At 40.2% G+C, this 72,089-nt stretch overlaps 2 protein-coding genes across 2 annotated transcripts; both read right to left on the bottom strand.

Moving 5' to 3' along the window:
- Positions 1-31,073: 31,073 nt before the first annotated feature.
- Positions 31,074-49,463, bottom strand: COPB1 (COPI coat complex subunit beta 1). The gene is made up of 22 exons (XM_083862741.1): positions 49,382-49,463; positions 46,796-46,947; positions 45,936-46,165; positions 45,107-45,276; positions 44,797-44,911; positions 44,111-44,203; positions 43,430-43,567; positions 42,369-42,488; positions 41,762-41,869; positions 41,528-41,674; positions 40,960-41,105; positions 39,868-39,964; positions 39,114-39,274; positions 38,456-38,576; positions 38,018-38,245; positions 37,662-37,841; positions 36,754-36,898; positions 35,217-35,336; positions 34,753-34,898; positions 33,438-33,527; positions 32,559-32,714; positions 31,074-31,410 (listed from the first exon to the last, which is right to left on the bottom strand). The coding sequence occupies exons 2-22, from the start codon at positions 46,884-46,886 to the stop codon at positions 31,351-31,353; spliced, it is 2,862 nt and encodes a 953-aa protein (XP_083718867.1). The 5' UTR covers positions 46,887-46,947; positions 49,382-49,463; the 3' UTR covers positions 31,074-31,350.
- Positions 49,464-51,443: 1,980 nt separating this feature from the next.
- PSMA1 (proteasome 20S subunit alpha 1) lies at positions 51,444-59,964 on the bottom strand. Its single transcript, XM_083864021.1, has 10 exons — positions 59,894-59,964; positions 58,880-58,924; positions 56,659-56,760; positions 56,054-56,157; positions 55,197-55,285; positions 54,882-54,952; positions 53,877-54,006; positions 53,091-53,170; positions 52,290-52,394; positions 51,444-51,796 (listed from the first exon to the last, which is right to left on the bottom strand). The coding sequence occupies exons 1-10, from the start codon at positions 59,894-59,896 to the stop codon at positions 51,740-51,742; spliced, it is 786 nt and encodes a 261-aa protein (XP_083720147.1). The 5' UTR covers positions 59,897-59,964; the 3' UTR covers positions 51,444-51,739.
- Between the last annotated feature and the right edge of the window lie 12,125 nt (positions 59,965-72,089).

Here is a 72,089-nt window from a genome sequence, read left to right as displayed (position 1 = left end):
AGATGGAGTTTACCAGATGTCTGAGTGTAGGAAATTATGAGATTTAAGAGTCAGTATTTCGGAGTGGCTTAAAAAAACTGAGATTACTGGATAGGATAGAGATACTGCAAGTATATTTAAACAAGTATATCTACATGTGGATCCATGACGTTGGTGCCCAGACTAGTTTGCCAACCCTGCCTCTCCAGTGTGCACTTTTCTGTGCAATGCATGTACATCCTGAGCACAGTGAAAGGTTCTCTCTTCATTGATATGAAATGTGGGACTCTTTCTTGAACCATCAGCACTGGTCTGATGGTGATATAACCCCTCTGCTGTTGGTTGTTTAATGTTTGGCTTGTCAGGTGTCTGAAATGACCAAAAATCCATGCAGTGTGGCATCACCATCTAGCCACCACAAGAAGAGCTGCTCTTCAAAACAATTACATCATCTTTTAGATTTCCAGTGCTAAAAATAGCAAGGGAGGATTCTTCACCTAGAGATGTCTTGAAACAGTGCTGTTGTTAGCAATGGGGTTTGTACAGCAAGCTCCTGTCTGGAGAGAGGTTCACAGATGCATAAGCACTACCCTTTCTAGGACTAAAAGCTGCTTGGGGACATGAATTTCTTTTAAATAAGTGCCTTTCCCATCTCCACTCTCTTTTTAATCCATCCTATCATCAAAGTGCCACATTTCTTCGTACCTCCAAGATGCTCCAACAGTTGAGGCTTCCCTTATTATTTGGGTCAACTCAGCTACTGATCATAGCTGCCTATGGAACATATCAGGGCATCTCTGCTGCTACAGGATAAAGGACAGGTTAGTCTGGCTGCATTTTCAAATGTCACAGCTAGCTGAAATCACAGCTATGGCTTAGGAAAACTGTTTTCTCAGCCTACAACAACTTCCCTCAGCACTGTCATTTCATCATGTAAGGGTTACTTGTGGGTGAACAGGAGAAGGTTCAGCAGTTCATTTTCTTTGGGTATGAAAATTGAAATACCAATATAAAAATCTTGTAAAATGTTTTGTTCTTTTTTTTTTTTTTTTTTTTCCTCCTCTCTACCATTCTTGCTGTATTTTCTTCCTATTCCTTGTTGGCAAACTCCCTCACCACTGATTTCCCCTGCCAATTTTTTCTAAGATTCTGCCACTGAGTCCTGCAGGGTAATGAGCTCCTCAACCCCCCTGTACATCTCAACATGTTTCCATGCTTTTCATGTCATCAACAGGCCAGGGAGCCCTTTCTCAGGATACAAAGTATTGTGAGACACTGCTGAAGGGCAGCTCAAGGACCTGGAAAGGTGTTTTCCCAAAACCCAACAGACATACACTGCATAAGTGAGATTGCTGTCTTCTGGCTTGCCCCAGTTTAGGTATGGGGACATAGGAATGCAAGAATAATTGCCAGAGGAGAGGACACAGCCTTGTGCAGAGTTTGAGTAATTCCTCTTCCACTCTTTTTCCTCTTGCTCCAATGTGCATACTTCAAGGAAACCCAACACACATAGCAAAACACCCTATATCCACAATATCTTCTCTCCAGCTTCAGAGGCACTTGAGCTTTTGGTTTAAAGGTGATATTAAGAGATTTTGCCCAGTCCCTCATGTTTTGACCTGTGAGGCTGTTGCCAAGCAGAAAAAAAGTGCTTCTTCACATAAGTGAAATTAGGTTGTACTGAGATGTCTGTTGAGGAATTAACATTTAATTTTCATATTTGTCCAAATTGTTACTTACATTCAATTTAAAGGAGCAGTACTAGTGGATCACACCAGTGGGTTCTGCACCAACATGTTGTAAGATCCAGTTTCTGTCACAAGGAAATTACCATCTAGACAGACAGAAGAAATATTATTATCCCATGGCAGACACATATTATCCCATCCTATTCAAGCACAAACACGCCAAGGAATATGCCTGAGGACACCCAGAAAGACTACATCAGTCAAGTGAGCCATATTGGGGTATGAACAACACAAGCCCTTTGCTTATTGCTGCTCCAGACACTCTGTATCTTCCTCTAAATCAGCCTATTAATTCATCACCAGGAGCACCACAGGTGAAGAAGCTGTTGAAATCTATTTTCTTTTTGTTGTCATTATTAACGTGCATAAGAACAACAGGCTGAAGTCAATAAGAATCAATGAGATCAACATATCTGCTGTAGGAATGAATTACCATTAAATATATATTTTAAAACAAATATTCTGCTTTTTCATACTGTTATGTCACTGAAAATAAGAATCTATCTGAAAAACAGAAAACATGTCTAACAGTGGAAAAATGGGGAAATTCAGGTAAAAGTAAACAAGCCAGCTTGACAACAAGTGCATGGTAAACAGACATTTCACTGAGAAGGAGACTTTTCAGATATTTCCATGACATGTTGTTGCCACTTGAAATGTGGTGCCTTCTGGTGCTGTCTCAGAATATCTGGCAGAACATGTTGTATGTAATCAGACGCTATTTTTTCAATGTACAATTTTTTTTAAATTCTGTCTTCTCTGATAAGCATCGTGCAAGACAAATGCTCTACTTGCCAAATAATTTCTTTCAGAAAAATTAAAAAAAACACATCTCTAGGATTTTCTGTTCCTAGCAGCTCCAACTCCCATCTTTAAAAGTCTTAATGCAATAAAGCAAAATATTTAAGACATTTTGGCTCACTGTCAAATCTCCTATTAAAGGAAAGTATATTTGAAAGATATTTAAAAATAGTAGTAGTCACACAAAATCATAAAGGGAAAAAACCTATAATGATAATAATTAAATTTACCATTAAATATAAATTTATCTTTCTATTACATAGAATAAACAGTCACAGTGAGGAGCTTACACTTTTGAGCTCACTGGAATGTGAGCATTCATCACTCACCAAACTCACTCATGTACTCAAAGCACCACTTGCCTTTACTACTTTGTAGTAAATGAAAGCTAACGAATAATATTCCAGTTAACTCTTACCCAACTAAATGACTTCTTGGTTCCCCAGATAGAACTTTTGTGTGGACATTCTCCAAAATCATTGTCAGTGCTGCAGCCTGGTTTTAACAAGAGACATCTCAAAAAGCACAAAGGACAAAAAAGAAAGTGGTGAAAATGAAAATCAGCAGAGACAATGTTAAATAACACATTCAGTGGTGACAAGAGAGCTGGCAAGATATCCAACCCCAAGGTCAGCACATCTTCCCTGGCTACAGCAGAGCTTGTGCAGGAAACCAGCAGCTTTTTCTCACATTATCACATTGGCAGGGGCCGTGTGGGGAAGTGCAGAAAGTGACCTGCAGCTTTCCTGGGTCTGGCATCAAGTCTAGTGTGTTAGATTTGCACTTCTTCAGAGCAGCTTAGAAGATGCAAGGAAATATTTGCCTACTTGGCTCCCGGCAAATGAAAACATTAAAGTTCTTGCCTGAGCACTGCCTGCTAACAAGGAATGCAGTGAAACAGGAGTGGATCAGGAGACAAGACTTTTTGCACACTTTTTCTTCTGGCCATGTTCCTGTTCACATTCCTTGTCCTATTCTAGGTGACCCCGTGGACCTGCTGTCCAGGCCTCCTCCCAGTGCTGAGCTGGGCTGCAGGCAGAGGCAGAATGAGAGGTGGCCAAGGCAGCTCCTCAGGACACCCAGAGTGAACTGGCTCTTTCTGAGCAGCCTTTGCTTGGGGGAAGAAGGCATTGAGTTTCTCAAGCTCTTTGTGGCCCTTCTCAGCTGCCCTCTAAATCCTGCAGCCCTCATCCAAACCTTAGTTTAGACTTCACAAGTCAGAGTTCTCACTGAAGCATCCAAGACACTTCTCTCCACAGATTCCCCTTCATGACAATCCCATTCTCCCATTCAGACCCCACCCCAGGGCAGCTCCAACAATGCAACCCATGAGGACTGACAGTCAGTGGTCAGTCCACTTATGGACCAACCACCACACATTTGCAGACATCCCAGCAGGCTGCCCCAGGAGGCTTTGTGGTATCTGTGTTTCCCCTCCTCCATCATCAGGTTCAAAGGGGATCTCCAGTCCAAGCAGGATCATTCACAGCATGGAGCAGAAGAGGCTGAGAGCCCTCTGTGCTGTTGGTGGTGAAGCCATACTGGCACAACAGCGGGGAACAGGGCTAGTTTAACCACATGCTATGAAATACTGTGAATAAATGGAATGTGCTTTTTTTGTTGACTACAGTATGGCAGGTCCTGATTGACAGACTAGACACAAATGTGCAAACTGCACAGGCTGCACAAACAGTGCAGCCCTGATGGCTGTTGTGTCCTACACAGCTTCTGCAGGGAACTGGCTGAGCCTTTCCATCTGGACTGAGCAAGGACTCTCTCTTCAGCAGCTTTATGCTCATCTTCTGCAGTCTGTGGGTAGGTGGAGAAGCCAGATGACCCTGTGTCTGACCATGCCTTTATTAGCAGGGTCAACTGAGCAGGGTAGGGTGGAGCTCAATGACTTTTCTATCCCATTCTGTTTTCTAGAGGAAAGGTTTAGGTGCGTCTGCTTTACCCTCACTCCCTGGGGCACCTCAATCTGTGCTTCTGAGGAAGCATGGTTTCTCTGACTGTGTCTGTCCTGGCCCTCTGTGTCCTTTTTGACCTTTTGAGCATTCTGGCATGCAGCTGTGACTGCTGCCTCCCCAACCCTCAGGAAACATCACGGGCTGAGGGCTATGTGTTCTGGTAGGGAAAAGCACGGCTGACAAGTGGCTGTGCCATGCAGCTCAGGAAAGGGGGGAGGGTGAGGAGAGATTTGCTTGCTGTCTGCTTCCTGGGAGGCACTGGAGAGAGTGACAGAAGGAATAAGGCTGTGTAAGCAGCTCACATGGATAAGGGAGGAAGGGTTGAGGGCTAGAAAGGCAAGGAAAGGAACCAGCTGGCTGGATCATGCAGGACTAAAAAAAACATTCTTCACCAAGGAAATCCTTTCTCCCTCCTGTCCACAGTGACATAAGACCTTCTATCCTGTCCTATTTTCTATGTTTTTTATCTCTAGAGAAGCTGGCCATTTCATCTTTTACCAAGGCTTTTGGCCAACCAGTGCATTCATGGAGTGGCTGTGCCTGCTGGACCTCACAAAAGGCCACCTGCACCCCAGGTGGTTTTAAGCCTCTCTACGATGTGGAGAGGAGACTCCCAGAAGGTCACCCTGTGGTACAGAGCCTGCTGCCATTTTGTCCACTTCAGCCCACATCTAAAGAAGACTCTGAAGAGAGGAGGACACAAGAGACATTATTCTTCCTTGTGCTCCCTTAACAGGCCTACCTGACACTACTTGGGAGCACAACCAGTGAAGCAAGGAACTATGCTGGCAGAAAATGCAACTTGTACCCCATGACAATTGCTCCATAGCGCTGCTGTGAGGGAATTACAGACCAAGGACATGGTGGTGGTACAGCCCTGGGATCAGACAGAACAGCAGAGCCCTGATCACATCTTGGCACCAGGTCAGATCACAAACACAGGCAAACCAAGCATTGCCAAGTTAGCTGTCCCCATAGGGACTGGGAGCAGGTGAATGTGTGGCTTCAGCCACAGCCCAGAGCAGTGAGGATCCTTATCTGGCTGTGGCCAAGGACCCTCCTACATAGCAGGATGGAGCCCAAGGCAGGAGGAAGCAAACCCAGCTTGCTCTTCAGTGGGGGCATAAGAATCCCATCACCAGAAGCCACTCGATGACAAAGCCAAAAGGAATGGTCTGTTCATTGTTTGGATTTTCATTTTGTTTGGCTTTACCTGATATTAGTGAAATGATAGACATTCATGTTAGTGCTGGCATTAAGATTTTTGACACTTAGGCCCAAAGTGATTAAAAGGCTTTGGCTTCCAAATACTTTCATTAAGCCATGCCTTCAAATTTGAAGAAAATGTTCTTGCTTTGTTGAAAGCAAAGATTTCACACTACATGTTTGACCAAATTTCTTTGCAATTCCCACTCTCAGAAAAGTAAAGTCATTTCTCATTTCAGTGTAGGAAGTCATAAAAACAAACCTGTCATTCATCCATGCCCCACAGGATTTTTGACTCTTCTTTTGGCACTTGCCTTAGTATTGGAGAACCTTGAAAGATAATCAAGTAATGAAGTGTAAATGCTTTTCAGTGTGGGGAGTAAATGATAGGTCTTTTTTTTTCTGGAAACAATGTCTAATGTTGCCAAAACTTCAGTTTTGTTCTTGACCTTTTACTGTGATATTATATCTGAGCATGGATTCATCCTCACCACTTCTTTCTTTTATGTAAGTCTGTATTTAATAACGAGAGGCATGGTGCAAAGACCACCTTTTCTGGCCATGTGGGAATGGATTGCACACAGTTATAGACATTACATCCAAAGCAGCATGATCGTATTATATTTGTGTCTCAATATATAAAAAAGCTGCCCTAGGGATAACAGGCAGGTCTAAGTAATCTACACATAACATAAGGGCTCCTGCTGGGTATTTTTGACACTCCTTAACAGTGAGAATTAAGATCTATGACTCTCATCTCTCAGCTGATAACATCAGGACAGGCTGCAGTGACTGCACAGAGCCTTTCTGAAATCAAATTGGTCTCTGTGCAAACACAACAGGTCACATGCGGACTGTTAGACAGGAACAGTTGAGAACTGCAGCGTGTATAGAAACAAGCCCCATTTCCCGCACCAGGTGAAGCTGTATCTGATAGTGGTCTCTGACTCCATTCTGTGACACAGAGACATGCTTTTACTGGGGATATGGACAGGAACTGCCACCAGCAGCTCATAGCTATGCAAAGAGGTAATCTCTAGTGGAAGAAAACCCAACCATCACAGAATAATTAATCTAGCATTCCACTTGAGATCTCTCCCACACAAATGGGAGAAGGTGTGTCATGATTCAGATCACTGCCAAAATAGCACAGCGTGGCATTTTGCAGTTTAATTGTTTCAACAGATCATTTATTTTTTCTGTAAGAGCGAGCTAGATTTGAGCTCTCCTCCTTGAAATACTAGGGTGAACTTCATCAAATGCAGTTTACTTTTCCTGAGTGACTAACAAGACCCCTCTGGAAAGTACAGCAGACTGCACACTCCTTAGCAGAAACTGATGCTCGGGAAATTCCACCTGAACATGAGGAAGAACCTCATTACTGTGCAGTGACCCAGCACTGAATAAGCTGGCCAGAGAGGGTGGGGAATGTCCCTCAATGGAGATATCCCAGAACCATCTGGACACAAATCCTGTGCCATGGCATGACACTGCTTGAGCAGAGAGGTTGGATGAGATGATCCCCCTGTGGTCCGTTCACAGACCCATTCCCTGATTCTGTGAACTTAGTAATTTCTTCAGTTAAAGCTTTTTTATGTTGTTGGTTTTTGCCCCCTAGAAATGTCAGAAGTGGCTCCTTGCATTAGTAGTTTTAGTTCAGCACTTACTTATTAGGGACTTAGTAAGTATTTTAAAATAGATTTGTAATAAGTTCCTAAAACCTTTGTAAAAATTTCAATGCATTCAGCATGTTCTTTTATATGTCACTTAGGATTTCTCTGAAATAAAAGTGAAGGCAATGAATCTCTAGTTAGACAATTAAAACACTGGGTACTGAAATGCTTTTCAGAGAAATATGAGGGCACAGGTGTGACTATCAACAAGCTCTTGGGTTCTCTAACCATACAATTACCATATTAAGAGAAAAATACACAGATAGAGGAAGTCAGTTGTAGAAACAAAACAGAGTAAGGGGCTACGCTTTCCCTGTTTTTTCCCTACTGAATAAGAAATATGTATTTGTACCATTTCCTAACCCACTACATTGAGATTGAGAGGATGAATTTGATTTGATCTCACTGCAGGGTTCCTGAGCTTGAATTATCCATGGCAAGGTAAACAAAGCACTCAGCAATTCACCTCGAGAGTGCCATCTTATCTATCCCTTTTTAAGGGATTAATGCAGCACTGGCTGAAATTGGTGAGGTTTTTACTGAGGAGTTACTAAGAACCATAGCTATGAAATATGGCAGAAAAAAAGGGCTCTGCAGCCACTCTGGAGGACACATGAAGAAACAGGAAATAGATCTGCTTTTTAAGTGTCCTAGTGTTTATCTGCAAGCAATCTGTAAGTGCACACCAAACACATTAGTTCTTTATAACTGATAAACAGAGGCAATTCCATTTCACCTTTACACGGAGCTGGCCTTGTTCTTCAGGAGGGTGAGCCACAGGTCACAGGCACAGGCAGATTTCTGCAAGGCAACAGGGTCACTTACCTTATCTTAGTCACGAAAATGGCACGTGAACAGTGTCAGAGTCCCCAGGACCTGCCTTTGATATCGCCATGGAGGCTGCGCTTCGGCTTTTAGAAGTTTTCTTTGCACTTCACTGCTGCAATGGAATGTTTGGATTTTATCCTCACTACTAACAAAATAATATTTATAAATATAGGTCCTTAAGACAGAAGGTATTCTGTGTGATCCAGTAACCAATATTTATTTATTTATTTATTTATTTATTTATTTATTTATTTATTTTTAAAGGCCAAGCTTAGGAGAAATGAAACACGAGGGCTGCAATTCAATCCATACATCCTTACAGAGCAAAGCTTCCTGAATCTTTCACCTTCAGACAGCACCTGCCCAGAAGGCAGTTTGCACTAGTTACTAGTGAACTCTGCCCTTCTTTAAATAACACATATAAGAAATACAGCAATACAAATAATACTTTTCCCCTCATCCCCTTCAGTTGCTGAAACAGAAATTAGTAGAATGAGAAAAGCAGATGAACCCAGCACACATATGACAATGCTGAACAAATGTGAAAGCTGAGCTGCAGCCTGGTTTGCAACAACCCTTCCCCTCCACTTGAAACAGGCAGCCTTGGAACATTCAGCCTTGGAAGAGCCAGCCATGACTTCACTGATGTACACATTAGGGATAAAGAGCAAGATTCACTCACACAGTAGTTGCAGTGACAGTTATTTATCCAATAAAAAGCAGCTCATGTCCACCCCATCACAAACATCTAGTAAATAGAGTCTATTTATCTCTCCACCTACTTCTCATTCCAGTCTTCCTCACCACTCATTATTCTCTCAGCAGTCACAGCATCTGAAGCATTGCTTCCCCAGCACTCATTTCTTCAGTTCAAATCTCACCAGAGACATCCCCCACTAGGAAAGCTGGAGCCCCACTCAATAGGACTGTCTCTAAACTCCCTCCATGGGCTCCCAAACCCCTCATAGCAATTCCTTACTTTGCCCCAAGCTGGTCACAGTAGAGCTCTAACAGTAAGCCATCTTTCTCTTCATGCTGTCTTGGAATCCACTCTTTCAGGGAATTCCTTTGCTGATCTCTTTTCTTTGTGTTCATGTTTTCCAGCTTCAGTGATTGACACAATCTCACTTCCATCGTCACTGCCATTCCCTCCTTTCTTTCCTTAAAGCTTTGCCAAACAACTCTTCTCACTGAAACCCCATGTCTTTGCCATCATCTCCTTTCTTCAGCTGCAATGTGCTAAAACTGAGATTTTGTTCAAACACACTGGAGACAGAATTACAGTTCATGGAAGGCTTTTGGAGATCATAAATGTCTGAGATCAGAGGTCATGAATCAAGCTAATACAGTGCCTATTAAATGTGTCCTCAAGCTGTGTTTGGTGCATTTGTAAAAACAGAAATAGCAGTAACAGCAAGGAAAGGAGCAATTACTGAGAATTTCCAAGAGCTGTAGCACATGCCAGGCATAAAAGAAGGAGATGACAGTAATCAAGGTTAGACCCCTCTGTTAGAATTGTCTAGTTACCCCTCATACCAGGATTTTGGACTGAGTTCTCCTGATGCTCATCACCACCAAGAGGACAAAATGAAAAGCCATTATTGCACAGGTTAAGGTGTATATCTAGCAGGTCTGCTGGGAACATCATCTGAGAATTGAAGTAGCTTGTTCCCCTTAGTAAAGGGAAGAAAAATGTATTGTGCATCAGAAAAGCATGGATGTGTCCTGAGGCTTCTCCTTGGACACTGTTAATCACACATAATCCTTAACTTGAAACATTACCTTAGGTGTTGTCAAACAGAAAAAGAAAGAACAAGATTTAAAAGTTCAGGACATCATTAAAGGCATGGTTAAGGGCCAAATTAAAGGAGAAGAGCAATGAAGGAAGGTATTGGAAGGTGAGAAATGGTGTCAAAGTTTAAACGAATATTAAGTTTAAAAAAACCCAAACAACAGAGGGTGGGAAGGTAGTGAACATGAATAAAAATAGAGCTGAAAACCTCTCAACATCAAAATATTCCAATATATAATATCAGATCATTCCTATCATGCACATAGCGGGAATAAAGCCAAGACACTGGAGCAAAAGAAAGGGAAGAATATGAAAGCAAGAAGGAAATCTAGAAGAAGTATCCATTTCAGTAATGAACCACTTCACAGTTTTCCCAGTTTCACTAAAAGAGATCATTACAAGCAAGCAGCATTTTCCAGAGGGAAGCAAGTTAATAAAAAAATTAAAATATTATCAGCTCTTGCTATAAATGATACTTGTCTCTGTGCCCAGATATTTTGCCTTTGGGAGCAAAGCAGGTTTTTTCCCCCCATCTGCTGTTATTGGAGAGATTTTACAATATTTCCTCATGCTGCCTCCCCATGGTTCCAGGGTATAACTTGGTGTAGACTGGGGCTATGCATAGATCATGACAATTTTATAGAGAGAAACAAAAGATGACAAATCTGGTTCTAAAAAGTCAGCTTTCAAGGTCATCTGCTGACAGGTTCCATATGACTGCCAGATTACTGTCTGAGTTAAGGTACTGCCTAGGAATATCAGACAAAAACTAAGAGTCTATTTCTGAATACAACATAGAGATAATTAACATAAATTACACCACTTCTATTGAATTAAAAAATATAGACAAATTCTGTGCTCAGTCAGACAGTTTCAGTGAAGAAGCTCACAGTCTATGAGCTGGTTCTGATGCAGTGGAGAGACTAAAGAGAAAAGAGTGACAGGGGCAGGGGAGAAAATAGGCAACAAAAAAGCAAATAAAGTCTAACAGGAAACCAGGACTTTGAGGATGCAGCTCCTTATTTGCTCAGTCTCCATCTTCTAAAAGCTGTGACAAGGTTCTCCTCCCCAAAACATTTTGTTATAGCACCTTTTCATCATTTCTGTTTTGTTTTATTCAGCAGTCACTCAAAAGTTAGATAATGGAAAGTAATATTAAAGGTTATGAAAAATGCAGAGTAGAGTTCAAATTTTAAGCAGACATGAGGGTGAGCCTTGTCCTTGCCTCTTCACTGGAGGAGAAAGGTGGGAACTAATATTGTACATCTCTGCTAAATACTCATAAGACCTGCACTAAATGAACTCTCAAGTCAACCACATTTAAGAAGTTAACTGGAATTTTCTGATTTTTTATGGAAGGGTCTTCCAACTAACTTTCGCAGATCATTCAGTATGAGGTCTTACAGAGCTACAGACATGATATAATCTTCCCTAATTACTATCAGTCATTATTTCTTCACTATTCATCATTGTTTTTCACAGTCTGGTAGATTGCTTGTCCTCATTTTAATCAGTCCATTCATCCCACGAGTCAGAATCTGTATAAATGTCAAGTCAATACTTAATTCTGTTCAAGTTGAAATTGAAAACCTTATCTCATAAACCAAACTACATTTTGCAGTCTGGGCTCTGAGTCAAAGTCAGGTGACGTGAGGGAAAGTTCAGAGAATCAGAAGAAATTCCTGGAACATTTTGTAAGCCAGTGACAATAAATTGTGTGTCTCACCAAATTCCACCTCAGGTAGAACCCTGCTACACTAGAGTACACTGTCACAGGCTTACCATTTCCAGTAAAGATTATTGTATTTTAATGGGGACTGATTCTGCATCCATTAGTGGCCTGCTTAGTGCTGAAAGGCTTGATGAGTTGCTCAAGATATCTGGAATAGTGTATTATCACTCAATTATTGGAAAAGCACCAGGCAGAGTATAAAATATTTCTCTCTCATAATTTTTTTTTTAAATAAATAACAGAGGAGACACTTTCCTGCTTTTACCTGCAGAAAAATTCTGTAATCCTTAAACAGATAGAAACTACAAAGCAGAGGGAAATTAAAAGGATATATGTAAAGGCGCCTTTAAACAACAGTAAATACTGAATCTACAAAGCTTTTCTAATTTCAGAGCTTCAAGAGGACACCATTTTTGTGATTTACAGGAAGGGAAGAGTAGAGACTTGTGTTGCTGCTTAGATGTTTGCTGGGAACTCAGTCTCCCACCACGGTGACTTTTTACTCAATGGTTTAGATAGATAGATGTAGGATTGAATTTACAGCTAAATTAGCTTCATAATATTAGTAAATGAGACTGCACTGCTCTGTATTTATAGTCTTCTTGGAAATGTGAGATTCGTCTGCCCTTTCAGAGACAGACATCAATGAACAGACTAAGAACTGCAAGCCAAATATTTTCCAGTAAAAATAATTTTATCTATTTTTAGGTTTGTATTATTTTACTTATTTTAGATAATAGAAAGTAGATGCAGAAAAACCACGGGGGTTTGAGCCGCTGAACATCCTGAATTTTCTGTGAAAGGTAAGCTGAAATAAGCCAGGGAGGAGGCATCTCTGGATAGGACCTGTTCAACCCCAGAGAATGAGGAACATTTTAAGATTTCTCACAACATTCTAGAAAGGCTTTGCAGGCACAAGTAAGGAAAATGAAAATAAACAAAACAAAACAAAAACAACCCAAAAAAAATCTCAGCTGGAAAACTTAATAATTTCTCATCTGAATGGATCCTACAGCAAAGCAAGTGCAGCCTTTAGAAATGTCACCACTAGATCCGGACACTCCCCTCTCTGGGAAATGTCTCATCTTCCAGCAACTGCTGGGCCCCTGAACTACAAACTCAGGTCACTAACATGTGGGGAAAGATTGCTGTGTTTAAAAAATTGCTTGTTTTATTAAAGCAAAACCTAAAACATTAAGAAAGATTCATAGATTTATAAAAAAAACATAAAAAGCAATTCTTAGGCATGGGTCTTTAGCTGTTAGCATGGACTTCATTAACTGAATTCCCAAATAGCCTTGAGGCATGACCAGAACAATATTGGCAAGATCTCCCACCCTGAGCAATTGCACATGAATTTTTTACTCCCTCAAAGATAAGTCAAATGCACAACTCTGCTGCTAACTAAAACCAAAACAACCCCTCCCTCATTTTTCACACATCACTTACTCAAGAGAAATAGGGTGGGGTTAAAGTGTGCTCACAATATGGGAAGGAGGATGCAGAGCTGCAACAGAAAGGGGACAAAAGTCACTCTTTTGTTATCCTCCATGCTGGCAGCCACAACCCCACTGCCCACTGTCCTGCCTGCAACCCCACATCCCACTGGGACACTGCAGAGAGCAACTCCAGCTCAGAGCAGCAGCCTGTGCTAGAGGGAGGTATAACACTCCTCTGCCTGAGAGCATCATTAGGTTAGTTTCAGGTTTGAGGGAGGACAGAGGCTGTTTTAAATCACAGTTGTCCCTCCTGAGCAGTGAGATTTTGAGGAGATTTTTCCCCTAAGTAGCCCAATTTCAAAGGATTTATAAGCCCTGTTTAGGAAAATGAGGAAGGGTCTACACTGTTATCCTTTTTGTCTTGCTATCCAGCAAATGAAACACAAATTAACAAATTAACTTGTAACTTGCAATTATTTTGCACCTGTTTCTTTGGCATGCTTCTCACTGAGGAAGAGTAAGTCCAGGCTGCCACTACACTAGGGGTGGTGAGAAGGTCAGACATGAAGTTCTTGCAAATCTATGCTCCCACCCTGCCTGCCACGATCCAGTTGGAGAACTTGGAATTGCTGAGGGTTAAAGCACACTCCAGGACACAGGTTTGGCTAGCTGCTGTTATCCAAACAAGTTGGCAGCAACTCTCTTTTCCACTGAGAAGAAAGGCTCCTGTGTTAGATTTGATAACGTCACCTTTCATCCAATAAGTCTCCTTGATATGAAATGAAGTGAAACAAGAATCCTGCATGATGCACTTAAAACCATCAGCTTTTTTTTTTTACTGTTTCAATGTTTTTAAAATTATGCAACAGAGGAAGTTCTGGAGGGGTTGGGCCTTAGGCACACCTGGGAAAGATGGGTTTCTGAGTCAGACTTCCAGCTTGATTTGTGCACTGCTTTGAATCTGTGATTTCTACAGTTTCTGGTTTGTTTAGCCTTTGTTGCAGTGCCTCCTCAAACAGTGAATTCTTCCACATATGGGTGGTCTCCGACCATGCATTTATGGAGCCCAGTAAGACAAACTTCCAAGTCTTACTGAAATACAGGAAATGATCTGGTTTGATTCTTGCTGGGGATATATATACCTCACTAAATCAATGGGATTAAAGCACCAACCTTATTTTTTAATGGCTTTAGGAAATCAGTAAACTCCTCTTTGAGAGCTGTTTCTTGAAATAATCTCCAAAATATAATACACAAAGTCAAGCAGAAATGCAAGCCTGGCTAGAAACCTGAGTGTGGCGGGAGGTTTTTGTCTGAGTCCTGCCTTTGTTCTTGGACACTCAGGCACACACATAATGCCAAGGAGGGGCACGGAGCAAGGAGAGAGGGAAGCTCACCCTGAATGAATACAGCATGTAATCATGAAAAACACTTTGGTGAGCAAAGGAGAACATAAGAGCTGTAAGAGCATGGAGTGAATCTCAGATTTAGTGCTGAAGAAAGACTATTGGCCTCTAAAATGAACAAGATCTTCTCCTAGCAGTACATCTTTCACCAGTTTCTCTTAAGTGAGACAATCAACGAGACCCTGGATAGACTCATCAGAGTAATACCAGTTCTAGCAATGCTTTAAAGTGCAGCAAAAAAAGAAATGTCAGGACAAATAAGCCAGGGAAGATACACATGTGCTGTATTTGTCCCTGAGCGATGGAAAAGAATGGGTGGCACAAATCCCCAAACCCCACAATTTAGAAAGTTTTTCCCCTTTGATTACCCAATGCACTGTGCCTTTTATTCTGCCTTTGCTGTATCAACTCACACATGATCAGGCAAAGAAAAGGAACAAACAATACTGATTTTTTTTAAACTATAAGGACCTAAAGCACTCCACGAGCACAAAGGACCAAAGACCTGGGTTCACATAGCAGTCCAGACCTGCAGAGCCACTATGTAATCCTGCTTCCTTTTTTCTCCTAAGCAGAACAGAAACTGCACTTATATCCTGAAAGGAAGAGTCACCAAAGGGTGTGCTAAGTGCAGACCTTTTGCACCTCTAATGTCTGATTCAGTGCAAAGAATACAGACCTGTGAATCATAACACTGAGCTGAACAAGCAGTGACACAGCTGGAGCCAAAAGACCTCCAAACATTGCCACTCACCCAAGGCCTTATTGTAAGCATATAATGAACAGAAGAAGCTGATGTGTTCGAGACAAAAACACAAACCAGAAGGCAGTCTGCCAGCCTGATCCCTCCAGCAGCATGTTTTCCTACCCAGGTAGAATCTTTGGGCTAAAGACTGTGTGGGCAGGGGATGGAAAAGAATCCCAAACGTGGTACCTCGCAGGTAGGTGGAGGATCTGATTCACATTGTAATCATTTGTAACAGCCTGTAGCCAGGAGGCCAAATACTGTCATCTCCTCAGATCTTATAAGCAAAGCAGTGTAAGCTGGATCAATATTTGCAGTGGAAGGTCTCCAAGTGGCAGCAATGCGGGCAGGAAACGGTGCTGATCGGAGCTGGGCTCACCCAGCGCTGAGCCAGAACGAGGTTTGGAAGGAATTACTCTGGCAGCACTGCCACTTCTTACACAGGGCTCTAAAGGGCAGCCCTGGTGATGAGGAGTCAATGAAAGCACCAGGCTACCTTCTCTTGGAGTAGGGTTTCCTGATATCTTGGACAATGTCCAGCCTATACAGTTGTATCCTAACTCCTTGCTGCAGCTGGAGACAACAAGGATTTGCCTTCCTAGCAAACCCCCTCCAGGGTCCTGGGCTCTCTATGTGCAGTCCAGAAACACAGTGATCTGCAGTTCTAGTTAACTTTGGAAATTTAACAGGCTGGGGATACTGGACTCGCCCCAAAATCTTAGACTGATTTCAGTGAAACCTGGGGATATGCTTAAGGAATGCTTCGGTTTTCTTGAGCTGTTGTGTCCAGTTAAAATAAGTGTTCCAATAGATAATTCTAAGTTTGAAATTAGGATCTTTGCACATGCTTCGTCCCACTTTGTCTATTTTGGGAATGGGCAAAGAATCTGAGACTGAAAAAAATAAGTACAAGCAAAATACAGTTGTCTCCTTGTTACTGAAACAAACACTAAGTCATATATTCTCATTGTCATAAAAAAGACTTCATGGGGACAAAGAGACTCAATGCTACAGCCTGCAGCAAAGATACCATTAATAAAATAAATCACATCATTCACAACTACAAGTGGTTCACTTTAAAGGCAAAACATAGGGAGAATAGGACTGTGTGTAGTTGGATGAAAGAGTACAATCTGTATCAGTGTACTGCACACGTCAACACTGCTCATACAATGAATAAAGAGGAAATGCAACACAGTCAAATACCTTTATTAAATAATCTTCTGCACAATGACCTTCTACTAAAGTCATATAGCCAATGGTCTACATACTATATAAGCTACCAGATTGCTCCCCCATGAATAAATAAAATTCCACAGGAAAAAAAAATGACTATGAAAGCTCAATTATTTGTATCTTTTCAAGCTTGTGGGCAACTATTTCAATAAAACATAAGATGACTTGGGGCCAAAAAGGAGCACACTGAAGTTTTTCAGCATAAGCAACAAACTGATACTCCTGTTAATACCAATTTCAGCCAAATTTGACATACCACTTGAGATTATTTCTTCTTCTTCATGCAAATCAGCTGGATAGAGGACAGAAACCTGAGCAAGTAGTCACATAGAGAGGAAAAATAGATTCTATGAAAGAACTGGCAGACTAACAAGGGCATCAATACTGACCTACCAGTCAGCCCCTCCATAACTCTACATTGGCCAAAATGCTACTGCTTGTCCAGAGAAATACAGAAAGGGAACTAGAAAGCCTTATAAAAGCAGAAGGAAAAGTAGTGTGGATATGAGCATGTGAGGAAGATCCAAATATACATAGGAAAGCTACATTAACTCTGCTGTGAACAGAAAACTTGCTTTTCTCATGGATTTTAAGGTTGTACTTTTCAACTGAGAAATCCACAGGCCAAAGCTTTTGTCCTGCAAGGGAAATTTGGTGTCAATATAAAATGTAGGTTTAAATCAGACAGAGGTTCTAGGACAGAGTGCCCAGAATCTGAGGAGACTTTGTGGTGCCAGCCATCCTACAGCCCCCTCAGACAGCCTGTGACAGGAGCAGGGCTGACCTGAAATGCATTGCATCACGTCTTCCTGTAACACAAGCAGCTCTCAGTACATGTAAGGTTGATTTTTGGACAAGAGAGGTTTTGAATTTGAGAGATGCAATAATCTCCCCAAATTAGTTCTGAGGTACAGACTGTGACTTACCCATCCATTTGGTTATTTACATGTTGGGAAATGTGTAAATAAATGCTTTCTAAATACTCACCAAACTCTCAGACAGCTTACAGACACACTCAGGTACAGTCAGAAAACATAAAAAAGCTTAGAAGAGTGGCTGAGAAAGCAGGGTCAAATTGTCAAAAGATAAATTTTCTTGAAAACTCTACACTGAGTGTTGAAGGCAAAAGTAAAAGCTGAGGCAGAGCATGGTCAGGAAAAGATGCCATCAATTAATTCTGTAAATGAGGATGAGCTCCATCAGGAGAGTGCAAACACAACCCATCTTCACTGCCTTGCAGGGATACAGGGAAGGGTATGTACCTTGGGTCTGGGACACCACAGGCACCCAGACATGCTCCATTTCAACTCCCACCACCAGCATGGCTCTGTTCCTCACCTGACTCCTTGGTCCTGGCAGAGATCTTGGGCAGGAGTGCTGGGATTTCCCACCCTAGAGCAAAACCAGCCTGCTTTACGGGGCAGGAACTACTTTCCTAACCTCATACCCTCTACAAAATATGATAAATGTGGTTTAGCTGCACTGGCTCCAGATGAATTAGAAAAGTAAGGACCAATTAAAACTGACTTTAAATCAATAAAGCAAAGAGCTATGATTACATGAATATATATATATATGGACAACAGATCTCCTACAAAAGGGCCTGATTCAAAGTCCATAAGGAAAATTTCTTCAAATAGCATTCTTCACAGCTGCATTCCCTTTTATGGCACAGAAGAGATGCATGGCTCTATTTAGGATCTCCAAGCAGAGAGCCCAGAAGCAGAGTGAGAACTGAAGAGTTTTCATGCCAGCAGAAAGGTATACTTTCTTCTCCTCTCCTTTCTTCTTTACATGAACACATTACGCAGTGCCAAAAAAAAAGAGAAAAAAAAAAAAAAGAAAGAGAAGGAAATGAAAAGAAAATGGATCAGTTGAAGCCTCCAGGGAAGATAACCTTCAAAGGAAATTTAGCGGAAAATTGAAGAAAATAGAAGCTGAGATTTCTCTTGTACCTCATGGCTACAGAAATAGATAAGTAGGAGGAAAGGCTGCAAGCAGCTTTGCTCCTTTTTGTGACAAGAGAGAAAGGCTCAGCCCGAGCTATATTCAATGAGTTCCAAAGGGAGAGAGATAACGAGGAGTTAGAAATACCCATGAATAGGTTTGAAGTCTACTGCTTCTGGACACACATCATTGACAAGAATATGAAATTTCAACACAGAAGAGAGGGAATCAAGTGATCAATATGTGACACACTTAGAAACCCTCAGAAACACCCAAGCAAACTTTTAGAAGTTACCAGTGTTATCAAACCACCATTAGGCTTTCAGAAGCTTTTTCCTATTATTACAGTTATTTATGTGAATGTGTAGAGAACTGCTACTTCATCTCCAACTCAACACTCCTGAGACTGTGGCATGTGAGTACAGCTATACTAACTAATACTTCATCCCATCAACGTGTTGTTGCTTGCATGGGGAAGGAAGAATCTAGAAAAAAAAAAAAATATCAAGGGAAAAGTATGAGACAGAAACATCAACATTAATATCTCTATTTGCAATTAGGAGCAGTTCCAAGAGACAGGGGTTGTTTTGTTTTGGTTGGAGTTTGGCTTTCTCTTTGTTTGGAGGTTTTTAGCAGGATATAGACTGAACACTAGATGAGCAGAGGGATCAGAGCAAGAATTCCAGTGTTCCCTTGGCTATACTGTCTTGAATTGGCAGCAGGGAAAAAGATCAGTGTTTTCTTTAAAGTTTCTTGGCTTAATTAATTTGCCTGTTGTGGCAGTGCATCCCTGAAGTGGGAAAGTCTGCTGGAGGGAGAAGAAAGCATAGAAAGAAATGTGAGATTGCCTTCTTTAAAGTGAGGGAGAAGGAGAAGGGTTTAGCAGAGCCCAGCACAGGAGGTGCTGCTTGCATGTGCAGGGGAAAACCTTGCACCCATTCCCTCCTGAGACCAAACCTTCCCAGTGCTGGAGACCCTCCGGTATTTGCAGAATTAAAGTTGATCCCAACAGCAGGAATCTCAACAAAGGGTAGCCATGGAAACAAAGCACTCCTACCAAAAAAAAAAAAAAAAAAAAAAAAAAAAAAAAAAAAAAAAAAAAAAAAGTTATTCTGCACCATCAAGGGATTGCTGGTTGCACCTCATTTTCTCTCACACATTTCCCCTGCAAACAATTAAGCACCTGCAGTTTTAAGATGATGTTTGCAAATTACTTGAATCCTTCAAAGCAGCCTCATCACAGATAAGCACTGGGGAAAGAGTGGAAATTCTTCCAATTGCCCAGCTCCCTTCCTTCCATGGCTACTGGCCTGTGATCACCACTGGTGGTAGTCTTGCAAAACAAATAAATCTTTAAACAATATGCTACAGATTAAAAGCCTGAGAGGATCCCCTGTGACCCATCCAGAAATAAGAGCATTACAGAGAGGGCTGGAGACCAGTGGTGCAGAAAGTTAGGTCACTGGAGACATGAGTTCATATTTGATGCATGGGTAGAGGTGAAATGGGCTTATGGCCCTCAGACACTTCAGGGATTTGTTCCAACTGCAGCTCTTGCACAGTAGCCTTTTCCTGATGAGCCTAAGGACTGGAATAATGGATGTCCTGTAGGTAGAAACAACTGAGCTTCAACAGCAGCACTGTGTGCAAATCTGTACTCAGTACCTGCTTTGTTTGTTGTCAGAAGCACCACGGGGTCACCTGTCATCCCTGGGTTTAAACACCAACTACACAAGTGAGATCAGTGTAATACTAAACCTGGCTGGGATCATTTCTGCCACTGACCAGTGAAAGATGTGCCTTTCCCCTTGTCCTCATCTCTCTCAGAATCAGATAAAGTGTGTGCATCTGCTGGCAACCCTCCCTCTCAAGCACAACTGTACATTCCTTGGGTTATCCACAGGAATGCAAGCAGCATGAGGACATGCTGCAAATGGAGAGTGTGTGTGCAAAGCAAGGTGTGCTACCCCTCACCCTGAAAAGGAAAGGGAAAACAGGGACAGTCCTCTCTTAGCTATCCTTGATGGGGAATCAATTCCATGCCAGCATGATCAGAAAGGAAGTAGTTGTTCTAAAAATCAGAGAAGAATCTTTTTGAAGCTGCTGTTTTTCCCAGCAGCGCACGCAGCACAAGGGAGAAACACAATTCCTTCAGGCAGCAGCCACCCCTATGCCAGGGCCTGGCTGCCCTCAAAGGGGGAAAGGAAAAACTCAGAGCAAGAGGCCTTGAGCAGCAGAGCTCCCCATTCCTTCACGGCACAGGCAGTGCCTTCGGGCACAGCAGAGCCCTTGAGGGAACTGACTATTGCCTTCACTGCTCAGGACCCCACCTGCATTTGCCTGGTGAAAGAATTATTTAATTCAAAATGCAGTAATATCTCAAAACCCACTGACTGTGAAAAAAGGACACTGCCACAAGATTCCTACCTTTTATGAGGCATTGGAGCAGTAAATCCAGGTTCTTTTCTGCTAAAAACAAAGCAAAAAACAAACTCGACAAAGTAGGTGCATAAAAGGACTTTCCCCTACAGCTGACACAGAATCTAAATTAAACCAAATTGTTTTCATAATTTGAAACCTCTGGTTTCTCCATAATTACAATGTTGTGAAATGAGCAGGAACAGCTAATATACATCCACAGGGAAAATTACATTTAGTGACCCTATAATGATCCAGGATGAAGAAGATGCAATAAAGGAACCCACAGTATTCACTAATGAATAAGAAAGGAGGAAACTAAACTTAATGAATGTATATAGGATTTTGATGCAGAACCTGCAGGCAAAAGTAGCCGACAGTTTTATTCCAGCAATGGTCTTGGCCATAAAACACTTCATTAGTGACAGTCAACTCTCCCCATCTGCAGAATGCTCAACAAAAAAACTACTTTAAAAATATTTTGCCTTTACAACATGACATAAAGAGATCTTAATATCTATTAAAAATTAAACATTCTGCTAAAAACTAATGTAAAATTTTACAGTCGCTGCTTCCATCTGCTTTTCCCTTGCATTGCTGAACAGTCGTTGCATAGTCTTTCTGTTCACCATCAAAATTAAAACAATCTTACAGTGATACTGTGCTTTTTTTTTGTCTGGGCCTTTATTATTATTTGTTAAGTGCTTAGGAAAAAAAGAGTAAAAAGTAAACCACTTACACAGGTGATTATGGAAAATAATTACAGAATCACTGCATGTTAGAAGGAATTTCCCTTCCTACACACAATCTTGTTTCTCTTTCACAATCCTTTGCTCCCTGTAGTATGAGAATATCCATGAGAGTAAGTAAAGAGAAGGAAAAAATCAGTTGGAGCCCTTATTATGGTATGGCTCAGCTAATGCAGTATTAGCTGATGGCACAGCATATCATGGTCCATCCATGTCTAGCACATGTTACAAACATACCATCCCTGTCTCCATAAAACCTATCTGACAATCTGCATAAGAGTCAAATCACAATTTTACAGTGGGAATTGTTGGCCTATAGTTAACACAGTGTCCTGGCTGAAGCCCAGTGAGGAGTTCCTTTTGAGAGGCGAGTTCCCTCTCACTGACAGAGTTTGCACAAATTAAACTGCATTTGCACATCACATTTGCACTTTACCAGCTCTGATTCATGTTCATGCTGTGACAGGTAGACACAAAATCAGAGAATAAGCTTTAGTCTGCTCCAGCACAATTAAAGACTGCAGTAGTCCATACAGGACTACTCTACCCTGCCTATTTAACACTCCTATCCTTCAAGATTAAATATGCACTTGCCTCTAGAGTATAATTACATCTGGTATCAAAACTTGACACTCTATTTGGACAGGTTTATAAAATTTCTGAGAAGAGTGAGCATCATGGCTGCAATTTTCTTCCAAGTCCATGAGAAACCCTTCTCCTACCTCTCAGGAGCTATGCATCCACCAGTGTTCTGAGCTAGTAGAAAAGACTGATTGTTCAGAAAATAGGATTCCAAAGAATTTTCTAAAAACTCTGAGTTTTAGAAATTTACTCTTAGAAAATTTGAATTCTCTATTGAAATAGTCTTATGTTACAAACAGTGTTATAGACAGCAGACAAATAGATGATTGGCATTTTGATTGTGCCTTAGAAACTCCTCACTGATAAACAAAGAGTGTAAGACTTCCTGTACACAAGTTTCAAGCACGTGCCTTTCTTATATTCAGAGCTGCCCACAGAAGTTAATAAATACCTCAGAGACTCATTTCATCTCTCAGCAATCTGCTAGATGAAGGATTGTGAAGCCATTTATTCTGCAAAATCCCATTAGTTTTTGATAAACTCTTTCAGACAAACGGTAATTTTGAGTGATTCACCTGAATGAAATAACGCACCCACACTTTCAAAATGCCATTGGGGTGAGGTCAGGCATAGAATGAGTCTGCCAGGGCAAATGACTGCATTTGTCTCCTGTCACAGTCCTTCTCTTTGGGCACAAAAAGTACTTCCATAAGATTACAATTTGACAGAGATCGAGAAAACGGATTGATTTTTAATTTTCAGGAAGTTTTCAAGAAATTTAGAGTAATGGACCCTTTTAGAAAGCTTCAGATGCTCTGAGAGTACGTGGACCTGTGTGAGAATGGGGAAGTGCTCATCCCCGTGGGCTTTGATGTAGGGGAACCAAGGAGCACCCTTGTTTCAGTTACATACTGCCACATTATGTACAGTTGTGAACATCTGTGGAAGGAAACACACAGTACCTGGGTTTCAAAACACAACACAGTCCTTGGCAGAGATCCCTAATCCCCTTTGGAAGAGGGCTGCTAAGCTTTTATGTAGAAACAAGCTTCAGCAAATTTGTGAGAGATACAAGAGGTTTGTTTTAAGGATATCAGCTGAGGTCCCTACCCCAGGACAGACAGGAATAACTGCTACTCCAAGCATGGTTAGCACCTGCCTGTAGATTTTGTAGTGAATGCACTAGAGGAAAAAGCATCCCAGTGCCCTCAGGTCCAGTCCTCCTTCTCCTGTGGGGAGCAACAGCCCAGCCTCAGCCAGCCCCAAGCCTCTCATGCTCCAGGTTTCAAGATTCCATCTTGCTCATGTTTCCAAAAAGCTCTAACTTTGCTCTGACTGGGACACCAGCAAACCCCCTCATCACTTCAAAACAACTTCTAGGGAATGACAACCTTCCTTGCCTGCCTTATCAATGATCTGATTGATGTACTAGTGCCCAGAGAAAACTTGAATTCACACACGGTTACTGCAGTGCTGACACCACAGCGTGGCTGTGCATGAGGTGATACTTGCTTGGATCCAATCAGGTCAGAGATGATCATCAATCCGTCATTCCCAAGCTTAAATCCTGTTTTCATCACAAAAATTCTCCATGAAAACAACTAAGACATTTCGCTCAGTAGCTGCTTAAGTTATGAAAGCTGAGGCTTAGTGGAGCTTCAGAGAGACAGGTATCTTTTGCTCAGTCACAGGCACCAGAATTAACTTCAGACATAGGAACATCACACAAATACAAGCAGTTAAAGAAAATTGCATGGGATCTCCATTGGGCAATCTACACAACCCAGCCAGACTTTGAAATGATTCCATGGAACTCCTCTATGTGAATGGCACCAATTCAACATACTTTTGAGATGACTGAACTTTCTGTGATAATCTGTAATTTTAGGTCACATTTAAGGCTGCCATCAAAAAAACATGAATAGACAAGTGGTTGTAATACCTGCATCACTGACATCAGCCAGGAAAACTCTGGTTTTGTGATGCAGACCCACAACACAGCATACCTCTGTTCTGCTCTCATTCACACCCTCCATGGAGCAGAGTTCTAGGGCAGAAACATTTGTGAATGAGCACTGCCAGCAATTCAGTGGACAGCAGCATTTCTTTAAATGTCATTGCACTTCCAGCTCCTAATTATTTAAGTGCATTTTTAGGTTACTTTAAAAATACATCACATACTGCAAAACATAAAGTTAAAAAGCCCTGCCTGTAATTCCAATAACTACAGTGATCATACATAACACATTATAGGACAGCAAAGTACATTTTCCACTTCACAAAGGTGGCAGCCTATCTCCACAGCTATGAGACTGAAGTCCTAAGGCAATTTCCTGGATACATGAGAAAAATTGACCTGCTCCCAGGTACCATTCATTAAATACTGCTACAAAAATCAGTTCCGAGCTTTTGAAAACATGGTTGCCCCAATTACAAACTCCAACAATTTCCAAGAAAAATGGCAATGCAAAAATACATTGTTTGAAAAAAAAATAAAAAAAAGAGCAAAGGTTAAACAAGATTTGCAGCTTTGTTACTTATGTGTTTTAATATATATAGCTTTGGAAGTTAGGGACTGCTTTGCTTCCAGAAATAAAATATGTATTTGTTAGGGCTTGTATCTTCATGATTTACAGCAACACACGAGGAATTGGCCGGAACACATGCAATTCCTGATTTTTCACTTAATTAAGAAATGCATTCCATAGTCTCACATGATCCATATTTTCCATAAATATTAAGCTTGACTGATTAACTGATAAATGTCTTTATGTGCTTTTAGCACCTGCCTGCTGCTAGAGCAGGTTTCTGTGGCGTTCAGTGCCTCTCCCAGAGTGACAGCGTTTCTAAGGTAACATTCCCATTTATTAAGGCTGGATACAGTAGCACTGCTGAACTTGTGCCTCTGAAAGTGCAAGTGAGAACAGGCATAGGAAAAAAAACACCTGTTCTTACTTATAGATCAGGCATCCAAATCCTGGAATAATTGTATCTCTTAGTAAAGATGCATTAACATAATGTTACATGCTTGAAAACACAAAACTATCAGGTCAAACACATTAAACTTTTAATAGCTTCTTTTCTTAATCATTAAAAGAAAGTTTGATATGGCATTCAAAAAATCCCATTTAAGAACCCAAGGGAATTCCTGATAATCTGAGTAAAAGAGGAATCTGTTTTCCATGATGGAAATATTTATATAAGTGAACTATAACAAAGAAAATTAGATTAACCAGAAAAGAAGAATGCTCCTACACTGGGGTTTTTACTGGCAGGTAGGTGCCACCTGAGCAGGTAAACTGCTGCCTGAATATAATCTGGTAAACTGGGGAAGACTGGAATTATAGAAACTTTATAGAGTTTTATTTATAGGGATTTATGGAAAGTTTATAGGAGTTTTAGGAGTGAGTGCAGTCAGCAGGACTCTTCCTGGACACAGGTGTGAGACCTTGCAGCCAGTCTGAAGCCACTAGTGATATGAGCTTTGCTGCATGTACTATCAGTTACAGATTCAAGCTGCCTTCTCCCTCAAGCTCACAGATGAGGGGATACAGAATCCTTGAAGATGACAAGACTTCAGAATCTCACTCCTTCTCCACAGAACAATAATTCATGTCAATGTGGATGTAATTGTAAGGAGTGTGAACACCCTCACTTTCTAAATGGTGACAACATCAGCTGCATAACCAAATAAACTGGGTCACTTGCCTTCCAGGTTGGCATCAAATCTGTGCACAACACACAAGAACTCCAGTGGATCATTTTAAATTGCAGTTCTCAGATATTAGAGTACTGTAAAGAAGCAGAGATGGCACTTAAGATCAAATAGATTGAAGCCCAGAGCATAACTCCCACCTGGTACAGAGAAGGGTGCATTTGTGCATCTATTGACAAGATGCCTGATGATGTAGAACAGCCTCTTACCAACAGGAACAGCCTGAAAGGTCTCAGAGCATGGGGTAATGCCTCAAGCAGGCAGCTACTTCTCTGCAGGAGCTAGGAAAGACAGAGTGAGTGAATTGAAGCTCAGACAGCAGCCTGGAGATCAGCTTTGATCTGGTCTGACCTGTTGCCATTCTGGTACTGCAAGTCTAGGCTTGGTTTTGGCCAGGAATGAAGCTGTAGCCAGGTCCTGGTCCCAGGTGCACATCCCACAGACAGCCCTAACTGCTGGAGGTCCTGGCAGCTACAGGGCAGGTGAGGCACAGGTTAGTGGCCTGGGTGACAACTTGAGGTCCCACCAGAAGGAAAACTGACTAAGTTCAAGCCCATCCCAAAGTCTACTGTACAGGCAAAGTGGATCACACCTAAAACCATGCGCTACATTATTAAAGGAGATGAACCCAGTGGGTTTTCAGTGCCCACACGTCCCACAGAGCTCTGCCACAAGTTAGGACACCTCTGAGGTGACAATCCTACCCTCCCAAATTTGAAGGGGCTTACATAGGCCTGTCATCCACCATTCCTGGCCTCCAAAAAGAATCTCCTACTAAATGGTGCATGCTTCTGAACATGAACAACACTTTCATCTCCTTTAGTCATAGCTCAGAGAAAACTGGTCTACTAGCACCACTGAATTCAATGGGAAAAAAAGGACAGAATTTCATTTGAAAAACAATCAAAAGTTGGGATGCCTATGCAACACATCATGGTAGCTTTGGACAGATCATGTAAAGATCCCTGTCAGTGAAAAATATTTAAAATCAAGGCAGGAAAAAACAAAAGGACATGGGGAATCCCATCTAAGTGAAATTTCTACGAAGTAATAAAATAATTACATATAGCTTAAGAACAACACAGCAGAAATAATTGTTTATTTTTGTGTCTAAATCTGAGTGACAGAAGTTATTCACAAAGATGAGATTAAGAACTCATTACTGCATTTTGCAATTCATCTCCAACCTTTGGACATAACTAAAATTAGAAGCATGATAAAATTCTTACAACTCTTTCTGGTACTATAAAACCTTAGAAAAAAGAAGAGACTACATTTTAAGTGAAAAAATGTCGTGTGACCATCTGCTGTAGAAGACTCTGATCAGCTATAATAGGAAAAACCTGAAACATCAAACCTGAAAACCACTGAATAAGATGCAGGAACAGTGAGACCCACAAGACAGCTTCTGCATCAGGGCCAGGGTAACAATAAGCTTAGTATGTTCTGCTTCCCCTAAATGAAATTCCAGTGAGAGGAAGAGCAAAATAGGCACTTACAAGCCACAGAAATTGCAGATCTCATACTTGTCTAAAGTAACTGATTCAGACAAATATAAAATGTCTACATTTTATATACATAAAATATTTGTACTTTATAACCAAATTACAAAATACCTACAATATATGGCTGGAAGAATTATGCCCATCTTTCAAAACAAAAGAAATCACATTTTGGTAGCCATTTCATTACATTCTTAACAATTGTGGATCACAGATATACACAGAGATTAGAAAAGGTTAAAAGCAGAAGTTACCAAAAAAAAAAAAAAATCCAAAGACATATCTACTGGAGTACAGTGGATATTTTATGGCTTTGCTCAAACAGAAAATGGCCTAAGTTAGTATTACAAATGTGCAGGCAAAGTTACAGCTAAAATTTCTTATATTACACCTACATCCCCTTCTTAGTGAATTCATTTTCATGTCTCTCAAATGGGAGATCCTCCCTAGGCCAGCTGTGTACAGCCAAATGTGTCTCACTGTGCTTCAGAAAAGTAAAATCTCTAGAGAAAAGGCAGTATTTAAACAGATGTACTGTATTAGTAATCTGAGCTGTGAATTGGTGTGCATTGCTTACACTTAGCTAGGCAACCTAAAAATATACAAAAACCAACGGAAAGTGACCCCAAGAGTGGGCCAAAATTACTCTCTACTGCTTATATGACAAAACTTGCAGCACATCCCTGTACCAGATCCTTTACTTTCTTCCTTAACACAAAAAAAGACAACAAAAAACAACTTCCAAAAATTTATCAGTTGCAAGACAGCACCCCCTGGTGTAACAACACAAGAAAACTTTAAAGAATTTATAAAATGCTTTAAATTGGTGCGGAGGTGCCGCTAACACGATTAAATGACCGAGACTTTCAGCTGCAGCTTTGTGCCAAAAAGCACAGGATAGAGAGCAAACACATCACACAAGGCTTCACATTTCTCAGAGGTGCAGAAAGCTGCCTCTACAGAACCACTTATAAATCTTTCTGAAGGTCAGTGTACAAATTAAGTTCCTCTGTGGCCTGATTTTTAATTTATTTTTTTGCATTACCTATAAAGTTTCTATGCATCCAGTCTCCCTATTCATGCTTTCTTAGGGTGGGGCCTTCCACTCCCAAATGAGAGTTGCCTGTCCTCAGATAAATATTCCTGCTTCTCATGTTAGCATCTAAATAAGATAAAAATACAAACCCTCATGAGGCCCCGAATAAAGAAACCTGGCCCTGATTCCTGGCAGCAGGGACATCAGGAGCAGGGGAATAGTAGAAACTGGCTTCCTGCTATTCTAACAATGCATCCTGCAATGACTTTCTCAAACTTTTAATGGAAAAGCAGCAAGCTTTCTTGCTCCATTTACTCCTCCTGGTAATTTATTCTTGTTCTTATAGAAGTTTCTGAAATCAAAGCAGTGGAATAACACTCCCTTAACTCTAGTACAGTGTATGAAATACACACTGCTGTGCAGAAAATAGGGTACAAGAACTTCCTGGTACCAAGTTTGGAACAATTCAGAGCCACAGCTGTACAGCAGCTTTTACTGCAGTGAAAAATCTGGAAGTGGATCCTGAAGAATGATGGTCTGTGCAAGATATTCCTTTGTATGCACAGGACCAGAATCAATTTGTTTTCTGAGCTGCTGAGCAAAAGCATAACTAGAACACAATAGGAGGGATGTATAAAAGAAGGGAATTTCATCTCTGAAGCATAGACATGAAACACAAATCTAACATTTTTTCGTGTTCAGGCTACTGAAAAAATGCATGCCATCAATGAAAATGTCTGTACAAAACCAGTTCTGCAGGAGAGCTACTGAAAAGCAGGGGAGGTGGAAAATGAATCCCAAAGTCATGGCAGCTTCTGCTGCACAGGTGTTTCCATGTCCTTCTGTAAAGTCCTGATAGCAAAAAAAAAAAATCCCAAACAAATTATGTCCCCCTCCCAGCTGATTAAGAGCCACTTGAAATATGGATGTCTGCACGTGCCAGGATGTTTTTCCATTCTCCAGTGAGGAGAGCAGATTGGGACTGAAACATGGCTTGGATAACACATACTGGAAGTCATCCTCCTTCTCCAAAAACATCCTTTCCTTGGCTGTGGTCAGCAAATCCATCCCATCCAAACCAGTCAGTGCCCACAGAGCTATGATTCAGTTTCTGGTAGTGTGTTACAACTCACAGCATCTTCCTGAAGACATGAAACCATCCATTGGACTCTTAAGATTTTATCTTGGTTTGGCCTTAAGTGATGGCAGAACGAGATCCCACCAGAGCAGCATACTGATATCCATGAAATTTCACAGGAGCTTCCATACACATATTCCTACTGCTTTTCTCCCATCAGCACCACCCACCCACAGATTATGAAGTATTGAGCAGTGAAGATCACAATTTGATTATCTCTACTACATCCCTGTGAATCTGGCATAACTTCCCAGAAAGGAATACAGCTGCTGTGGGATCATGTAGAGACAAAAGGGCATTATCAAAGCAGTCCTGCACACCCAGAGCTTCAGCTCTTGCTGCTATCATGTTATGCATGAGCCAGAGCTTTCATTAAAAACCAAAATAATGGCAGAATCAAACAGAGATTTCAAAACATGAAAATTAAATAGGTCATGCTCAGGTTTTGCATTGCACTTCTAGGGTCATCCTTTAGGCAGATAAAATACAGCAGGCCAGACTACTTCATTTCAGAATTTACACATGTGCTCCTTGTGCTTATTCAGAATGAAAAATAGGTATTTTCATCACTGAGGCCTTAAATGTTTTGGCAATCAGCTACTTGGAATATTCTCTTCTGTCCTTCTGGAGCAGGTCACAGCTGTGGAAATCCAGCAGCAGGACTTTCAGCCAACTGGAAGACCACTGCTGGCTCTGGACATTCTTCTGTAGAAGTAATTGCTTGCAACAATTTAACAAATTCAGAATTGATGCTGAATAGATACAGCTGACTGTATTTCCAACCTATGCTTATATGCTGCTAATCCACTGCTAATTTGCACAAGATTTAGTAGCCAAATGGTGTTAACTCACTTCAACATCCTGACCTGACCTTCATTCACAACTCTTCCTTTTCAACATAGTTCAATTCATTGCAAGTTCATAATGAGTCTGAATCTTTCCTTCCTGAGCTCACACACGTGGCCAATGGCTGCATTCACTGAAAAACTGCTTATGCTGCTACAGCTTTAACACTGCACTTGGCTGTCTTTTCCACATTAACTGAAAAATAAGAACACCACCAGCAATGTTATGTTACTCAGGATAACGCTGTTAGGAAAGCACTTCAGAAACAAAGTTTAAGCTTCTACAACTTGCTGGAAAGAGCTGAATTTTGATAGTCTCTTCTTTGATACTACAAGGTTGTCTGTGCCAGGTTATTACATTACCATCTAGAATATACAGCCTTTAATTTAGTTGGCAAATTTATATTCTCCTAGATATACCAGAGTATTTTAGGAATCATGATTACACATTCACATATTCAGGCCCAGTCATTATTGTAAACACTTAAGTTATTAAAGACCCCCACTTTCTCAGAGTATCAAAGTACCCCTGGACAGATAGTCAATACTGATCAGATGATACAGAGAGTATAATTTAAAGACCAAACACTACTGGTATAACTTGTTTATTTGTGCTGTGAGCATCAGTATATATTAGAGACAAAGAAAACATGACTTCCAGGACAAAGAAAAAAAAAACCCTGGAGATTTAAAATTTGCTCAGTATCAATCATGGAGAACCTATACATTATCTGCTGGAATGCTTTCAGCTCAAAAGCTTGGCTTCTACAATTACAGAACACTGAAGAATATAAGATGTTCTGGATCCCAAAAGCCACATACCTAAGGTTAAACTGTCAAAGACCTGAAAAGACATTAGGTGAAATTTATAAACTTGTCTTCTTCTGAGACAGATTGATCTTATCCCCAAGGCTCAGGGCCATTCCCTGTAAGAAAAAGGAAGACAACAATCATGACACAAATACTGCACTTGAAAATAACTTTATCTCATCTATATTAAATGGAAGTTCCATATACAGAAATGCATTAAGTCAATGGCATAGAAATTTCTAGCTGCTCACTTCTTTGTACATTTCACAGTGCTCACTTCCTTATCACTAGGTAAAGGTTAGGTCTACATATATTATTGATACAATGAAACTTAATTGAGCTGGCAACATTTGCATGTGTTATCAACACGAAAAGCTGAAGAATTTAACCAATTTTAACCTTTTGACCTCCCACCAACTGAAAGAGGACTGCCAGCAGAGAAATTACAACTGCCTGTCCAGTTATTGAAATTCAACTGTTGACAGTCCCAGTGCTTGATACCAGCACACTCAGTGCACCACAGCTATGGAAAATAATTTAATCACAGAGCTAGACTAATATTGCACAGAAACTGAAGAACCATCAAAAGAAACTGCATGAATAAATCTACATATTCTATAGCACAATGATTTCAAGATGAACCTATGCTGGCATATGTAATTGAACGCAGTCTTATGTAAAAATGGCACTGCAACATATCAGAAACTTTATTTTAAACTAGTCCAAAATCTTTATAGTGACATCACATAAACTAAATGTTTTCTTTGAATATAACTCTCAGGTACTCTTTTATTGTACACTGTTTAAAATATTTCTATTGTACACTGGTGCTTTTGCTTTATTTATTCCAAATCCTGGTCTTTTTTTTTTTTTTTAGTTGGGAGGTAGAAATCCTAAAATCCAAAGCAGACTCATATATCTACAGAAAATACTCCTACTAAAAACCCTGGGGTTTTGTTTTGTTGTTTTTAAAAAGAATCAGTAAATAGCAATTACATGCATAAAATTTCCTTGTTGTGTGACACTGAAATGTGCAATTTGGGAGGAAAAACATCCTGGAACCCCTGGGGCATATTTGATCTTTCTTTAAAAGCAAATAAAATAGAACATCTTAATCGCAGCACTATGGACAAAACTGGGAAATCTTGGCACAAAGGCCTGTTTGGTGTAACACAGCAGGAGAAAAGACTGTAAGAAATGTGTCAATGTTTAGGAGTGCTGGGCACGTTGCTGTAAGAAGGGTGAGGATGGCAAGGGCCATTACCTGGCTCTTGGCCCGGATCCGTATGTGCCCCGTGACAGGCGCCTCCGGCCCCAGGTGAATCGGCTTCTCGATGCTCACGTTGGCCAGCGCGTCCTCCCCGAATATGGAACGGGCGTACAGATTGGCTGCCATGAAGCCACAGTAGCCTGAAAGTGCCTGGGGAAAGTACATGGCAACTCTTAAAAGACCAAAATCCTCTAAACATGGTTTAGCTCACCCTAAGTTCGCTAGGCAGTTATCAGTGTATCACCTTTAAACTTCTTTCATGTGCAATGCTTTGTAACATGTGGGAATCACACACTGGGAAATAGTGGGGGCCTTTTTCTACAATTCATATTGGGAATGATGCAGTCTACAGAATTCATCAAGACAAGGCAGGAGAGCATTTTATGGCTTGTTTTAACCAACAGCAAAATGGCAAAGAAGCTAAAGAGCTACTATACTTAATTTGGCTATTGTACATTTAATATCTAATATTATACATGCTATACCTTAACAGCAAGTAGCTATTCTATATATTTATTTTGCTTTACAACAAAAAGGCTAACTGGCAAAAGAAAGGTAAATTTTGTCAGAGAAGGAAGAAATATGGACTCACTAAAAAAACCCCTTTATGTAAACAGATGGTCCCATCAAATCTATGCTACAGTTCAGCTACAATGAATCAAGAGACATTCTGATTTCCCAACTTGGGACAACAGAGAATTTTAGTAACATTTATCTGCTTTTACTCATTTCAAAATAAAAACTTTGAGGTATATGTACTATTTCATATTGTAAGCAGGCATTTCTAAGAATATTAACAACAAATGTTGAACAAATTAAATAATAAAGCATAAGAACTAAAAAAGGTATCTAAAACTCCAAGAAATAGCTCACCTTCTCTGGAGTCAGGCATTTCATGTTGGTTGACTTCAGTATGTGCTGTAAGTACTCATTTAAATCAATGATATTTGTATTCACTGTTACCTTCAAGAAGGGAAAAAAAACCCAATTACTTTAATTAGCACCTCAGGTATGTCTGAAATCTCTTCTTGAGGGCTCCATAATGGAGATCACTTCTGCATTCCTCCTTGAGGAGCAGCACACTCAGTAAGCTGGATGGACATCCCACTATGTGGTGGCATCATAGGAAGTCTTTCCCTCCCACCATCCACTTGGTAAGATGGAGAATTTCATGCTATTACCATGGTTTCTAAAATCTACTGGGTGAATATGATACTTGTTGAACATCTAGATTCTCTACAGCAAACAGTGGATTTCTTGTCTGAATACAGTTTACACATTGTGAGAACACGAAAAAGCAATACCTAGTCCAAAGTTTGCTATTAACCATTGATAAAGATTCCTTTCATCTTCCCTTCTAGCAACAAAGCTCTCTGAGCTGCCCTGGCTTTATCATATTGCATATTATGTGCCTTGTTTAAATTGTTTTTTAACACATCTCTTAGAAGGAGTTTACAAACTGCTAAGGCTTCATATATCATGTAGTACAATATATTGTGCACAAGTTGCCTCTGAGACATTTAAATCTAGCCTCGAGTAAGGCTACACTACATGTAAAATCTTTCTCATTCTGGTTTAATGTTTGTTCTCTATTCTTATATGACATTATCTCCCTTAAACTCTTTTTTTTAGGTTTGGGGACCCTCAGTTAATATGTAGTGCACCTACTGTCTTGTTGGTCTTACACAGAGCCCAGAACTTTATGCTACAGCTGTACTGCAAAGTAGCGAAGTGAAAGAAAGATGTTCCTGTCCCCTGGTAGGGCGCTGGATTAAACAACCTTTAAAAGGTCCCTTGCAACCCATGAGACAATGGGATTAAGAACTGGAGAGGCTGAGCAGCATGAGTAATTCTGCAGCTTCAGCATAAACTTATACTTGCTGCCATCTCACCTTTGAGCCAAAATATACAGCAATCACCAGTCAGTTTGGACAGCTTCCATACAGGAGGTAAAGCTCAATGCACACAACCTCTTTTGCAAGCCAAAACCCCAGTTATTGCATTGCTAAGCTTGTGAAACTGATAAGATAGCTGTAAGAGAATAAGCCACGCGAGGCAAACATCCAATGAGGATGTTGAATGAGGTTTATGTGGCAATAGATAATGCTGCTGTAATGAGCTGCTGTAGAACAAGAGACAGAATTGTATCTCATAAACAAAGTAACACACAAACAAAAAAAAAACTAACTTTGTTTTCCCACTCAAATTCTGCCCACATCTGTCTGAACTCGGCATCTGTACAAGAAGCAGGCTGGATGTAATCCATGATGTCAATGTGAATATCACTGAGAACCACACAGTTTCTGTCACTGGCTGCTCCAGAGACATCATACACTGCAAGAGAACACACACATTTTTCAATGTTGCAAAAAGTGAATTTGCACTTTATAACTGTGCTGAGTTACCACCTGCCAGTTAACAACAGTCAACCCTTGCTCAATCTCATGCTGACAATCATCCTAAAGGTAGCACATGCTATGATGGTTTTAAGTAACAGTAATAAAGATTTTTTTTTAATCATCATAAAATATTCTTACATTGTAATTTAATTTCTTCTCCCAATATGAAGAGTTTTACTTATTTCTGAGCTCATTAAGTAGTTAAAAATGCAACACATTCATGTTAATTTTGCACACTGAATGGTTTACTTACCAACATTACCAAAAATGATTCCATTTTCTGTTGAAGCGACTTTGACGTTGGCTTTAATGTTTGCAAAATCATGTGGAGCAAGTGTCAGAGGAGATGGTTTTTCCACAAGTTTCAAGTCACCTGTATAAAGAAATTGGGAGATGTGGATCAGGGAACGTCAGCAGTACACACAATGAGCTTAGCCTTTGGAACAGCAGCTTTTTATTTTCTCATCATTCAATCTTTGAATTTACAGAGCTGCACTAAACACCACCATAAAGATATTAGTTGATTTAGAATTGGTTGTTCTTTTTCTATATAGTTTTCTAATTGCAAGATAAATTACACTGCATATAAATTTCAGTTAAAATATTGCTGTGTTCATCCAAACCCCATTGAAAACAAACGCAAATACTGAATTAAATGGGGTTTGGATGGAGTTTAGTATTAATTTTTAACAAGGAAATGGTTAATTCTATGTTGTATTTTAATCACTGACATCATAATAAGGCCTAACCCTACAGTCAAGTGCCTCAAACCCAAAGTACAATGTCCAGCACTACAGGCACTAAACTATTTATAAACAGGTCAAAGTATCCCCTTGATTCTGAATATAATTGCTCCAAGGAAACACTAAGGGATGCATTTTTACTAATCCTTCAGTAAGCAATTGGAAAGACTCCTTAGTTCTATTAAAATTTGAGAACACAGCATGAACAGCATGAGCTCTACAACATGGAGTGATGCCTCAAGTCAGCTTTTGCAGTACATCAGCTGGGAAATACAGAATTCCACTTTACTGAGCTGACAAATAGTAAAATGCAACCTATTAAATAATGCATCCATTTGATTTATTTCCATCATTAGTCTCATCAAATGATTTACAAAATTTTAAGAGAAAGGTTATGCCCCTCCAGTCGTATTTAGAATAGTGAAAAGTATGTAACATGAGTTGTCCTTCCATATTGTAAGTGTATTTCAGCTCCTGACTGCTAAAGCAGAAGACAGCTAATAAAAAACTGGTTACTGTTCTTGAATTATCTGCCCCAGTGACTCCTCTAAGAGAAGTTAATGAAGCCTCAGTATTGTGCAAGCAAGACTCTGGTACAGCTCTTGGTACAGGGAATGGTTTCAGTTGAGTGAATGCAGTATTTAGGTACTTCAGGCTGAGTGCAAAAACCACCTAGGGCAGATGGCTTTCTGCGCCATATCAGTTGGGATTTTGACCTATTTTTATTTTTCCATCTATGGCAGCAACACAATGAAAAATAAGTACATCAAAACACCTTTTATTTCAGGAAAAAAGGAGAGGGGGAAATAGAACCCTATGTTTTTAGTGATAAAATCTGACTAAGGTTTATACCATCAGATTGCATTATCAGTGTCAGTACATACAAAACTTCCAACAAATATTTTAAAAAGAATATTTTTAAAGGCATTCAAAATGGCAACTAACTTGCATCACTCTGGAGGCGTTTCAGGAATTCCTTACAGCAGGGTGATGCCCAGTTCCCAAAACCCCAGAGCTGCTCTGTTTGCAGTAGCCCAGGCTCCTTACCCAGCGTGGCCAGCTCCAGGGTGCAGTTCTGCAGGGTGTCACTGGTCTGGTTGACCACGAGCACATCCAGCACAATGTCGTACTGATTGACGTGGACATAGGCTTCTGCATACACGGGGTCTGAGAAACCTGTCAGCTGCGTAACCTGGGACACAAGCCAAGGCATTCAGCTTCTCAGAAACCACTTTAAAACAGAATCACTCAATGACAAAAAATGAAAATAAAGTACACTTAAATTGATTATTCTTTAATATGGGCCTCCAAAACAAGTAGCCTTCCTTCACATGTCCCCCTGCATGCACACTACAATTATGAACCCTCTCCAGACGAAATGTATTCTGAACTAATAAGTTCCTAAAATATGAATTGTAATGCCATTTGTTCTTAAAATATCAGCAAGACAAAGAAATACTGATTCAAAATTAAAAGGTAATTTTAAATATCAAAAAGAATTTCAAAGTCTGGGCCTTTAATTCTTTAACTAATGAATTACTCAAGTGATTTCTTCTCTTTAAACCTCCTCAGCAGGGTCTGCTAATGTGCAGATAAAAATGGAATAAAGTGTAAAATAAGGATGGCATTGCAATTGGCAATGGGATACCGCAGCCAAAGAAAGGTGTTCTTAATCACTTCTGGCATCCTTGCTCCCTTCCCTGTGAACTTTATTGGGATCTTCAAACCACTAAACCCTAATTTCTTCTCCACATTCCACCACCAGCTCAGCACTCTCTAAGCCTCCTTCTTGTTCTTCCTCTCCCCATTTGAGAAGGTAACAACTACAAGCACGAGTGCTCTTCTTTTTCTCCTGATCCCAGCCAGGATACACGTCAGTCTTCCCAATCAACCAGCATAGTCTGGTTCATCAGCTCCAGTCTGGAATTCCCAATAAAGCACTGATTTCCCACTACCTTATTAAGTTTGGAAGCAAGAGGATCAGCAGCTTCTTTCCTCTGTGTGTTTCCCATTGCTGCAAGAAGGCTAAGCTGGAACTGGTCTTCTTTTGAGCTCATTTCATTTTTAGCAGTAAGCTGCATGAAGGAAATGGGATCATCTGGCTGAATTGTCACATTCCTCTTCTCAGATTCTTTCTGCAGGAAGAGAATAATTCAAGAATTCACAATGAAATCCATTACTTAGTAAAGAAAAACAGTCAAATAGTGGCTGACCTACACGGACTCCAATGGTGACATTTCTGGGACCAGCCTGGATGTGAACATCTGTAAAAACTCCAAGTGCTTATGGTTACACACTTAAAACAGCTCACCTTCTGGGAAAGTTTCTCCTCTTCTAGCTTGGCTGACAGCATGTGAGAGAGGGACTGCCTGCATTCTTTGTTGAAAATGTCGTTCATGAGAGGAGAACATTCTGACAGGACTTTCAGACACAATGAAATACGATCCACATCATCATCTGTAATTGGCTTCTTGGGAAGAGAAGACTTTCCCAGGTGGAGAATAGTGGCCATCAGCAGCATAGCTTCAGCATTAAAGGACTGAGAAGGAGCACAAAGAGAATGGAAGAAGGTTATTGCATTTTCCACAGCTTTAAAGAAATGTTGACTTCTAACTTATTTAAAAAGGATGTGTATTAATCAAATCATAACACCTCTGAACAGATTACTTAGGTTTTTTTGCATCTGTTTAAAAGAAAAGAAGCAACAAGCAGCTCTTCCCTGAATGTGAAAACACATGAGATGACTCACATTTTGTTTCTTCTTTTCCTGAACTAGGGACATATAACGTAGAGCAATCTTGGTTAAAGTTGTGGCAAGGGAAGCTGCAACAAAGAAATCTCCATCCAGCAAGAATCCTCGTAAGGGAGGTCTGCAAAGACAAATGATCCTCAGTAAACTACTTTTGGATGACAATCTTCAGCCTACTTCTCTTGATACCTTAACTTTCATACTGTACAAGCAAAACAACCTTGAAACATCTCACAAGGTTGGGTTTTTTCCTTCTCAAAGTAATTTTCCAGACACAGAGGTTTTCACAAGTCCACATGGGCCAGGAAGAGAGAGGTGTAGGAGTGCAAGGTGATATAAAGAGAAGCAAATATTTTAATTTAAAGGCAGTATCTCTGTATCCAACTAAAACTGTGAGAGAGCTTTATATGTAAAAAAATCAACTAGAATTTAGGATATAATAATTAATAAAGTTCTCAATTATACAGTAACCTTTGTTTACAATCCTAAACAACTGAGCAACTTCCTACTGGATACTATTTAGCTGGGATAATACCTTAAAACAGGAAATCGCCTCAACCACTGAACTCTGCATGTATGAGAGATAACACCATTCAAATAAAAAAAATGATAAAAAATTAACCAAGTCATTCCTGGCCAGGCAGGAAATCACAAATACCTGTCTTCTTCCTTTTTGGCAGGTCGGGAACTGCTAAGAGCACTTTGTGTTGCATAAGTGCCCATCTCTGTTACTAATTTTTGGGCTGGACCCACAGACACCTCTTCTTCAGGTTTGAGCTCACCAGCTTCTTTCTTGATTTCAGATTCTACTATTGGGATCTAGAAATGAGCAGGAAACAACTGTTACAATTAAAATAGAAGATATGGGGGTTTTTTCTGCAGGTTTTAATAAAAATTATCTGCATTACTAAAGTTTTTATAAGCAAAAGGACAGCTACAGTGCAACAGTTGGGGGAGAATTTGAGGAGCTAAACAGATACTGAAATATATACAGAAGCTTCCTATACATGCAATAAAGCTCTCAGTGATGAATTTGATTTTGTCAGAGAAGTGTTTCTCTCTGAACAACCCAGACTTAAAGCACTTTTTCTTTGTTACTGGATATAATTAAATCATATCTTAAAGTTGCCATAATTTTCCAAAATAAGGAATTTCCCAACTCTTCTCTTAACAGATATCACTTATTCTCAGCTCAAGCATGCCACTTGAAAAAAATGAATAATGAATGTAAATAATGACTGCTTTTTACTTAAGATTTCCTGTGCATGTGCCATTGCACACCACAAGTCCTCAAAACACTGTTGCATCTTACTTGAACTTTCTACAACACCTTTTTCTTAGAAAACCCACTGCATAATGGCAGGAAAAACCACAAAGAGCAAGTAAACACAAAAACCCCAAAACACACACACCTCTCCGAGGGATCTGCGAACCTCTGTCATCACACTCTGTATATCCTCCTTCGTGCTGCAATATTCTCCAAGGATCCATAATGCTCCTCGATAAATCCTAAGACAAGAACAGTAATTTAAATCATGCTCTCGTGATATACTCAAACTATACCACGGAAAGTGATTTATAGTCAGGTAGTAAAGGCCAATCTTGACAAATTCAAAAAGAACACAACTGACAAAAGCAGACTAAATCAAAGCAATTATCCTTTCAGCCTCAATAAACTCATTAACAAGTACATTAAATTAGATATACTCTCTGCTACATATACTTTCCATCTGTGTTAATCTGACATAAAATTAAATTTCATTGTGATTGTAATGAAATACTCTACTGCATGTAAGTAAAGTCAGCTCTAAATTCTCCATTTAACTGAAACAAACTAATTTTTCTATTATACAGGAGAAAATGAAAAATCAGAACAAGAATGAAGATTAGGAAAATAATAGCAAAACTTCAGATTTTTTTTTCTCCCCATTTAGTGAGATTACAATGGAGATGGGATTCAGAGTTTTCTGTGGCTTAGGAGAATGACAGAGAGCTCTTCTGATACAGAGAAATTGACTCATAGGACTTAACCTTTATAGATCTATAGCAAGCAAAGTTTTTAGAGCCCTGAAAGGTACTAAAACAGCTTTATAGTTTGTAAGGCTCAGTCTCTGTTAGATTAGGTTTTCTAATAAATGTACAGTATTTCCAGTGGCCTACAAGTGCAAACTTCTTTAGGAGTTCTGTTTTAACAAATATATTACTTTATGTTTGGCCTTCATCAACAAGGCTATTTCCTAGCCAGTGGAATCACAATTATCAACTGCATTATAGAAATTTAAATTGAATTTATTTTCTGTATTCAATGTAACCCAATTTATCTCTTGTACAAGCAGGCAAGAAGAAAGCTGTACCTAAAAATCCTCTAACCCAAAATATCTCAGCTTCAGTCACTCTCTGTGTGGGTCACGTGGATTTTGGTACATATTTAAGGACAATATACATTCAATGCAAGTGAGCCACAGGTGCTCCAAAGTCTGTTTGATATCATATTCTGGACTCACTTGACAGATTTAATAGAGTGAAAGACTTCAAGCATCTTCTCAACAATAAGAGGTCTGAGGTTATCAAATCTCTGGATCGCTTCCCGCACAAACTCCAGGACATCAGCAGCTGCTGCTTCATTGTTATCACTCAGGAACTCCATCAACTGCCACAGAAGGGTGAACATCAGCACAAACAGCAGCACAGAGAAGTTTGTACAATAATACCTCCCTTCTATGTTTAGAAAAATTAAACTCCTGATGTATCTCCAATGAAAAAAAGTCAAACAACCCTTAAGTACATTTCCAACAAGTACCAATTATCATATTCCCAAACTGTTTTTCTAGTGATACAAGTTATTGCACTTTTAAAGGCCCTCCTCAGCTCATGTTCTTCAAAAACATATAAAAATAATCTCAGAAGACAAATAATTACAGCACCAAAAGTCCTATGTTTCTCTAGGAATTAAAAACGGTATTACTATTAGGAACACTATTAGGAACACTATTAGGAACAGCTCAGCTTCAGCAATTGTGCAGGTGTTGGGTATAACATATTTACTGAGAGAACAATGAAGTATGTGCATACCACTGGAATAACATTTGCAGCCATGTCTGGGAAGCGAACACTGCAGGAGTGCAGTGTCCGAACCAGGAGCTGTCTGTACTTGTCTGTATCTTCATGCTCCGTCACATTATTCGTTTTTATCACTTCCTTCTTCAGAACAATCACAAGCTGCAGAGAAGATCAAATCAAGTTTTTTAAAAAGTGACATTTTTTAAAAGAAAGATGTGTAATGAATCAAAAGTACATATCATTTACCTCCTCCACATTTCTTGAAGACACAAGATCCAGAGCCAGCTGAAGGGTTTTCTTGCGAACTTCTAGATCTGGGGTACTCAACACTCTGAGGATGTCCATAACTAGATCCTGAAACAATAACAAAGTAAAGTATTTTGCCATTTTAAATTACTTCCTCTTCATACAATTCTAATTTTCAGTCCTCAAAGATTTTCAAAGCCCTTCTGGATACATAATACATGACCTACGGGCAAGCAAGCAACAGGCATTAGAACTTCTCAGTGTTCATTTAATGCATTCTGCATTTACATAGAAGTCTCTTATGCAGCTACACCATAAAACCTCACAACCAGGGCAGCATTCGTCATTGTTAATTCTTATAAAAATATATATAATTCTTAATTTAAAAAATTATAAAATAAATAACAGAAATAAAAAATATAATTCTTAATAAAATCAGCCAAGTCATAAGCATAAAAGTCCATCCAATATGTTTTTACCAAAAACACACCAACAGGAAATTGAACCTTCAGATGTTCTTTTGTCCATACATTGCAAAAACCTGGAAGCTTTGTTAATGAAGGCTTTTCTTTCCTAAGGCTTACCGGAAAAGAGACAGCTCACGTACCTGCAACACTCGCTCATGGGAGGGATGCTCCTTTAACTCAACCAACCGATCCAAGACAATCAGTTTCACATTATTATCACTTTCTTTAATGATCAAATCTATGTAGCATTGGGCAGCAGCCTAAAATTAAAAGGATCAAAACCATTTTTTTAGTCATGAAGAGGAGAAAGAAAATTTCTGAAACTGAGGAAAAGACTCCTTCTATTTTACTATTAAAGCAGCTACTCAGAGTTGGCATAGAATTAACCTGATAAACAGACTTTAATATTTTTTGTCCACCATGTTACAAAAATCATACATGAGGGCTCACAATGCCATCAGCTTACAGTACACAGACTTGATTTCAAATTCAAAGAAAGACGTAAGATAGGTTATCTGACATGCTTTGGGTCAGCTGTGAAATATGCAACAGGTCATGAAAACCAACTTAAAAGAGTTGGCAGAGTGAGCCCATCTAGATTAGGTTTTAATGACAGCTTCTATGTACAGTGTGTCTACTCAACAAAAATGAGTATGCCAAACCAAGAATGTTGGAATTCATACTCCCCTCGACCTGTGGAAACTACTATTTACAATGCTGTAAATCTATGCATAACCTATCTTTTAAATTTCCATACAAATTCAAAATTTCTAAGTGGTCTTAAATAAGCAGCTGTACAAATACAAAACTAAGAACCCCAGGTCAATCAGTAATCAACATGAGCTTCACTGCTTTATGCTTCTACCCTGGTCTGAAATGAGTATTCATGAGTAAGAAACTTCACCCAGTCTCTGAAATCTTCAGCTGTATTCTGCTTTGCTAACTCAGCCAAGTAGATTGTAGGTTGGTCCAACAGTCTGCACAGTATTCAAGCTTGTCCCCTACCAAAGTGACATGAAATCCTCCAGGTCTGCTCGTTTTTTGTGACCAGTTCCAAGAGATACTTTAAGATAGTGTTCCACATGAGAAGCGTTGCATGTTACTAAAGTCTTCACTCACTCCTAAGCATCAATGTGCAGCACGCAGAGTTCATTTCAGAGCACTAGAAGCTACTGAAGAGCTGCAAACATCACTTTCATACCTTGATTGCTGTGGGTGCACTGGAGAGTGTAACCAGAGTACCTGCAGCCTCATACTTCACTGCAGGGCTGGAGGACTGCAGCAGGTTGTAGATGCAGCGAATGAAGCGAGCTCTCTCTGATGGATTTGCGTGACAGACCTTGAGAAAAGAATGATCCACAGTTGGCACACAAAGTAAGGAGCAATCCTACAGCTCACCTGCTCCACTGTCTTACAGAGAGGAGAAAACTGACCAAAAGGTGACAAGCCTTCCTGGTGACAGGAAATGTCATTCACAGCAATAAAAATCTAATTACAATAGCTCTTCAAAAGCTGTTCTCAATGACTCTGAGCAATGCTATAGGGTCTTAAAATCTCCCATCAAAAACAAGGGCAGAGCCTCTAACAGTGTCTGTAAGAGATGCCCTGCTCATGACCATGAAGACCACTCTGATAATACAGTCCCCATCACAGCAAATCTGGTGAGACTTATTGCTCTATACAGTGCACACTTCAGCTCTTTATCATTTCAAGAAACAAATTTTATTCAGCTGCATTAAGCAATGACATATTCCTGACATGGACAAGAAGCCAGCTAAATCCCTTTTCCAGCAACATTTTAGCCTTTTAAAAACAATCTAATATAATTCTGTAAATTAACATGTGCATTTACTTCAAATGTGCCACAGCATTTCCCTTTTACCTTGTAAATCAGTTCAACAATAACCAACTGCAGTATGTCACCAAAGGTCTGCACTTGGTCAATACAGGTACTCAAATAATCCAAAGCTCGATCCTACACAAACAGAAGAGAAATTATTTTTACATTATTCAGAGTTTGCTCATTTAATTGAACTTTAAATCAAAACACATTCTAGAAATCTAAATACAAAACAGCCTTTATGCGACACTTCAACAATTTAGGAAAACATTGTAGACCTAAAGAGCAAAATAATCATCCTGTCTATAGAGGGCAAAAAGAGAGACAAACTAATGGTATTTAGTTTGTAAAAAATCATTGATTTACTAATCAATGACTAGTAAAAAACAAAAGGTAATTGCCTGTAGAACAAGTAATCTAAAACACTAAACAGAAACTGCCATTTCTTTCTCACATAATTACGAAAGCTTTAGAACAGCAGATAGTGGAGTGCTTCTCAGTGTGGTAATTCTCCTATTTTTCACCAGACAGAGTAGTTCTCCTTTAAAATAAAGAGAGCACTAAAGACCTACATTATCAGTACCAGATATCCCACAAAAACATTAACACTAGCATACATGGAATTTTTAATGAATACAAGTAGTTTATACTACCAGTGAACTACTGGCTAGTCACCCGGCATATTTACAATTATGAAGCCAACTGACTCTGAGAGCAGGTATCCTTACCTGATCTGCATGAATTAGCATCATAAATGCATTTCTTTTGCAACTTGCATCTTTCTCATTCACCAAGAAATCATGGATCAGTTCAGGAGCGTCAGGAATAAGATGTTCAAAGTTCCTTTACAAGAAAAAAAAAAGTAATTAAAAGAGCTGCCGGCAAGGAGCAGAACCCAAGGATGCCCATGAGATAGGGAAGAAAGGGCAAACAAACAAAAAAATAAAAATAAAAATTCTAATCTCCAGAGTATGGAGTGATAAACATTTGAGTTCTCAGAAACTGAAGGCAGTCCTGAAGGTGCTGTGCCTGCAGTACCTGTAGATGGTGTATATGGCCAGGACGGCGTTGCGGCGCACGTAGCTGTGCCGGTGCTCCAGGCAGGCGCGGATGGCCGGCATCAGCGGCTCCAGCAGCTCCGCCTCCTTCAGCTTGCACAGGAACCGCAGAGTGGAGCCGCGGATGAACTCGTTTGGGTGCTGCAGATCCTAAAACCAACAGGAAATACATATCTAATGCCAGACTCTCCAGATGAATGCACCTGCCACCTTCTCCCATACTCAGCTTTCCCAACATCCCCAATGACACCTCACTGTTTTTTCAAGAAATGCTTTCCTAAAGCACTGCTGCTCCACCGTATTTAAAAACATGTATTTATGTGCAACAAAACTTACAAAGCCTGTAGGATTTCTTTTTATTGTATTTGTTTTCTCTGATTGCCATGGCTGTGAAAGCTCAGCCTGTGGGCATTCCTGCACATTGGATACAAACTTCTGGTACATATTAACTCATCTGTTTCCAACTCCCAAAGTTGAAGGCCCTTAATGTCTCTAGGAAGATGTTTCCCAAATATGCCACAATAGTGTCCTTTTATGACCCCATGACTTGTCCCAAAATGCATGGAAGATGATAACTGTTACTCCTCAACTTTAATGTTCACTGACAAGTTTTTTTTGTGAAGTTGTACCAGTAAAAGAACACAAAACTCCTCGGTAGTAGGTCTGCTGCCTATCTGCAGTTATCCACCTCTGAGACACAACTGATAGGAAGGAAAAGCTGAGCATAAACAATGTATATATTTATTCAGTAATGCAAAATGATACCCCTTCTATAAAGATCCTAACCAATGAAATAAACAAGAAGCTACCTTTCTGTATGCATCACAGACGAGGATCATTTCCTGCAGGAGCCTGCCATCTGGAGTGGTCTTTGGCACAATCTCCCAAAAGACAAGCAGCAGCTTTTTGATAGTATGGTCTTGGAGAGGCAGCACAAAACGTATGATGGTCATCAGGAGCCCAGGCAGCTTCTCACCATTCAGAATCATAATGATTACTTTCTTCAAGGCCTCTGTCTTCAACTTGACATCTCCTTTTTCTGCAAGGGGAAATGAAGTGAGGAAGGCTGACATGTCACAACTACTTTAACAGGAATATTGATCCTCAGTGTCAGAAGACACAAACTCCTCTGAAGGAGTGAAATACAGCATATCAATAAAATCCAAGCCTTTACTTCTCTTAAAGGATAAGGAGGAAGCAAGAGATATTTAAAAACAAGCATGGAATTCAGACTTAGTCTTGAGATCAATATATTGGAATTGAGAGAGTTCAAATTTCAAGGCTGTTTTAATACTTAAATTTATACCAGGATACTACAGTGTGCCCTGGCTGTGTGCAATGTGTCACACATATACCAGTTACTAACACTGCTGTTTTGGCCAGCACATTCCACAGTGCACTGAGCAACTGACAACACAATTTGTTGCTTATTAAATCAGATTTTGAACAGACTGTGGAGTACACCAGAACACATAAAATAATATATAATATAAAGAAGTTTCTCAAAACACAGCAAACAGAGGAACATACATCTTTCAGAACTCAACAGAAAACAAACATCAAACTGACCAGTATTAGCTTATTAAATGTAAACAACACTCTAGGAAAGGCCCAGTGAGAGAGTAACTCAGATAAGATGGAGTATCCTTCAATCACTACCAATACTTGCCTAGGTCATTTTTTAAGCTGATTTCAGAAGGTGGCTCTGAGTCCATGGGGACGTTGATCAACGTGTAACACACGTTCTCTGCAGCAGTCATGGCTCTTGGTTACAGGACTTCTCTCAAGGGAAGAATTCTTTTCACACAAATTTCAGACAACCTAAAGACCAAGCAAACAAAGCCATGCTAAAGTTAAAAGATTTTATTAACAAACACAAAAAACATTATTATAATTGACTTAATGGCTTGAAGGGATTGCTGGGTTTCTTGAGAAGCCACATGCAAAAGCCTTCTTGCTTTGCTGCTACCCTACAATATTCCCGTGAGCACCACAAAGATGAAGAGCCTGAAACTGCTCAAAGACAAGAGAAGAAGAACAAAATCTTCCCAATATTTTGGGCACAGTCAGGAATAACAGAAGTGGACAGGGCACCTGAATGAAGCCAAATGGATGCAGCAGCTTCTCCCTCCTGGAGTCATTCCCTGATCCCAGCTGTATATATATATATATATGTATATATATTCCACTACCTTCCCTGCTCTCCTGTGCCCCTCCAGGTGAATGACCCAAGCTGCAAAATCAGCTGAAAAACTTCAGAGAAAAAAGAAAAAATGAAAATATACAGTTCTGGACTCAATTAACAAGTTGAATCAGTCTGTGCAGGAAGCTTTGAAGATGAGCATGAGATCCAGCAGAGCAGAAACCAAGGATGGGAGAAAAGACAATGTGATGGAGAGAGAAGCATTTTACCTGCCAGGGATCATTAGATCAGTTCAACTCCACTGTCTCCACTAGACACTAATGAGAAAACCAAGTCTTTTGATGGTGAAAAAGAACAAGAAGGCTAGAGACCTATCGAAGCTGCTGTGTGCCTGGCAGTGCAGGTAATGAAATCTGCGATTAAGCTCAATTCTCATTCTCATGTTTGTTTCTTCCTTATATAATAGACATCTAGGATCAAATCAACCTTTTTATTCTATTTCTTAAGTATTGAAAAATGCTCAAGCTTGAGCTTGCTTGGCTAATGCTGTGACACTACACTGACAAGCACAGCAAAGAAAACTGTTACAGTTTATTATCTTGTACTTTCTACAGAAGTTGTGTCAAAATAAATCAGCTTTTATTGATATTAATTGTCTGGAAGTCTTAGACTCCCTTTTCTCATCAAATGGGCACCCAGAGAACCTCACCCTGAACAGAGAGCAAGGAAGTTGTGCTGAGCTGCCTCTTTCCAGACAAGAAAACAACTCATGTCAATCAGCACCAAAACAACCACTCCCAAAAAATAACTGCAATACAGATTTTTAAGGAAACTCTCCTCTTTACATTATGAATTCTGTGTTTTAAGGCTTAGATCAACCTTGTTGCTCACAAATATCTACACAAACCACTTGTTCATGAAATGACTGGATGTGGCACTCAGTGCCATGCTCTAGTTGACAAAGGTGGTGATCAGTCAAAGGTTGGATCTGATGATCTCAGAGGTCTTTCCCAACTGTTTTCTTGCCTCATAGCAGCTTTTCTGCTTATGTTTCTGCAGCCAGCACCTGCACCTACAAGAACAACTCAGATCATAAAGGAGATCCTTGTGAAAGCAGGGCAGGTATCTTTACTCATACAAAGACCTCAGCTACAGAAATTTCCAAAATCATGGCCAAACATGCCTCTGAAGTGTGATAAATGAGTGCACTTTGGGCTCTGAAAAGCAGCAATGCAAAACAACCCTCCTAAAACACAGAGCTGGGAGCTCTGGCAGGGAGAACCACCATCCAGTTTTCCCCCTTGCAAGGCACAAAGATTTGCAATCAGTTTGGTCGCTGAGAGCCCGCAGGGACACAAACGTAGGTGCTGTTTTAGCTCTCCAGGAACAACGTCTCTGTCATCTGTGGTGAGTCACAGAACGGTTTGGGTCGGAAGGGACCTTAAAGATGAATTCATTCCAACCCCCTGCCATGGGCAGGGACATCAGTCACCAGACCCGGCTGCTCAGAGCCCCATCCAGCCTGGCCCTGCACACTGCCATGGATGGGACATCCAGAGCTTCTCTGGGCAGCCTGTGCCAGAGCCTCGGCTCCCAAGGCAATCGAAAGTTACAGAGTTTGTAGAGCCCAGGAAGACAAAAAGCCACGCCTGCCCGCCACCTACATCCCTGGAGAGCCTTGGGAACGGGGGCCACCTAATGAACCAAAGAATGCACCCTTTTACTGATGCACAACTATAATACGGAGCGTCCAAAACATTTACTAAAAAATCCCGACAAACTTAGAGCGAGCTGAGGGGTATTTCTCCCTTAATGTCCCAGTTCCTACTTCCAGTCCAAACCCGGGCATTTTAAGCAATGAAGCAAAACTTCCCTCCCCGCCCGAGTCCGCCTGCCCTTGCCCGGAGCAAACCCCGCTCCCCGCTGCCCCGGCCGCCCCACAAACCCTCCCACGGCCGCCCCCCACCCCGGGCCCTGCCGGGGGTCACCGGGAAGGTGCCGGCGGGGCCCTGAGGCCTCGGGCCTTGCGGCACCCAGCGGAAAAGCGGCGCCCCCTCCCCAATTTCCCCCGGCCCCGCGATGCCGCCGCGGGCCGGCCGTGCGGCTCCGTACTGGGCGGTGGGGTCGGGCCGGTCCCGGTGCGGAGCTGAGCCCGCGGCGCTGCCGCTCCGGCGATGGCTGACGTGGAGCCACGCCCGCCCCGGCCACATCGCGCGTACGGCGGCCGCAGCGGGACACGCCTCCCGCCAGCGCGAAAGGGGCGGTGCCGCCGCGCGGGGAGAGGCGGAGCCAGGAGGGGCTGCCCCTATGACGTCACGGCCCCGGGGGCAGCGGGGTTTTCCCGCGCCGGGGGATCCGGGAGCCTCGGGATGCGAGAAAACAACAGGAAACGGCGGCCGAAAGCGAGATTAAACCCCCGCACGGATGATGGATGGATGGATGGATGGATGGATGGATGGATGGATGGATGGATGGATGGATGGATGGATGGATGGATGGATGGATGGATGGATGGATGACAACAAAAGGCAATAAAAGGGGGTAGGAAATGGTAAAAATAAATAAGAAAACAAGTAAAAGACCGAAAAAAATTAATTGAGGTAAATTAGTAAGGAAATGGAAAATTGATTACGGGAAATGAATAAAAAAGAGGGTACTTAAATAAGGGAAAAACAAAAGGAGCGAAAACGGGGGATGTAAGCAATTAGAACAACAATAAAAGACAATAAAAGGGGAGTGGGAAATGGTAAAAATAAATAAGAAAACAAATAAATGGGTGGAAAATAAAGTAATTGGGGGAAAACAGTAAGGATCCGGAAAATAGATTATCGGAAATTAATAAAGAAGGAGGTACTTAAATAAATAAGGGAAAAACAAGGGCGGGAAAATGGAAGGGGGTAAAAACAAGGGGAGAGAAAAAAATCAATGGGTGAGAGAAACAAAGGGAGTGAAAAGAACAATGGGAGGTGGAAAAAAAAAAAAAAGAGAGGAAAGCAAGGGGAAGGAAAGGAAGGAAAAAAACCAATGGGGAAAAATAAATAATTAAGGGGGAAACATAAATAAGGGTGAAAAAGTAATTAAGGAGAAAATGAAAATGAGCGAGAGGGGGAATATGAGTAAGGGGGGAAATAAATAGAAAAATAATAGGGAAAAAAAGAGATAAATTTAGGAAAAATAAAAGCAGCTTTTTCTAGTGCATAAAAACCAAATACACAGCCCTGGCATTACTGTTTTGCTATTTTCATGACTGAACTATTTGTATGATTCAATAGAATACTTAGACCCTGTTCAAAACAGCACCATAATTGATTAAGTTTTAATTAATAAATATTAATAAATTATTAAACTGTAAGTTTCAGGCCTGGTTTTTTTTGTTTTTTTTTTTTTTTTTTAAAGTACAGTGAGCAGGCTATCAGGTCCCTATGTGGGTCCACCCCAGAAAGTTGTTTCTTATCATTTTCAATGCAATTATTGGGGAGAATAATTATATTAGAATACTCCAACACAGAACATGCAAAAGACTGAACTCATTCTGCTTAAAATACAGCATCACACCCAGGAAGCACCAATTCACTGGGCTGCCCTGGCAGATGAGCCTGAGAAAGCCACTGTTAGTCCCAAATATTGTGGCATTCAGCTTAAATCCAAAGAGCACCAAGTGCAGACCAAGCTGAAGGACAAAGCCCTGGAGAACCTGTTCATTCAGCAGCAAGGCAGAGACTCCACAGTTGAGCTCAGGAGACCTGTAATGGGAACTTCTGGAGGAGTTTTATTACTCCAATTCAGCCCTCAGTGAGCTAAATGCCCTGTTCTGCCCCAAGGCTGGTTGATGGCTCTTAAGAAACACTGAGTTCTGAAAGAGCTGGGGTTGACTAAATCTCCCCCAAAATCCTGACCACAACCTGGTTGTCAGCTTTCTGCTTCTTCAGCCTCATAACCACAAATGCCTTTTCAGCTGGGACAAGCTGACACAGGGAAATGCTGTTCCCTGTTTGTTCCATGACTATTTTATGGTTTCATAGGCAATTCAAGATCCTCTCAGTTCAATACAGTAGGGAAACACTCCCTCTGACAAATGGTCAAAGACACAACAGCACCTTGATATGACACTGATATTTGTGAACAGCTGTTTTTTCAGACTAAAAAAAAAAAAAAAAACAAACTCACAGCAGAGTCCAAGAAAGTGATTTATTTCCACTTGTCCTTATGAGTTAAAGACAGTATCTTTTCTTTATAAAACAGTATCATGTACTATTTAGAAAATGATTACACCTTTCTTGTCCAAGCAGTTACACCCAGATATGTCCTCCTGTCTATCTTTTAAGGATAGGTGGGTTGGTTGGTTTCTTTCTTTACGAGCAATCCTCAGAATGGAGCATCAGAAAGCATATACAGGTGAGGATTAAGTTACCAGCAAATGGATAAATGTTCCTGCATAATCATACATTAACAGAGGAACTCATCCACCACCTAGTGCTCCATCGGCTCCTCTGCCTTCTCCATGGGCTCTTCAACAGGTGGAACCGCCTTAGAGAGAGGAAAAGAAATATTTTAGGCAGGCAGAAGACAACACTTGACAAATCAGCTTTGTCCCCAGTGGAGCACCACGAGTGGTAAATGCAGCTCATGTCAGCCAACAGCTCACAAATTACTGTTATCCAAATTTAGCACAAGCAGGACACAGTTGGTAATTAGGAGACTATGGAGGCGTCTTGCAAAGGGCATGAGAAACATATGCAACCACTTCTGCTGTAAAACAGTGAAAACTCCTACTTGATCAGAGATGAGGAAGGAAGATGACATTGGAACAGCCTGGCATAAATCCAACATAAATTGATTTCATAAGCATCTGAGGTACCAGTTAAGATTATACAGTGTTCATATAGTAACTTCATATTTTAAAAATCGCCTTCCTAAAACTCTGCTACAGTAGTAGAGTTAAATTTATAATAAATGTAATAGATCATATCTAACTACTGTATTTCAACTAATCCTATTTATTCATATCTGAACCACTCACCTTTCTCTGTGGTCTCTCCTCAAGACCCTCTAGGAATGGTGCTACATCATCATCATCATAGATGGTAAACTCCATGTCTTTGCCCACAATTCCAATTGAAACATTCTGTCAAGCAAAGGGTTGGAAGCAGTGAGAAGCATTTTCTTGCTATTAACTTTGGCTTTACAGCTTTCACTTACACAAGCTATCATGTTTCAAAATCTTCTAAGTAAAGCCATTCAAGGGTTCCAATTTCTTTCATTTTTTCTTTTTAATAACACACACTTTCTCAAAACTGCCTATTTTCATCTCGTTTTGAATTTTAGTATTTTAAGACTTCTAAAAAACATGGTGAGCTAAGAATAAAAAAACATGAAAAATGGTAGCTCATTGGATACCCTTAGAATTTTCTTCTTCAAGAGTTCCTCAATTCACTGTCAAAAGTTTGTGCAGCTTTGTGATGCTGGATGCTCTATAAACTGTTGGTGCTTTACCTTCTCTCATCGGCCAGGTGAATTCTGACTGTGCTTACAATGCAAAGCTGGGATTCTACAACTGCATGTAATGCATCTTAAACACTCATCAAAGTTTAAAATAGACTGAAGCCACCAGGGAAGTAATGTCTTATTTAGTGAAAGCATAATTTTTATGAAGAAACTTAAATCTGAGATGAACACAGACCAGTAGATAAACTGGGGACATGAAATGAAAATTATATTTTCTACCAGTATTCAGCTTCCAAGCTTCAGTTCCAGCCACACTTCACAAGAATTTCGTGACAGTACTTCCAAGTAACAATGGCAAAGGAATCCTAGTCCTTACCTTGGTGGTCAGATCCTGTTCAGCAGGAAGAGTCTCTCTCAGGGCTCGCAGTCCATGTTTAACTAGCTCATTTAGATTACCTGAAAATGGAATCAGAGGGACATTGACAAACTATATGGTATTATCTCTAGATACTCATTCCCTTTCTTCCTAATCTCAGTTGACAACTACAAAATCAGCTTGGTCAGCTTGACTCCCAGAGCTCCTCTCCTTTCTGAGCAGAGTTGGTTATAAAAGTTTTCCTTGAGAAACCAGCCTTCCCCTATGTCTGAGGTCAAGTGCATCCATTTTTGGCCCCTGCCTTGCTTTCAGTGATATTCAAGTTTGTTGCCCTCAAGCACGTATTCAATGGTTCCTCATCATTGTCCCATCCAAAAAAAAAAAATCACCACTTTAAATGCAGCACTGAAATACTTGCCCTGACATACTAACCCTGTTCTGTTATGGGAACAATTACAAACTCCCAGAGTTAAAAAGAGCAGAGGCTTTTTACCTTTTTCACAGCTTTTCTGAGCACAGCTTCTCTTTCAATTAGATAAATAAACATAATGGTAATTTTCATTAGGTAATCAATCTTCCCATTAGGTAATAAGCATCCACATGTTAAGACATGAAAATCTCAACCATATTCTCTACAAGTTTGTCTTCGTGCAGATTTACAGTTACACCAAACTCGGCTCACAAAATTAATCTTCATCTCACTAAATGCAAAAGGATGGGGTGGCAGCAGTAAATAAACTGCAGAACTGATGAATACCAGTGGGTAGAGAGAGTTCCATTACTCACAGTCAGTGAACTCAGTCATGTGCCTCTCCAAGTAAGTTCGTGCTGACTGTGAACGAGCACCAATGGACATGGCTTTGCAGTCAAAATAGTTTGCAGAGGGACAAGTCTGGAAGATGTGAGGACCCATATCCTACAAGAAGAGAAGAAAACCCCCACAGAATGTCAAACAAATACATAAATTCACACCACTCTGCTGCTGGAGCATGAAATTTTCTAAAAGAGTTTTCTTTCATGGTACATCACACTTACATGTGTGCACAGAAACATTTGATATATATATTGCTGATCCTATCACTGTTCTTATGCAATTCCTTCAAAACTGTTGTTTAAAAACCCATGACAATAATTAGGAAAAAAAAAACAACAAAAAGCCACCCTCTTTTTTTTCCACTTTGTTCATCTGCAGTTTTTAAATGGACAGGATGGCTGACACAAAAAAGTGTTTCTTTCTCTGTTCTACAAATTGCACTGTGCTTACATATGCTCTCTACTTCATGGCTTGTAGGTATTTTACACACATTCTGTCTTACCTACAAAAAAGTAAAAACTTGCTGTAGACTAAACCAAAATCCAAAATTTCAAGCAATATCATAATTTCCTCCAACCATCCTCATGTCAACAGTCTTGAGGACTGAAATTCTCTGTGCTGCATTAACAAAAATGTTGCTAAACAAGTGAGAGAGAGGCCAGTGGTGACTTCCACATCCATTTTTTTAATGAAAGTCTTTAAAGTAATCGTTTGTAAGCATCTAAAAACAATAACAAAATATTTACATAAATAAATCTCATTTTTGCTCCTTAAAAGAATAAGTGTAGATAGGATTAGCTATTAATTAACACTTCTGAGTTATGTTTCAGGGTAAGATACAGAAAATTATTTCCTCATTCTGAGAATTTTGGTGAGTCTGCCTCTTCCATCTTTCCCCCCTCTACACTATTTGTTGCATAAAATTTCCCTATGCACATTTTCTGGCAGATTAGCAGGAGCCAGAGCAGCTTACTCACATCATAGCCTGCGATGAGCAGTCCCACTCCATAGGGCCTCCTGCCGTAGCGCTGAGTTGGAATCTGGGTTTCTTAAGAAAGCTAAGGAAACAATCTCAAAATTATATGATAATTACCCAAGAGTTTTTCAAAGCCAAGCAGAGATGGACCAAAAGGCATCCTTACTGGATGTTCTCCAAAAGTATACGCAAGCAGTGTGAATAAAGAAGAATTGTCCAATGAACTTTTTCAACTTTTAAGCTGTGACAGATGAAAGGCATTCTATGAAGGAGTAAAAAGCTATAAAAGTATAAAAAGTGTATAAACAAAGGATACTGCTTCCAATTAGTGACACTAGGCGGGAAACTGGAAGAGGTCTATCAAACACAAATCTAGAATCCAAACACTCTTGACGCATGAAATTGCTAGGGAGCAAAAATATAAAAAAAATTTAAAAATTCAGATCAGTGCACAGATCAATGACACAATGAGGTTTTGTCTCAAGGCTCATCTGTTAAGGTAAACATTTTTGTTTCAGCTCTGCTCATTGAGAAAAAGGGTCAAAGGCTTTCCATGATTTCATTTCTACGTGACCTATCATTGTTATTGAGAAAGTTGACCACAGGTTTGATCAAGTATAAACTGGGTATTTCAGTCATACAAATGCAAAGAAGGTAGAAGGTCACACAGGCAATAGATTCTCTGGAAAAATGGCAAGGTTAAATGGCAACATTGATTTGTGAGACTGCAGCAATTAAAACTCCTTTCAGAAATCCTTCCCACCCCCCATTCTGATCCAAGTTGCTAAAAGCAAGCCCCCCTGGAGCCCACACAAACAGCACTGTATGTGTTTAATAACTTTCTCAAATGTGTGTACACAGAGGCAGCTGCCAGAGGAAAAGAAGTGATGGAATTTCTCAGACTGCTTGGAAACCCTATCACACTGAGGAAACCAGACAGGACTGTTTTACTTGTAACAAAACCAAAGAGCAAAATTTTAGGCCAAACAAATGAGATTTCTGCCAACTAGTTAAAAACCTGCCAGAATTTCATGCTGAGGTCTTTGGCATAATACAACAAAGCAGCAAGTCAAGACTAATCCTTAGCCAAGCAGAAAATGTCATTTGCAATAGTCTGAATGAACTTTCCCTCATTATTGCAGCACTGTGTGTGTTAACAAGCAGGATACTCACCACAAGAGTCTTGCATCGGCAGTAAGTCCAGCAATTGAGATACCAATATGGTTGTCAACGTACAGGATTTTTTTCTGATGAGCTGCCAGCTCAGACTGTGCTCTCTGCGCATAAAAGGAGACAGCTATGCGGCAAACTGAACAATCTGCTAAGCACCGTGGAGAAATCTGCTAACATTTATAGAGAGAACTAAGTATGTTCATGAAAAAATGAAAAAAAAAAATTAAATTTATAAACTTGCAACAGAAGACAAGAAGAACCTAATTCCACTTCAGTTCTCTCAGAACAAAAGAAAGTACAGACACTCACTCAAGTTTTGGGAAAAGAAAGGAAGATTTACTGCTTAGTAAGTAATGGAAAGAATAAAAAAAAAAAAAAAGAGAAACACATCTGCTAAAGGAAAAAATTTTCCATTCATTATTTTCACCATGTTGTGAAGATCTGCCTTGCACAGGTACTGGAAATGTTTCAGTACTCAAGCAAAGGGAATCTGCCATTACATGTACATTTCATGTCTAAGTACAGACGGCACAAAGCTAACTTGCCAAACCAAAACTTTCCTACAAACATTATTGTCCCCACTGAGCCCAGAGGTTAGAATTTACCTTGAGAGCCACCAGGACAGCGTGTGTTTTCGACTTCAGCCCCACAGTAGCTGAGCCTTGTTTCACAGCTTCCATGGCATATTCTATCTGATGAATTCGGCCCTGCAAAACCAAGTCAAAAGTTGTCAATCACTCTCAAGTTAATCCTCTGAATCAGCTCCCAATGGGTTTGCATTTGATTCCCGACCCCAACAGGGACACTTACTGCATAACAGGTTAAATTAGGATGTGATTCCAAGACAGACAGAACTCCCAGCTGAAGCTGGACACTGAACTTTTAATTGTGTTTGCTAAAGAAGTGAGTCTTACACAACTGTTGTGTCTCACCAGCCACCCCCAGTAACTTCTGCACAAGTTATTGGCCAACTGCAGTCAAGTCTGAAACAGGAGTAGAGGTCTCAAAGAAAACATTCTGCAGAGGTGGCCAGGAGCTTTAAATCCATTTAACAGAACCACTGAGGGTTTTCCCATTTTCAGCACTCCAGCCCACAGGCACTCCTATCCTGCAGGCACGGACACCACGGAGCTGCATCCCACCAGCAGGAAAGAAGTGGAATACAGTAGCTGCTCTGGTGAATGTGCAAGGGATGATGTACAGGATACCACCTCCCACAGGTTGTTGGGGATTTTTGGCATAAGGTTCTTTATTTAAGTCTACTAGAAAGACCCCAATGCCGAGTTTCATCCCCTGTTATAACTGGAATTTCAATAACACAGGATATTTCCTGCCCAAGAGCAGCACTGAATTGCTGTGACCCGTCCAACATGAATTTGTAGCTCTCAGGTACAACATGCAAAACAGTAAAAATGTGAAATCACTTCGAGTTTTTAAATCTCCTATTTCCTTTTCTTTACTACCATGTTTATCTCCCAATAAAGTATGCTTTGCTCCTGTATTAACAATGCCAAAAACTATTATGGCATCACATCATCACTGCCTCACCTACAAGAATGGATGGGGCAGCAATTGCAGGACAGTAGCAATTTTAAATGTCTTTTTGTAGAAAAAAAATCAACACTATCAATATTTTCAAGGCAATTTAAGAAAAACATAGACAACATGTACTGTTGATGATTTTGCAGTATCTGCCAAAAGTCTCATGAGAATGTTATAGTTTTAAAAGTAACTTTTAAAGTAACAGATAAGATGAAAAAATAGAAGTTTGTGATACAGAACCTGTCAGAGAAACACAGCCATTAAGAAAGATGAAAATAGTCCAGAGGCACCTACACCTATCAGAGTATTGACTGAAAAAAAAAGGGAAATATTCAAGGCTGTCCTCATGGAGAATGGAAAGAACAGAACACTCTGTTGCACTGTATGGAAAATCTATCTCACCTGCAATAGCTCTACATGATGAGGAATTCCAGTAGCAATAAAAACCCACAAACTAATGATACATTAGCTTTACACTAATACAATTTGCTACTTGCATTTTAAATAAATCTCTAGTTTTTCTGAATATATAAACTAGTCTTTTTTCAAGGCTCTGGTTTTCTGTAAGTATCCTGTCATAAAATACCCACAGTGAGAGAAGAGGCAATATTAAATTCCTCAGCTGATGGTGGCTTTCAACATTCCAGAATATTTATTTTCAACACAATCTGTCTAAGTTTCAGAACACACAATGTATCTTTTCATTAACAATGCACAGTATGAAACTGATTCAGAGGTAATAAAATTTCAAATTCAAATGCAAATCTCACTTGAATCTCCCGATTATAAATGAAATAGTTCCTTTACCCTGTTATCTAGTGGACAGAAGAGAGATAGACCTAGCAATGGCCTAACTTTGGTGAGATTGAAACTGCTTCATGCTTTGTGTACCTTACTTACTTTGTGTACCAACTTACTATAGCTCTGTAAATGGATCAGTTATAGAATTGTTTGGGTTGGAAGGGACTTTTACAGATCATCTAGTGCAACCACCCAAAGATGACAGCATCTCTTTTGCACTTCACAGGTACATTTAGAAACCAATTGCCTTAAGCACCTGGAGGGGACAAGGCCCAGGTAAGCACCACTCAGGCCCATACACCAGCAGCCAGGGATGTGTTGAGGGCTTTCTGGACACCTACAGCCTAAAAGGAGTGGGGAACAGCCTGCAGGATGCTTCAGGCACCTGAACACAAGCTTTGTGACCATAATACCACTGCTGTGAGGTGGAGAAAACCCAAAAGCAAGTTAAAACCCCAGTGAGCAAGTGTCTAAAGGTTTTACCTGAGGGCTCCAGACCGTGACATCATTGTCATACTGGTTGCGAAACTGGAATGAACAAAAGAGAACTCATTAGTATCCCTAATAAGCTAACAGAGTGCTCCTGAAGGAACCCTTGGTTGTTTCCACAGAATCCCAGCACTACAGGATTCCAGAATCAACAAGGTTGGAAAGACGTCTGCTACATCGAATCCCATCTATGACAGAATACCACACTGTTAACTAGAGCATGGCACTGAGTGCCACATCCAGTCTCCCTGAACACATTCAGGGAAGGTGACTCCACCACCTCCCTGGGCAGGCCATTCTAATCATCACCCTTTCTGAGTAACTTTTTACGTTGTTAAACTCCTTTTGTCAAACCGTTAGTTGGAAGGGACCTCTGGAGACCATCCAGTCCACCCCCCTGCCAAGGCAGGGTCACAAGAGCAGTGACACAGGGACACATCCAGGTGGGTTTGAGTGTCTGCAGAGAGGGAGACTCCATGATCTCCCTGGGCAGCTGTCCCTGCGCTCTGACACCCTCAGGGTAAAGAAGTTTTTCCTCATGCTGAGGTGAGACTTCTTTTGTTTCAGTTTATGGCCACTGCTCCTTGTCCTGTTCCTGGGCACCACTGTGAAGAGTGTGGCACCATCCTCTTAGCCCACCACTGCGATATCTGTATGCATTGATGACATCCTCCTACAGACTGAGTAGGCCCAGCTCCCGCAGTGTCCTCATAGCAGAGACGCTCCAGACCCCTGGAGAGATATTTCCATGGATCCTCACATGCCCTCGGAAGTCTTTGCCCCGGGACCGAAGCAGGGCCCGCTCGCCGCTCCCATTTGTTTCCACGCCGGCAGCGAGGCCCAGTCCCGCCCGCGGCCCCGCGTGGCCCGGGAACTGCTTACTCACGGGCCCACTCCCTCCCTCTCGCCCGCTCTCCCGGCTCTCTTGTGCCGGCTGGGCAGGCCGGGCGGGCGGCAGGGGTGCCCTGTTCCCGGGCTGTGTCCTCATCCCGCCCCGGCGCCCCTCACCATCCTCCTGCTTCCCGGCGGCGGCGGCGGCTCCGGGCGGCGCGGGGCAGCGAGCGCTCCGGGCTGGGAGCGGGCAGGCGGCGCCAGTGGCACGCCGAGTCATCGATGGGGCCGCGCCTGCGCACTGCCGCTGAGGGGAGGCGGCTCGTTAAACGCCGATTTAAATGACCTAATTTGTTTTGTTATTTTTTAAGCTTTCTGATGAATTTAAAAAAAAAAAAAAAAAAAAAAAAAAAAAAAAAAAAAAAGGTAATTTGGTTGGGAAATGACTTCCTTTCCTCACGGTTTTTGTGTGGGAACAGGATATATAAGCGTTTTATTAAGCTGAACAGCTTTCAGGTCTGAGGGAGCTGGCAGTAAATATTCCCGCAGCCTCCCCTCTAATGCCAGTCCCCAATAACTTCCTGCAGCAATAAGGGACTCCCCAAAGCTCCATTTACTCCGCCTACGGTAACAGAACAACACACAGACATTTCCTCTCGTTTTGGCAAAACCGCGTTAGTTTTGATAGCGCTAAACCACGCCAGGGCTCCCCATTGTTGTGTTATTGTCCGGCGAGAAATATTCAGCAGCCGTGATTTTAAAGGTTGTAAAACTTCATGGAGAATATTGGTAATATCTGTATTGATGAAGAACCTTTTGGAAGCTGCACGAACTGTTGTTGGTTTATTAAATAACAACCTGAAGTGTTTTCCCGAGTAGCCTTTCCCCCTTTATTGGATGGATAGGACAAAATAGAGCCAAAGCCGAACTTGGCAGATGTCCAGCTATTAAAAATTTATCCCGAAGCGATGGGGTTGGGGTTAGGTGGCAGCAGGGAGGGTGGCAGGGGACGGAGCTCCTGCTGCTGCACAACTGCTCTGTATTCCCAAGGCAGCAGTACCGGGGATGCCGGAGGCAGGAATGATCTCCAGAGCGGGGGAAATGCTTACTGCAGGAGGAAGTCATTCACTTCCCTCTGGATGCTCCTTCTTGCCCTCCAGGCTCAGGACGGGACCGCTACAGGCAAGGCTATTTCTGATTTCACCTCAGTGTGCTGGTGTTAGAGCACCCAGCCTATTCCTCATCAAAGTGTTTAAGCTGAGGGTGTGATGTGTCCATTCAGAAGGTGAGAAAGGCAAAATCAGCAAGGCAAAATCAAATAGCTCTTTTTCAGAAAGGTATCACACCAGAAAGGAAGCATTTTATATATATTACAAATTTAATTGCAGAGTGAAAAAGTGAATGATAAGCAGCAATCAATATATTACATTAGGACATCACAATATGAAAGACTACAGGACTGAAAAGTATCCTTACATTTAAATGAACTACTTATTTAAAAATCTGAGTTAGGAGACAATAAAATTCTCTCCCTTTTAGATTCACAGTTTCCAACCTGATAACCAGGATGACTTGAGAGCAATGAATACACAATTGGTAGCTCTATGAAGACAAGTTCAGTGCTCAGTAATGTCCAAGTTAAATGTAAGGAATGATTAGGAGGGAGAACAGAACATAAAGCATTGCTGTGCCACTGTATAAATCCCCACTGTGTCTGACACCATTGAACACTGACTCTTGTTTCCCACCTTGAAATGATGTGGCACTAGGAAAAGTAGAAAGAAGGATTCAAATTATGGAATAGCTTCATATAAAGGATGAGAGTGAGGAGTAGAAGTCCTCAGTCTAAATAACAGATAAACGAGGAATGGCTTTGAACTGTTGCCAGATCACAGCTGGCACAGAGATGCTGAATAGATTCAATGCTTCTCTCTGCCCTGCAGCTCTGGTATGGGGTGTCATTAAAAGCAGCAGGTTCAAGCCAAGCCAGCGGGGTACTTCTGAGTCATGTCATACCTGTGCTGTGGAAACCTCTGCCCCTGAACACATTCATGGTCCTCTGGTCACGTATTGAGAGAGCAACTGGACAAATTCACAGACTAAACAACCTTCCAAGCCAGCAATGCTGCTGCCACGGTGTTTGAGCTAAGTGCAGCAGTGAAAGCATAGCTAACCTAAAACACGCATATACAGTCTCAAGAGAAACTAATGAGCCTGTTTTATTCTATGCCGTGTTTCCAGCAGAGTTATAAACAGCATCTGACATCTGAGCGATGACAGGCATTGCTCTGCAGAGATTAATGTACAGCAACTGAAAGGCAAGGCCATTATGCCTCTGCTTCTGCTGATTCACGGGAGGAAACAACATTCCTGCAAGTCCCCTTTTGGGATACCACTCACCATCAGCCCAGATTAACCCCTGTGTGTGCTATGCTCCTGTAGTTAGATGGAGTTTTTTGGCAGAAGCTTGGCTCCTCTGAGGTCAGTGGCAGCACTCTGGGAGCACTCCAGGGGCTGCACGTTGTGCTGCTTAGGCACAGCAGATTGCCAAAGAAGAAGAAAGAAAACTGTTGTGCCAGAGTAGGAGAGAGTGAATGAAGGCAGCGCCTCCATCCCCTTGGAGAAGGGGAAGGACAGATCCCAGAGAGCTCACAGAGCCACTCCTGTCAGATGGACAAGTGGTTGCCCACAAATAGCAGTGCTGTCATAATGCATTCAGGACTGAGCATTTTGACTAAGTTATTTTGAGAACTGTCTTACTGCCTTGACAATGTGAACAGTACATATTTGGATTTAATACAGGTAAGAGATTTCCTTCATTAATAGATATATGGTGGCAAGACTAAATTAAAAGCCTTGGTGTATGACATGTGTAGTATTTGATGACATTTTCATCAAGTAGGTTAAGGCTAAAAATAAAAATTTGACAGCTGCTATAAATGTACATACTTGTCTTTAGAATAATTTAAAGATGATCTCAGAAGTTCTTACAAGGAAAAAGATCTATAATTTTGTATTATTTCTGCAAATAAAAAAAAAATAACCTCTCTATATAAATTATACCAGATTTCTTTCCCATTCTTTTGCTGGCACTTTAGTAGAGGTGTAGACATTTAGTCTCTATGACAAACTTGCATTCATGTTGCCAAAGGCACTTTTTACCATTTTTAAGCAGTAAAATTCACTGACTGGTTTAAATCATTGGAATATTTTGTCACAAAAGATGTTAACTACGCACTTTTTAAAGTCTACTCCTAACTTTTTTTAATCCATGGCTTTTGTGGGCTGACGTCAGTTGACCTTTTCAGGACAGGCCTACAGGGCAACTAACCTTGCTTGGTCATCAAAGCTGGCTAGGAAAGACCAGGCAATGCTGAAAGCAGGCTTAAATAATCCCTGTGGAAAGAGCACTGCAGGAAAGAGTCTGGCTTTTTCTGTCCAGTTCTGGAACAAACAAGGGCACAAGGTTCAACACAGCAGAGCTGTTGGAGCATACCCTGGTCATGGAAATAGTTTTTATTTGTAGGTTCTTGTTTGAATAGAACAAAAATAGAGATAAATTTAGATGGATATTATTGCTAGTTATTTCTAGGAGCTGAAATTTATTTCTTCACTCTGAGTGAGGAAGAATTTCTGTATAATATGCTTTTATTGTACAAGAAAAAAGCATTTTGAACTGTAAATTGCTTGCTAGCCTAGAAGTTATGATTTAAACAGCATACATAGAATTGTCTGAGTCATCAAAATACAACCAAAGAATTATTATCATAATGTATGGAGAATTATGAAAGATATTGTTGCAGTTATCAGAAAATCTGCTAAGCTTTCTGTTTCAATGAAAAAGAATGGCAGTTATTAAGTTTCTGGGATAAAAGATCCATTTCAGTGGGCATATAGCTGCATAAGCCCTTTCAAATATATTAACTGCTCTGTTGATTCATGCTGTTGGAACTATTTTTTGCGTATAGCTGAATCACAACCAAAGCACCATCAAACCTTCAGCAGTGGATATATAACATTTTGAGACAGAATGTTGAACAGATCCACGAATAAACACTATCTCAGTTAGGTTCAAAATTCTTCCCTATGAAAGAGTCATCACAGATAGGATATAACAGTGTGGCACAGAAATAAAGCCATGAGACCACTAATGGATCCCATTTCCTTACCACCGACACTGTTGTCATATTAAATTAATGACTAGACAAAGTATTACCTTCTTACTTATGCATTTATATGCCATAAATATTTTACAATGAGTGCTCATATGTGGATCACACAATAAAGTGTTCCCAATATTTTTGCCACATCCACTATTGCCAAAAATTTCTGCTTGAAAAATGGAAAGACATTCACATACAGAAACAATTTTTCCAGAGGATATTAAACTAAAAAAAAAAAAAAAAAAAAAAAAAAAAAAAAAAAAAAAAAAGAAAAGGCCCTAGGAATGATATTCTATCCATGGCAAAGCCTTAAGGATTTATGTGACACTTCTCTTTACAGGCATTTTCAAGTTCTGTGGGAGAGTTAAAAATTGTAATAGTCAGTTACTGTTTAGGCAATGGTTCTGGCATTTGTAGACCACATTTTTTAAAAAGTGACTCAGCCTATTCTTACTGTGCATTCAGTTTTTGATTAGGAAAGACAACAATAGAGAATTAATATGCAGGAAAAATAGATGTTTGAGTAGACTTTAGCCTTAAAAATCCTGCTGTCATCAGCCAGTTGTTTTTTTTTTTACTTTTTGCCAAGCTCCTAATTTTGCTACATGGATTTTAACAGCTTTGCTGTCATGCATATCCCAGTTTTCATAGAACAAATTTTGTTTGGCACTGTCATCCTTATTGCATGTATTCCTCAACTAACAACAATGCAAGCAGAAATTTGAGCCTGTCCTGACAAATGTTAGAGAGCTTCTGGCACTGCCGTGTCTGTTGTCTGCGATAATTCTGACAGATCACGGAGCTCAGACACTGCATCACACATGCTTAAATTATGAAAAAATTCCATTGATGTAAGGATAATTCTAAATCCAGAGTATCTGGCGCAACCCTTGGCTCCTATGCCTAGTCCCTGGAAGGATTCAGTGATGGGCCAAAAGGGCTCTAAATTAATTCCAGACCACCTTGATGTAACGCTGCCTTGAATGTAGTGAGGCAGTATCTAAAAGCCTCTGCATTAGTTATTAGCATATCACTGTAGAGTCACACATCTGCACGTCTGGTTTTGATTTTAAGAAGTATGTATCAAATAAATTTGTGACTACAGATGTCTCATTCACAGCAGATTCCGTGGCACGAAAATATTTTTAAGCTGTGTTTATCAGATCATTAAGTGAACGGGAATAGTGATTATTCAGACAAAAGTTGTTCCCAAATGAAAGGTTTCGTACTTGGAGCACAGAAATTAAAACAAAAAAAGAAAAAAAAAAAAGAATAGGCTGTGAAATCAGAAGACTATTCCTGCATTTATATAGACTCCTTCAACTGTGTTAAAATACTTAATAAACACAGGAAGATGTTTTCCAGGTTGGAAATTGAATATGTGCCTTAGGATTTTGAAGAGACCAGTGATAGGCTACCAATTTTTTGTTATGCAATTTGAAATGCATTATGGCAATACAATTACCACAAAGCTCTGGACACCTTCTTGCCTCACAGTAAGCACTGATTATGAATGGATTTGTATTTCTTTTTGTATTGCACAAAATCACATGGGTGCAAGTTACAAAATAATCTCCTCTCAAACAGAACGCTCCTTTTATCAAATTCTGTATTCTCACTAATACCTTTACACAATACTCAGCAGGTTATTTAGATTAGTTTCAGACAAAAATACTCTTCTTGCCACTAAAGCAAAACACAAAGTTAATTTGTTTAGGATCTTATCCAGAAAATCACTTATACAATGTAATTTGAAGTATTCCCTGGTGCTGCTTCCCTATCAATAATAACCAAGCTTCTCCCATGTATGTAGCTTGCCTTTTCATATTGTAGCTTTCTTCTGAAGTGACATCAGTAAATATTTCTAATGCAAATCAGACTCATTAATCACTCCTTCAGAATATATTCAACCTGGATTTAAAAATCCAGTTTCTGGGTTACACTTTTTAGAGCCTTACCAATGGCTTTTTTTGACTGACTTACTTCAGTGTAGCCACAGTTTTACTTAGATCTTGAACAAGTAGTTGGTACTGCCAAATTTAAAATGAATTAGAAAATTATTTAAATATATATTTTATTTCTGCTTTTATTGAAAGCTGTCAGCTACATAATTTAAACTCCAAATTCCATGTCATAACATCTGCCTAGTGAGTTTAAAGGATCGATCTAGATCCACTCTCCAGAAACATATTAGTGAATAGTCTTATGAGTTTTGGCCTAAAGCTGATTAGGCACAAAGAAGGAAAGAAATTTAAAAATATGTCAGCAATTGGCACTATAACAGCTTCCTTATGCACAAAGAAGGAAAGAGATTTAAAAATATGTCAGCAATTGGCACTATAACAGCTTCCTTATGCACATTTGTATTTTTACAAAGTTTTAGTAACACAGCATTGTGCAACTGTAGTATACCAGTAAAATGACAGCAGTACTTCATTCTTAGGAGGGTTTTACCTCTCCTTTCGCAGACTTTTGAGCACTGGTTAGAAACTGACCGACTTTCTCTGTTTTCTAGTCAGGGATGAACTCATTATACACACACTTCTGCAAAGTGAAGTGAAGGTGAATTTCAGAGAATGTTTCTCAGCTCAGGAAATGCCATTTCTTAATCTGCACTGCTGCATAAGCATTATCACTGTTTTAAGGTCTTTTCTTGAAATAGTCAATAACTTTTTTAAATATATATCTATCTTTGCATGTGTTCTTCCATAGTGTTTTTTTGTTTGTTTGTTTGTTTTTGTTTTTGTTTTTGTTTTTGTTTTTGTTTTGTTTTGTTTTGCTTTGTTTTGTTTTGTTTTTCCTTAATGCATACTCTTCTAAGATTAGGCTGGGTTATGAAGGATCTGTGATGAGCATTCACAAGTACTTCAAAGTTCAAGTGACATTTTTAACCACTCCAAAGTGCTGAGAAACAGAAGAAACAACTATGATGTCCAAAACCTACTTGAAAACTAGCAGATGAAGGAGAAAAAATACATTCACAAATCCTTCAAGATACAATTACTATTGTAGCAACAAAACCAAGGAGGGTACTAGCCTGGACATGAACACATTTGTCTCCTTTAACAATTGATTACAAAAGACTCTGGAAGCCACTCTGGAGTAAAAAACTGTCATTTCCTATTCACACCCATGGGAAGAGTAGGTCTTGGTCAACCACATTCCTTGTAGAAAAGTCTCAAGAACATTGGCGTGGACTTCCTGCATGTGATATGGGTGCTTGACTGACCTAATCTGTTTCCTAGCTCATTGAACAACTCAGGCAGATTGCTAGCAAATGAGTTTGATACCTGATATATTTACTTCTGGGGAGGACAGCATACCTCCTTCCCATCTCATGTCTCTCAGGCACAACTTCTAGCCAAGGAAGCAACAGTCTGCTGCAAAGACCAGGGAGAATGCGTTGTTAGAAGAACATTCAAATTATAAAGTTCCTCAGACTTAGCCATGAAAAAGTCTATACTTTAAAAAAAGATAAGACTTGACTAAACAACCAGTAGAGGAGTAATTTCCTGTCACCTCTGCTTACATTTGGTATGGTGTTACAGCTCACCCCCTTTTCTGGACTGCAATGCTCCTTTGGAAAGGATGCTCAAGAATCTTCTTTATAATGGCTTTATTCTTCCTGGAAACATGGAAGTCAAGAAAATTGCCTAAGAAATCAGGGGGCAGTAAAAGCAAAGACTTCTGTGCCTGCTGTGTCAAGTGAGGCTTGCAGGATTGTTCTAGATGATATATGACCCTCAATAATTGGAGTGTCAAACTTCTGGCAAAAATCTTTAGGCGGTAATCTGATAAAGGTCACCAGATGGTCAAAGATCATGTGGATATAGTTTGAGAAGGTAGTTCCAAATGTGGAACTGAAATGAGGCTGAAGAGTCCAGTCTTTTATGGAGCACAACTCCTGAGTTTTTAGAGAAGCAGCCTTGGAAAGTACTTCTGATGCACCGAGGGGAGCTGAAGATGTTGGTCACAGGGCGATCTTTTCCTTAAACTACATGGTACCAGGCAATAACCTGTTTGGGGCTCTCAGGAAAATAGGTGCCATGATGCTGCAGGTTTGACAAGCTTCTCCAGTTGTCACAATGGTCATGGACCTTAAACACTACTAAGGTCTCATTCAGGAATCAGAGTCCCAGGTATGGGGTCTTGTCTTTGCAATACTGATCTTTCCTGATCTGATTGAAATAGAATGCTCAGAAACAATTCTCTAGTTATGTTGGTGGGATAATAAGGTATTTTGGTATTTGGTTCTGAAGAACCCAAAAAACTTGATTAACAAATGCTCCTGACACTAGTGCTAATGATCTCAGTGGGTATAAAGTGGAAGTTGCCAAGGAATATTGGCTATTAATGTAAAGGGAATGATCATCTGAGATTAGGAAACAATTGCCAAGATCAATATACACCTCTCAAGACCCCAGAGAAGAACCCAAAAAAAGTAGACTAAAAAACCCTCTTAGCTGTAAGAAAACTGAAAAAGTTTCCAGGTTGGGAGCCAGCATTCCACAATGTATGAAATGAGGACTCATTTTTGACTTAGTGGATATTTCAACTCAGTTAGTAGAAATAGGTTTGTGCTTATTGTCCCATTGTCATTATGCAGGGGGCTGATACTTGTGCCCCCTCCCCTGCTGCCATCAGTAAGATTATCTGGCCTGGAGCACTGGTACAGTGAAGGCCCTCAGGGTGAACAGAAACAGAACAGCTGATAAAGAGAGTATGGAATCTTTGCCTTATTTAAACACTATGTCTTTAGCTTACTCCTAATCATCAAGAAAGCTTTTAAAGAAGTGAGCTCTTCAAGTCCTCTAGCTTGTCCATATGGAAAAATGAGGTGAAAAGTGTGTGTGGGGGGGAAAGGTGAGGAAAAAAAACAGATGGCAGATTTCATATCGGAAGAAAGAGCTTTTGACTCTCGGAACATATTGTTTGCATTCCTAAAAATTTTACATTTGCATTTGTGAACTATTCTTGGTGATAAAGAAATTAACAATACATGGGAAGTACCCCATTCTATGGGTTAAGATTCACATAAGTTAAACTTCTGCAGGTCATTTTGTCATTTAATACAAACTTTTCAAGTAACTTGAAAAGAAAAGCTTGGCCTGACTTCACAAGCATCTTCTAAACCATCATGTCCAAATAATTTATCCATGTTTCAGGTCAATACAAACTAAACCAAATGTGCTTGCGGGTACTGCTGTGGCAAATGGAACCTTATTACCTTCCACATAGTAATCAATTATATACTCTTTTCACTTATGTCCCAGGTCAATATATTCCTGAATCTACTTTAAAAACAAAGGCTTTTAGCTAGACCTCTCAGAAGCATGTTTATAGATAATTATTGTCCAAAGCTGAGTATAAAATATCTATATATTAAAGCAGTAGTCCTGTCTATCCTCTCTAAGGCCTTTTTACTTTGCTAGGCAGTAAAGTAAAGAATCAGGCCTCTCAACTCAAAAGCTGAAAATTACCTAGTTATTTTAATTTACACACCAGACCAATATATTTTACAGCAATTCAAGGTTTTTCTGTTCAGAAATATGCTAATTTCACCATTAGATTTGGTACAGACTTGTTTGTGGAGGAGACATGACTGGAGAGGTAACTAAATAGGATACATCTCAGGGTTTCAATTTACACCACAACTGTCTCATGTACCTTTTAACAACTCCTAAACTGTTGAGTCTGGAAAATTATCTTTTTTCTTCTAATATATCAGAAAGCACTGAAAATTTAGCTAAACTTTTCCTTAAAACCAGAATGTAATTTTTCTTCTTCCCTCCACTCCTTTCAGAACTCCCATTAAAAAATGCATCAATCATGGGAAGGGGACATGGTAATAAATAATAACAAAACTAAATTTGTGTGTAGCTGATATTTTCCTCACTTTCAGCATTAAAGAAAGCAAATATGCCAAGTACACAGTATTTTAATGATCAGGACTACTTAAACAACTTCACAGTAAGAAATTAAAGCCAAAACTGAAGATCCTAAAATCTTGTTTAGACCTGAAAGTTAACAGTACCACCTGACATGTGATGATCACTTTTTAACACAGAAGTGCCTGAGAATTAACAGCAGCAATTTGAATATATGATGTAGAGAACTTCAGCTAAAGTGTGTCACTCAGCTGCTTTGGTACCTGGGTAACCTCCTGGTACGTGGCTTTTTTGTGATTTTCAGACATCAAATAATGAAAGCAGTGTGTAGTATTTTAAATCCCAAAGATTGCATACATCTAGGAGACCTACATTTAGGAAACTGCTACTTTGCACTAAGCCCTACAATAATTAAGTACTAAATACCAAAGTGGCCAGGAATCACAAACTTTCAGACTGTTACCAAGCACACACTGGTACTAAGCAGTAATTATTATGAATTTTAGAGTCTTTGTAATTAGCAGCAGTCACAGAGAAACAGATTACAAACCAGCAACTTTTACAAACCAGTGAGTAAACAATAATAAAGGGTAATACAGGTTCATGTTCACTTCATTTACTAATTGTATTGTTTGTTCACTATGCTCTTCTCTCTAGCAACAATACAGTATTCATGTTTAATAAACATTCTAATTGTAGTGAAGATAACATTTTTAATGCAGCAGTAAAAATACTCAAATAAACATAGCACTGCAGTTTGTTGGAGGTCAGTGCTAGTGAATACTGTGGCAGTGAAATTTACTATGCGATATCTATTGCTCTGGAAAAAATATTTGAATGTTGACTAAATAAAAACATCTGTAACTCATTTAATGGTCAGCGTTATGTTAGTAGTTATAAGAAAAGAAGACTTATGTGTTTCATATAACTGGCAATTGATATAGTATTTTTTCCAAATGTAAATAAAATTCCATCAAATTTGAAGCAGACCAATTTTCAGGTTACAAAAACCCCTTGAGATAATTTTTTCCATGCTTTCATAAAATATTACATAATCACACAATAATATAGATTGGAAAGGAGCTTGAAGTCCAACCTTTAACTTATCACCACTGTGTCCACTAGACCATGGCACTGTGTGCCACAGGCAATCCTTTCTTGAAGACCTCCAGGGACGGTGACTCCACCATCTCCCTGGACAGCCTGTTGCAATGCTTGACAGCCCTTTCAATGGAGAAATTTTTCCAGATTCAGGTCCAGCCCGAAGCTCCCCTAGAACAGTTTAAGGCTGTTCCTGTCACTGGTTGCCTGGGAGAAGAGGCTGACCCCCACCTGGCTACAACCTCCTTTCAGGGAGTTGTAGAGAGCAATTAGATCACACATAATTTAACAATCACAACAGGAAACATTATGGAATGGCATAAATGATATTGCAAGTGCATGACAAATAGGAACTCAGTTAATGATGTAAACTGAAACACAGTTCTTGGCTCATACAGTGTTTGAATTTGTTATATTAAGCATCAGTCATTGCTAGCTCGTTACTACTAATTGAGCATAAGTGCAAAGGTATCATAATGTCAACTTCTGGGTTTCCCTAATCAACTCTGGTAAAAACCTATTGCTGTGTCCAGTTTGCTTCCTTTCAAGGTCCTTTCCTCAAAGGTTGCTGTAAATTCAAACACAAAAACTCCAAAGCAACGGAAGAGCCCTTCTAAACGCGTTGCTTTTGCTATTGCGGGTCAATTGTTCTTTCATTGCAAGATCCAGCAGGTCCACATGGCAGATTGTTTCTACACCATTACCTTGTATACCAGCATGCTGGGCTCATTTTAGCTATAAACAAGCACATAAAACCAACAGAAGTTAATATTTTGCATTATCTAGATTTAGAATTGTTAAGTTTCCATAGCATACCCTCATTTTTACTTAGGTAGTCAGTTCAGACATGTTGCTAAGAATTTTCTAAAAGATCCCACTTATTGAAAATATCAACTGACAAAAATACACAAAAAATTTTAAACGCATTTCCACATCCAATTCTTTCTCCTCTTACTGTAAAATCATGCATTAGGGTGATAAGCACTAGTTTTGAGTACAAAAAGAGCTGAGTTAAATGATCCAGTCTCTTACCCATTACTTGATCTCATGACACTGCTTAACCTTCATTTGTTTGCCTTTGACAACTAAATACATTAGGATTATTTACAAATATTGAGGCTTGTATTATTGTGCTGTAGAGAGGCAACAAAAGCAGCAACCCCATCAGAATTACAGAAACACTTCACTCGGTGTTCAGCTTCTTATGTGGTAAATTCTGAG

This window comes from Zosterops lateralis, assembly GCF_965231275.1.
Source record: "Zosterops lateralis genome assembly, chromosome: 6".
NCBI lineage: Eukaryota > Metazoa > Chordata > Aves > Passeriformes > Zosteropidae > Zosterops > Zosterops lateralis.
Note: the sequence above shows the minus strand (reverse complement) of the source record. Positions and strands in the feature narration are given on the sequence as shown.

Bases quoted from the DNA above. Each gene is read 5' to 3' on its own strand.
- COPB1 (XM_083862741.1), bottom strand. From the start codon at position 46,886: ATGACTGCTGCAGAGAACGTGTGTTACACGTTGATCAACGTCCCCATG. The intron at 45,277-45,935 runs GTAGCTTCTTGT...TGTTGGTTTTAG, and splicing joins TCTGTGATGCATACAGAAAG to GATCTGCAGCACCCAAACGA. The intron at 41,675-41,761 runs GTAAATGATATG...TCTTCTCTGCAG, and splicing joins CTTCAAGAAATGTGGAGGAG to CTTGTGATTGTTCTGAAGAA.
- PSMA1 (XM_083864021.1), bottom strand. The intron at 54,953-55,196 runs GTATCCTTTGTT...AGCTTTCTTAAG, and splicing joins AGTGTCACTAATTGGAAGCA to AAACCCAGATTCCAACTCAG. The intron at 54,007-54,881 runs GTGAGTAAGCTG...CTCTTCTTGTAG, and splicing joins TGCTCATCGCAGGCTATGAT to GATATGGGTCCTCACATCTT.